Source organism: Hibiscus syriacus, unplaced genomic scaffold (genome assembly GCF_006381635.1).
Source record: "Hibiscus syriacus cultivar Baekdansim isolate YM2019G1 unplaced genomic scaffold, ASM638163v2 tig00110945_pilon, whole genome shotgun sequence".
Lineage (NCBI taxonomy): Eukaryota > Viridiplantae > Streptophyta > Magnoliopsida > Malvales > Malvaceae > Hibiscus > Hibiscus syriacus.
The window spans coordinates 2,144,919-2,217,007 of NW_024062926.1; the positions used below are offsets into that span (position 1 = coordinate 2,144,919).

Genomic DNA, 72,089 nt, shown 5'->3' on the forward strand with positions numbered 1-72,089 from the left:
TCCTACTGTTAGTAGGAACGGGTACGAGCCGTATAGAACCGAGTCTTGATTATTCAGATTTTGATCCGAAAATTTCATATCTTCATCTGATATTCGGTCTGATGTTTGGACCTGAACTTGAATTTTAAATACGACACCTCACATGTGAAACCAGCTTGAAACCCTAGGCGTAAGGGAATTGGTTCATTCTCATTGTCTTTTGACGCTAATAGAGCACGGTGCAAGTCTGAACAATATCAGTCCTTGCCTGCTATACGTACGTACGAGTGCTAAGAGTTATAGCTTGGGTTGGATTTGCCGTCAGCTGTCATTTTGTCGACGTATTGAGTCTTTTAGATCATATAAGCAAATGTAGAGGGGGGAGACGGTAGTTTTAACCCTTAGAAATCGTTTAATTAATTTCCAGTCCTTTTAAAATAAAATTTTAATTAATATAAATATATAATACTAAAAGATGTACTTTTGTTTATAGTTTAATTTTGGTCACTCTTGAATAAATATTTAGGTTGGCGCCCTCTTGAGTTAACTTTTATTCTCTAAAATGGATATTTTAATTCTCACAATATTTTTTGAGAGTAATGTCGAACATTTTAAATCACACACCACGCTTTTTACAATTATTTTTCCCAATCTTATTTTCGAAAATATTTCATAATCCAATAATAATAATATAAACTAACCCTAAATCTTTTTAAAAGTTGAGATAACATCGCATCTCGAATATGAGACATGAGGAATGGGGCAAGTTTTGGGGATTTTATCATGAAATTTTTAAAATATTGGATAAAATTACATGTGTTTACCACTTTTGTGAAGGAGGAAAACAAAGATAACACCCTTTCTAGACCCACAATAATATTTTAAAACCTCAATAATTATTTAAAAGTTCAAAGATTAAATGATGTCTCAAATAGGGATGGAAAACGGGCGGGTCGAGTGCGGATGCCCCTCTTCAATCCCCACACCCACCTAATATTTTTCAATCCACCACCCATGATGGGTAAAAATTTTCAAATCCACACCCGCCCACACGTGTATATTCTCAAATCCATCCCCACTACCCAACTAAAGACGTACTCGGCTAGACCCGTCTGACAGCAAACTTAAGTTATACATAAACAAACACGTCCATTAAGAAACATAGTAAAATAAACCAAGGATTATCAGAGTTAAGTGTTAATATAGATCTTAAAGTACATAAAACACCATAATAAAAGACATAATTAAAGTCTATAAACATAAATGATAAACAAATAATGTTTTTGTTCTTTGGCACAACATTCTAAAATTTCGCGCAATACTTGTGACATATGATACTCTAGTATTACAATCATCATTCTCATAAAACACCATAATAAAAGACATAATTAAAGCCTAGAAACATAAATGGCAAACATATAATATTTTTGTTCTTTAGCACAACATTCTCAAATTTCAGCCAATACTTGTGACTTCTCATACTCCAGAATTACAATCATCATTCTTTATTTCCTCCAATTGAGAGCGCTCCAATTTAAATTCACTACCACCTACATATATAATAATATAAGTTAGTAACTAAACTTTAATAAGATAATTAAGCACGATTTGATAACTAATATAAACTAAATAATAATATTACCTTTAATATCGGCCCAAAGCCAATTCTGAGCACACATTAATGCTTCAATTGTCTCCGAAAGTAGTCGATTATGATAAAGACCAATTACTCTTCCACTTGTACTGAATACAAATTATGATGGGACAGTGGAGACAGTAATGCTCAAAATATCCTTTGCTATTTGTTAGAGAGTTGGATAACTATTTCCATTTGTTTTCCACCAGTTAAGAATATCAAAATCATCAACAAATGGTATGTTGGCAGTTTCTAAGTACCTGTCCAAATCAGATTTTTCTGAAATTGTATTATTATTTTTCTCTACAAATTCAGCAAACTCGTTCAACATTGTTCATTTGCCCTTGGTATTGAAAAAACCAACAGATTTGGTTTTGCTCTTACTTGCTTGGTTCTTACCATTTCTATATCTATACTCATCCACCAATTCATATAGAAGACCTTCAATTCTATCAATCTCAGCTTGAATAGTAAATGCGTCATAAATTTTTTCAAAATAGAAACGAATCAATTTCAGCTTGAACCTCAAATCAAGTATAGTGGCCACGCCCATAAGACCATTAACATCAACCCAATACTTGTTGTACTTCTCCAACATTACTAGCACCACCTTTCTTATATAATCACATGGCGATGAAAGCCAATTCGACATTGCTATTCTAAGCCCGCAAATACATGGAAAATAATTATTTGTCGTGGGATATTTAGAGGCAGAAAATACAAGTGTAATATCGTTAAACACTTCCAATAATTCACAAATTTTCTCTACCTTTTCCCAATCTTCATTAAGTGGCGGGTTCTTAAACAAACTTTCACGACCACTCAAGACAATAAATACCTCTTTATAATTTAAAGCAACCATAAGCATGTCATAAGTCGAATTCCACCTAGTCTTGCAATCAAGTTGTAACTTTTTTGTACATTAAGGAACCACTTGCTTAGCTACTTGTTCAAAAGTTTGATTTATTTTATCTGAAGAAGTCCAAAAGGCAACATTATCCCTAATTCTATCAAGACCATTTTTTATCACAACACTCAACCCATTAGGAACCATTGTCAATAAAGTGTGCGGTGACAACCATGCATCCCTTTCTTTGATTGCTTAAGGTCCACATGTCAGTGGTCAAGGCGATCCTACTATTCGTTTTGCTCAACAATGCACTTATGCCCTCTTTTTCAGTCTCATATCTTTGCATGATATATTTCTTGTTTGTATTACGACACGGAACTTTAAAGCCTGGTTTAAGTGTATTGGAGTACTTCCTAAAGCCATAATGCTCAACAATGGTAAGAGGGTATTCATGCAAAATGATCATTTCTGCCAAGTATTTTCTCCCTTTATCTTGGTGGAATTCATATGGTGCCAAAGAAAGAGTGTAATTCGAACCACTATATTTAGCTTGTGTTCCAAATAGTCTTGTTTGTCGAATATCTAAGCATTTTCTTTTGACATATTTATTTGCATGCTCGGTTAAGTGACTTGTCCCCGCTCTTGGTCCTCCAGTATGTTTCTTATTGTAGTAGTTACATTCAACTTTTATTTCCTTCCCAACTCGTTTTCTTATAAAGTGAGTCCAAGTTGTTGATGTATGCCTCAAAGTTAAGGGAAGGGCCATAGGATCTGCATCAAAGGTTTGCTTTGGACTTTTGTTACCACAATCAAAAGTTGGGGTAGAACTTGTTGTAGTGGTTGGCTTTGAGATTGATGCTGATGAGGTAGTTGTAGTATTGTGTTGTTCACTTTTGTCTGTCATTATGTATTTTGTAATTATAATTACAATAAAACATGTTATATAAGATACATAAAACACATATTAATCACATTAATGCATATTAATCACATTATTAAACACTCGCAGTAAATTGAGGTTCGACTAAAGATATATAAAACACATATTAATCACACTAAAAAATAAATATTAAACACCCAACCACCAGGTTAAATTAATAAATTAATATGTTCTTAACAAATATAATATATATGTTAAATTGTAGTGGTATACTTCTCTAGCGTTTTCACTGCACTTATCGTAACTACCATAAACACGGTTTCAATCTTAGGGTCACAACTAAAACCATCTTTCAAAGCTCGAATAATAGTTGCAAAGATATATGGATTGGGTTTTATGTCTTCCATTTGCATTGCAAGAACAATTCCAAAACTTGCTCCTTTATTTCATTCTGAGCATAGCCACCAAGCAATGAAGTCCAAGAAACCATATTTCTTTCCCCTAAATTATCAAAAACTCTTATACTATCTTTAACATTCTTTGTCCTCGTATACATATCTAAAAGATAATTCCCTACACGGACATCCTCAAGTAACCCAAGTTTCAAAAGTTGCCAATCAACTTGTCTTCTAGCTATCACATTAAACAAGCATCCGCATACCTTTAAAACACATGATAAAGTGGATCCATCAACTAGCAAACCAAAACGATGAATACCTAAAAAGAAATTTAGAGTTTCCTTGTTGTTGTTATTGCGAGAGTGGTCGAAGAGTAAACCATTATAATGGGAAAGGCCTGGTTGGTTGACTCGCAGTAAACCGGGGTTCGACTAAAGATTAAAGACTAAAGAAGAGACCAGATTAAAGACTAAAGAAGAGGAAGAAATATACCTGAATAAGCCAAAGAGTGGAGAGCAGAGGTTTAAAAGATCGGTACAGTAACGAGAGGTTTGAAAGAATAAAATTTATGCATAAACTTATCCCTAATATTTGGTTAAATTACAAGTTATATCTTATACAATATTAGGATTTATAAATTAGTCTCTAAAATTACACCTAAATTCATAATGGTCCAAAATTTAATGGATATTTAGCTGGGCGGGCAGATCTGGGGTGGGTGGATGTGGAGCAGATGCGGGGCGGGTAATATCTCAAACCCATTACCCGCCCACTACCTGCGACGGGTACCACTTTCTAAATCCACACCCGCCCACTACCCGCTAATATTATACCCGTCCCCACCCCAATTGGAGCAGGTTTAGAATCCACAAAATTATACCCGTTTGCCATCCCTAGTCTCAAATAAGCTATGGTGGAAAAATGAAAATAATTGATGGATGCGTGTGATGGGTCAAGATTTTCATAATTAAGGGTTGGGCCCGTTTTGTAATGTTTATTTTATAGTTTATTTTAAAAAACATAGAAAAAAAATAACATTCATACTAAGATAACAATTTTATTTTAAATAACTCCTTTTTTATAAACTAATTATAATGTAATATTAGTTTAGAATATCTTTTAATTATTCATAACGCACACACATCCTACAAATATAATTGTTTAAACTCAAATTCTTTATCTTTTATCACCAAAATCACTCAATGAGTTCATATAAATTAATATTTAATACACTCTTAAAGAAAAAATAATAATTTCATATAAAATGTTTGATAGTATTTGAATGTTGTCTATATTTTTTTCCTATTTACAGTGTATCATATGATATATTTAGGATTATCATCAAATGCACTGTCAATAAAATAAAAGTTACACACATAATATTTAAACAATAACTATTATAACTATGATTATCATTTGATTGGTGCAAGTGCATTTAAGTTTAATTATGAGCTAAACTACCTCAATGGTCAAAGGGATTGCTATTATTTTTAGAGGTATCAAGTTCAAGCACCAACAATTATAGGGTATTTGAGCGTTCATTGTCAATTGTATAATAATCTCTAGAACATATTCTACCACTCAGGGAAGAATCTACATGGTGTATGGGAGGGGCTGTTACCCCTCCTAAACGTTTTGATATAATAGCATTTTAGGGCCTTTTAAGTTTAAATATTAGTTAAATAAGGTCTTTTCCCCCTAGTTTTTAGATTTAAATACTTAATAGATTGCTGCTCTTTTGATGTAAAACTATTTTGCCCCCTTGACATTTGATCCTAGCTCCGTCCCTGCTACCACTTTTAATCATCCTAGATTAATAAAAAAAAATTAATTACTATTATGGAACCATCACATAGTCATAGTGGTAAAGGAAAATGTTACAAGTTGTGTACGTTGTCAATAAATTAATAGGAAAAATCTAAAACGCTCGACGAGCATCCACGAGCACCACTAACTATGAGCACCATTAATTTAATTTATAAAAATTTAAAATTCTAAAGGGCTTAATGTATAATTATAAATTGGTTGAAAATTTAAAGGTAAATTATACCAGTGACAACCTAATTATTGCTCCTTTTTATTGTGACCACCATTTTTTGAAATTTTATCAATCAGGTCACTCAACTATTTAAATGCATTCAATTAAGCCACTTGTTGTTAATATTTAATGGAAAAGCTGATGTGACAGTTATAATATTTGATACAATTACACATTTGGTCCATGTTACTTATATATTCTATCAATTTGGTCTTAATTTTAATAAAATAAAATAAATTTAACCCTCAAATCAAATTGTGCCAAAGTAGTATTCGTTCATCTTATTCTTTTAATATGTAGGAAAACAAACAAGAAAGAAAAGAAAACTTACAAAAAATTGTGTTGAACCATGTTTTATAATATTTTGATATAACAAATTAAGGCAAAATGTCGTTAGACTTGATTGAATTTGTTCAAAGTTTTCAAAAATAATTCAAAGTTCATTAAACTAGAATTTGAGCACAAAATAGTTTTTTGGGTACATAGTATCGATAATGTTCTTACAGTATCGATACTAGATGAACAATAGCAATAATGTTTATGTGGTACCGATACCAAAGGTAAGAGAAGTATCGATACTCTCTAGGTAGTATCGGTAATACCAGTTGTTTTCCAAATTGCTCAAATTCCATAATGCAAAATAGGTATCAATACTATAGGGGTACCAATACTACTTTACACAGTGGTATCGATACCATGAAGCATAGTATCGATATTGGTCAAGCCCAACGGTCTTCAACAGCTAGTTTAATTAAATATTATTGTTGGGAATCTTTTGATGAAACTTAAATTGAATAACCGAATGATTTTCCAAGAGGGGGTGAATTGGCTTTTTGAGTTTAGGGAGTAAGGAGTAAAAAGATAAGACAATTTGCACAATGATTTATAGTGGTTCGACTTCTCAACCAAGTCTACAACCACTACCTAAGCTCCTTACTTAGGATTTTCTAACTAATTCACTAATTTGTTCTTTCTTTTTCCATAATAAAGAGATAACCTTTACAACTCCCTAGCTTTTCAAAGGCTAAGTTAGAACCAATCCCCTTTTCAAAAGGAATAAAATGTGTAAACAAGAAAACCTTTTAAAGGAATGTATTTATAAAAATTTAGCTCACAAAAACAAAACCTAAGGATATACAATTAAGCTCAAAACACAAATATTTACAAGAGAAAGAAAAATAAAGATTGAAAAACTTTTCTCTTGTGTATGAATGCTTGGATAGGTGTTGGTAACCTTCTTCAAGTGTCATCAACTTGTTTTTATATGTTGGAATGAGTTTGTGGTTGTTTCTAGCCATTGGGGATGTTTTGGAGCCGTTGAGGATTAATTTTCTACAAAAATAAAACTGTCCAGGACAGGGAGTATTGGTACTCCTTTCATGAGTATTGGTACTACCTTTGTAATATTTAAATAAACTAGTCGTTAAAGATCGTCGGGCTTCACCAGTATCAATATTATGTTCATGGTATCGTCACCCGAAATTCATCAATACTTCACCCAAATTTTCATATATAAAATCCTTATCATACTACTAAACTCATCTATAACAACTTTAACTAATTTCTATCATTCCAACACTTTATAATCTCTCATATTTCATCCAAATTCTTAATGCTAAGAATCATACCAAATTTTCTATGTTATCCAAACTTAATTCTAACACTTCTAACTTCTCATTCTCATATATGACAAGTCAAATTCATCCTCCAAATTCATTTAAACCTTCTTATTCAAAATTTCACTTAAAACCCCATTTTCTTTAATCTTTCATAACTCCTTTATCTTTTGATTTTAAGATAACTTAAGCTTTCCTTAAGCATAGTTATCATCTAATAATCAAAACCCAACTTTAATTTTAGCTAATAATCAACAACAAAGAAATCTTACCTTTTGCTTGAGCTTTCACGTGGAGGAGGAAGAAGAAAAAAAGATGAAGAAGAGAAGTGGAGAAAATATCTCCTCCATCTTATCCTTACATCCTTATCAATCTCATTTTTAATTAATTTCTAAGTCAAATGATCGTTTTTCCCTTCACTTCATTTAATAATTACTAATAACTTTCAGGAAATATTTCCAAATAAATCATTGAACTATTTATCTATTCTACTTTTATCACAAAATTCTGAAATTTTACAATTTTGTCACTAACCTGGTATTGATGATGTTACAATTTATATTTTTCATGAAATATTGTATTAAGGAGGAGTTTTGCCAAAACAGTTTTTCAAATGTTTTGTTATATCAAAAAGGGGGAGATTGTTGAACCATGTTTTATAATATTTTGATATAACAAATTAAGGCAAAATGTCTTTGGAATTGATTGAATTTGTTCAAAGTTTTCAAAAATAATTCAAAGTCCATTAAACTAGAATTTAAGCACAAAACAATTTTCTGGATACGTAGTATTGATACTACATGAACAATATTTATACTGTTAATGTGGTACCGATACCAAAGGTAAGAGAAGTACCGATACTCTCTAGGTAGTATCGATACTACCAATTGTTTTTCAAATTGCTCAAATTCCAGAATGCAAAATAGGTACCGATACTCAAGGGGTATCGATACTACTTTACACAGTGGTATCGATACCATGAAGTATAGTATCGATATTGGTCAAGCCCAATGGTCTTCAATGGCTAGTTTATTTAAATATTACAAATGCAGTATCAATACTCATTAAAGGAGTACCGATACTCCATTTTATAGGCAATTTTATTTTGCCGAAAATTAATCCCCAACGGCTAGAAACAGACACAAACTCATTCTAACATATAAAAATAGGTTGACGACACTTGAAGAAGGTAGCAACACCTACCCAAGTAAAAGAGATCAAGAGAAAAGCTCTTTCATTCTTTATATTTCCTTTTCTCTTGTACATAAGTGTGTTTGAGCTCATTGCAAATCTTTTAATTATTTTCTTGTGAGCTTAAATATTTTAAACACCCTACCTTTGAGAGGTTTTCTTGTTTACTTCTTTTAACCTTGTAAAAAGTGAGTGGTTTTAGTTTAGCCATTGAAAGGCTAAGGGTTTTGTAATGGTTACTCTTGAGCCTAGAGAAAAGAAAGAACAAATTAGTGAATTTGTTAGAAAATCCTTAGTGTGGAGCTAAGGTAGTGGATGTAGACCTGGTTTAGAAGTCGAACCACTATAAATCATTGTGCAAATTTTCCTATCATTTCTCCTCCATACCCAAAATTTTTCAAATGGCCAATTCACCCCCTATTGGCAATTATTCGGTTGTTCAATTGAACTTCTTCAATCCTAACAAATTGATTTCAATTTTAAGAACAAAAAAATTTGAATATCAAACGCTTTAATTTCAAAAAAAATACATATATATTAAGTAAAATCAAAATTTAAAACTCTTAAAAATTAATCCAAAACAATTAGATTTTACTTATAATGCGACGAATTAATAGAAGTAAAGTTATAATAGTTGGATAATTAACTAATAAAAAAATATTTTTAACAAACGGTCTAAAAGTAATTACAAAATAAAATAAAACATCTATTTTAAACTCCTAAAATCATTGAAAGATATAATTTAAACACATGAATTTGTCACACTAATTGTCTTGCGTGTATCATTGTAAAATATAGTATTTAAAGCTAAAAACGAAGAACATGGAGACATGTTGACACTTCTCATCACAAAACATTGGCATGTTTATTTTACTTTATTATTAGAAATAAAAAAAAGTCAATAATGAGAAAAGAAAAATTGTATTTACTGTCATTAAATTGGATTCTTCTTCAATTAACTACTTTGGCATATTTGATTTATTAAAATTAGGACCAAATTGATAGAATATATAAATAATAGTGACCAAATGTGTAATTATACCAAATATTTTAACTACCACATCAATTTTTCTATTAAATATTAACATCAAGTGATTTAATTGAATGCATTTAAATAGTTGAGTGACCTGATTGACAAAATTTCAAAAATGATTATCAAAATAAAAAGGGGACAATAGTTAGGTGATCAATGGTATAGCTTACCTTTTATTTTAAATAATTTACCTTTAAATTTTCAACTAATTTATAATTATATGTTAAGTCTTTAAGAATTTTAAACTTTTGTAAATTAAATTAATGGTGCTCATTAGTAGTGCTCATTGGTACACGTCGAGCGTAGAAGATTCATCCAAATTAATAAAGTTATAAACAGATATCAACTTATATCACCCTAGAATATTAAAAATAAGAAAATTCTACAACGTTCAACGAACACCTATGAGCACCATTAATTCAATTTATAAAAATTGAAATTCTAAAGGACTCAACATATAATTATAAATTAGTTAAAAAAATTAAAGGTAAATTATTTAAAACAAAGGGTAAACTATACTAGTGACCACCTAACTATTGTCCCTTTTCATTTTCACCACTATTTTTAAAATTTTGTTAATCAGGCCACTCAACTATTTAAATGCATTCAATTAAGCCACTTGCCGTTAATATTTAACGGACAAACTGAAATAGAAGATAAAATATTTGGTATAATTACACATTTGGTCATTGTTACTTATGCATTCTATCAATTTGGTCCTAATTTTAATTTATTAAAATAAAATATTATATAAAATTATTAGATATAATTATAATTTTATTTTTTATAAAAGTATCTTGAGAATAAAGTATTGGTTAAAGTATAAAAAAATTAAAGAATTGATTTTAGGATAGAATTTACAAAAATAATTGCAGTAAAAATTCAAGTTTAGTAAAATATAGGGTAAATTAGATATTTAGTCACCTAATTATTCGAGTAGTTTCATTTTGTCACCAAATTATTTTTTTTATTCAAAATCATCACTAACATTGCGTTTTTGTTTCATTTTAATAAACAATCGTTAAAAATTATTAACGGTGATATTAACATATCACCATAAGGTAATGTCACATCATCATTGAAAAAAATAAAAATATCAAGTCAATAGTTCTGTTAATTTTTAATAGTAGATCAAAATAAAATCAAAACCTAACATTAGTGAAGATTTTGAGAAACAAATAATTAGATAAATTAGCATAACCAAAGTATTATTTAAGTGATTAAATACATACTTAACCTTTTTTTAGTTGAGAAACTTTCTCTACCTATGATAAGAAAAAACTTTTAAAATTTATATTACATTAAAGTATTTTTTGGAGTAAGTACAAAATGATAATATGTTCTAAGATAACTCTCTACCATTTAACTGCATCCCGGATTCCAGAAATTAAATGATTTATAATGATAACTTTTTTATTATTATATACTTCATTTGTTTATTATTATCATAATACATTGTTTTGTAACGGTATAATTTCTAATAATTTTTTATAAAGTATAGAATGAACATATTACATTAAAGTAAATATAAAAGTTGTTGAATCATTATTTATATGTTGAAAGATATAGTGCTTGAATTGGTAACGGCAAAGACGGGGTTGATGGCTAAATAGTACTCCATGTATATATCATATATATATATATATATATATATATATATATATATATATATATATATATATATGATAGAATAAAATCAATTCTTTTTTATTTTAATTTATTAAAAGTAGGACCAAATTGATAGAATATATAAGTAACAGTGACCAAATATGTAATTATATCAAATATTTTAACTGCCACATGAGCTTATCCATTAAATATTAACTGCCACAAGTGGCTTAATTGAATGCATTTAAATAGTTGAATTATTTGATTGATAAAATTTCAAAAATAATGTCAAAATGAAAAGGAACAATAATTATATAGTCACTGGTATAGTTTACCCTTTATTTTAAATAATTTATCTTTAATTTTTATCTAATTTATAATTATACGTTAAGCAATCTAAAATTTTAAATTTTTATAAATTAAATTAATAATATTCATGTTCATCTTGTCGAGCGAAGAATCGTCAAAAAAATAAAGCCAATTTGCTCTTGTTAAAAAAAATTAAAATGTCCCAAGTACAAGTGCATTTAAGCCTAATCACTTTTATCCCAAAATTAAAAGATTGTGAATAGTTTAAGTATTTACTTTATATTAAAATATATAGAAATACATTTTGCCATTAATGATGGAGTTAGGTTAGGGGTGGAAGGAATATAGTGGTCCAAAACTTTTTTTATTTAATTATTTTTAGTTTTTTTTATGAATGTTCAGCAAATTAACATTTGATCCCTCAAATTTACTTAACTAAAAAATAATCACGTATTTTCCTTGAAAACTTGTCTCTCAACTCAACTTCAAATTCCACCATTTCCAACTTTGACTGTAAACAGGGATGGAACAAGGAGCGAGGGGTAAATCGTCCCAAAAATTTTATAAGTTAATTATTTCATAAATTTTAAAAAATTAGCTCATCTAACGTAAAATCACGTTTTGTTGTGTTGCAGTTACTGAAAGGAAAATAGATAGTAAGTTAGAGCAGAAATTTTGAAACTTTGGTAGCCAATAAGCCATGGAGAAATATACCGAAAGGGAAATGACACGGGCAAATGCAATATTTCGACGCCCCCATGTGTTGGGGGAAATGGTTCTCAGTCACGTCGCTTTTGAGGAATAACTCAATGTTGAAACCAGTCAAATAATTATTGAGCAATATGCAAGGCACTCGATTAAACTGCAAGCCAGGGGGAGGGGCCTCCCCTTTTATCTCCTCCGAAAGCTCCCCTGAACAACGATAAATGGAAGCTTTGTTGACCTGAATGATCACCCTGAACAAGATCAAAGCAACTTTGGTACATCCCCAAGTGATGCTTCATCATGGCACCAACGCCATCAAACCTGCTTCTTCGCTGCAAAAACACAATCCATTCATCCACAGTTACAATGGCAGACATCCATGAAACACAATGTAACAAAGACAAACGTGAGATTTTATGTCATGGGGTGCGAACTTAAGAATTAGATATTAAAAATTTAGGGAGTGTGAAATTATAAAATTTCAGGAGGGACGGAATTATATCAGCAACTCCCTCGATCCATCTCTAGACACATGGATGGATTTTCCAACAACATCTATATGTATGTGAGCTAGATTAGTTGGCAGCATTAACCAATACAAGATATGAATGTATAGATCAAATAATTAAAGTAACTAGATCAGATGGTCTATGCAATTTCAATAAACGAACAAAAATAGTTGGCATTCTTAACTTCATGGATTCAATTTTCTGGTGAACAATTCCGAGTACAACAAAAGTTATACATATATAGTTGTGTATATATATATATATATCAGATGGTGTATGTAAAGAAGCAGGCAACTGTTAGTTTGACAGGCGGCATATTGTACTTTCTTGCAGGATTTGTTTTATTGCTGTAAATATTTGTATAAAAATCTATCCCTGGATTAATACACACACATTATACTTATCTAGTTTGTCTAGCTAGATCCACTTGCATATTAAAAACACACTCCATGTTTCTACTAGTCTACTAGGCTTGAAACTTTCAGATCTGACATTGAAACAGTCTCAATACCTTTGGTACAAATCTAAAAACCTTTTTCTTGCAACCAAGTTGCTCTTCTGCATAGCTGAAAAATGTCTGCGCGTATATCTACATTTATATATATATATATGTGTGTGTGTATGTATGTGAAGAGAAAAAGAAAACCTAATCTTAATAAAACCTACTCTTAATAAAATCAAAAGTGGGGCAGTACTCTTAACTTGATGCATCCAGGCATCTTATGTCATATATATACAGCTTGTCTTTTGATAAAAGCTTCATTCACTCACCAACTGCACATTCAAATCCAATTGAATGAAATTTAGGGATGGTTAAAAGTGAACTTGAACAATTCGGTGGAGATATAAGGGAGGGTAAATTAAAGCCTATTTCCGGTGGTCCATAATATAACTGGAACTTTAATGCTACATAACTCAGTAGCAGACCTATTATTGTTAAACAAAAACTTATATATCGATTCCAGTTTATGAGAGTGCTGTGAATCATGGTTGCTCAAGTACTGCAAGAAAAAAATTGACAGCTGGAATATTGGACTATCAGGGTGGGTTTGGAAGTGTATAAAAATGACTGGAGTTATCATTTACCAATGGAAGTATGAGTGCAGATCCATCAACTGATATCTGCTGGAATTTTATCTATAAATATCAAGTTGGGAGCTTTCTGAGCCTCAATTCCAGAAGTATGGAACCTACAAATTGTAGGGTACACGTATAAAACAAAGTCAAAACAATTAAGATAAAGAGATCGAAAAACAAAGTCTGAGAAAATATGCAGCAAAGACAAGAATCTATACCTATAGAAAATTCCAAGTTCCAAAACAACAGTCTCCATCCCCTCTCTCTCTCTCTCTCTCCTCTTTCAGTGTTACTGCAAATTAGGAGTAAATTTTAAAAAAGCAGTTGGCACTTGGCAGCAGAATTATAGCTATGGCAGCTTGCAACCATGAGAAAGAACAGATGCAGAAAACTCGTATGAAATAATGGTTATAATTTTGCTCTGAACTCTTTAATGTGTAGCAAAAAAAAAAAAGGTGAAAAATCTTTGTTCTTTAAAGCAAAGAAGCATGGAAAAAAAGGTGAAACAAAACATAACCCGTTTAGGGTTATGGAAAAATCTTTGTTCTTTAAAGCAAAGAAGCATGGAAAATATATACCGATATATATATATATATATATCTTCATGCACAATCAAATCAGTGAATAAGGAACACTTAAAACTGAATTAGAAAGGGGAAAAAGTATAATAAATCAGACCCAGAGTAGCATCTTCAAAATCCCAGAACAGATCGATCTTGAAATTTTCACTTTGACCCTGTCTGTATCTTCCCACAGCTTTATTGAACCCCAACGACGTACTCATATGCCGCCTATATACGCACAAAAAGCAACATCAAAGGAAAGAACGATCTAAGACGAAGTTGCAGTTCAAGAAAGCTGTGGAAGAATACAAAGAGGGTCACGTTTCTTCTCCCTTTCTCGTTGAATCACAGCCATTTTTGTTATGAAACTAAAACCCTAAAGCTCCATAAAAACAACAATGACTGACACAAAGCAAAAAGCTGAGAAAAGGAAGGAAAGTGGAGATTATTGGGCGTGAAGGAGGGAAAGGAGAAATGGTATTTATAGCCAAAACGAGGGGAAACTGTTTCTTTTTTACCACCAATCCCGAGAAGAATATTGGGAGGCTCATTTAAGATTTACTGAGCCCTAGCTTTTTACTATTTTTTTATTATTCCATCTTATATTTTTGATACTGTAAATTCAAAAAGCTGACTACGTTTCTGTTTTGATCCCATTAACACTAAAACGGGTGAATTATTAATGTTTTCATTTTATTTTATTTCTGTTTTTATAAATTAACGTGTGCTCGGATTCATACCGCCTGATCTGACGGTGGATGTTACCGTAGTGGGGGCAAACATGTGGGCCCCGTTATCTAGAACTGTCCACATATACGCAACCATTAGGATGTTTTAAATTAACAATAAGTTTTTACAAAAATCATCTCAATGATTAATCTTTTTCTCCTTTAACAAAATTATTAGGGACGGAATTAGGAATTTATCATAGAGTGAGTTAGAGTATTCTTTATTTTCCATAAATACGATTTTTTAATTGAGGGGATATGATAAATATTTCTTTATTTATTTTTTAAAAATATTTTTTCAATCGGTTAAGGCTCCTCTAGGCCCCTACGAAGGTCCGCCCATGATAACTGACCATGTAATCGGAAACTGATTATTTTTTTCTCTACCTACAACCACAAACAATATTCTCTTCGTAACAAATTTGAGAAAACATCCACGTCAATAGGAATTAACGGAGCCGTTGGTCAAAGACAGAAAACGTTATTGAAAAGGCCAAATTGAATTTTTTTAGTTAGAGGGTCATATTGAGAGGAAAAATAATACGAGGGTCACAATAATTTTTTAAATACAAGAACTTTGTGTGCTATTCTGCCTTTTTATTTAATATTTAATAATTTTATGTAATATATGAGAAATATATAGAGTTTTGGGGTGAGAAATGTTTTGGCGCTTTATAATATTTTAGCTCGCGACTTTCCTTAACCTTATAATAAGTGGTTGTACCGTAGAATCACTTGAAATATATATTGTACCGCCTATATAAAAATTGTTCGATTTGATTTGGATTAAATTCAGTGTTAAATGTTTGTAGATAATAAGATTACGGTAAATTATACATTTTGTATCTAAATTATCAATTTTAATATGTTTTAATACCTTAACTTTCATTTTTTTCAAAATCATACATAATGTTTAGTTTTTATTTCATTTTAGTATCCTACCATTAATAATTTAACTCGTTTAGTACCTAAATTATCATTTTTAATTCGTTTTAGTACTTAAACTTTCAATTTTTTTAAACTTAACGTTTAATTTTGAACATGATACTAAAATGAAACAAAATTTAAAATTTTTAACAGTGATGTACTAAAATGAAATAAAAATTAAAAATTTATGTATGGTCTTAAAAAATAAAAATTATATATTAAAATAGATAATTTAGATATTAGCGTAATTTACCCTAAGATATCTTAATTAGAGAAAAGGCCACCTTATTTACGCCCGTACGCATCCAACAAAAGCACAACTGAAACGGGGGAGCGTGAGCTGCAGGCAAGAAACTATGAAAGTGGGGGCGGGGAATCGGGAGTGAATCAAAGATTAAGCGTAAATGAAATCGAAATTAAATAGAAATTAAGGGCAAATGAAAAGGGAAAATAAATAAAAGAATTGATGTTCACATGGGGGCATGTGCGAAAGACCCCACCGATTGAACGTTGGTGTGGGCAAAGAGAGTACAGCCCGTTTTTCCCGGGACGGAGCTCGCTTCGTCGGCTTCTGTTCATTTGCGGACGCTTCTATTTGTATCCGTCTGGCTAACTAAACAAATATAAACGGCTCCTTCTTTTTTTAAAATAAAAATTATATACTTTTTATGTTTAGATTATGGTTTTTAATATATAAAAATTTCAAATATACGCGCATTAGAGATGTTTCTTATATTTGCACCGACATTTATTTATAGGGTAAACTACCCAGTTTCTCACTTAGATTTACACTATCTCATATTTCAATCATTGTAATTTTAATTTTTCTGATTTGCTCACTGAACTTTACAAATTGAATCATTTTCCTCACTATGCCGTTAATTTTTTAACGGTGTTATGACATGTCACAATCACCAAAACGACGTCATTTTGAAAAACCCAAATATACGCCAAAACAATGTCGTTGCGAATCCTCTTCTCCCTCCTACTAGGATCCACCGTCGACCGCCATAGATGGTGGTCGTTCGGCCTCAAAATCCATGGGTCGGTTTGTCTCAATCCCCTGAGTCTGAATTCGGTTTTGTTTCACCGGAAAATATCCCAAAATCTATGAATCTAGACTAAAACATTTTGGTTTCATCACTTTCAATCTCCAATTCGTGGACTTCAGAGCAAGTTTCAACAAAATGGAGGTGAGATTCCGACTCAAGGTAACGAGGTGAACAACCCATGAAATTTGAGATCGAATGGTCACCATCTATAGGGGTCAACAATGGTCGACGATAGCATCTGACCACCTTCTGTTTTTATTTTATAACTTGGTGAGAAAAATAGGAGAAAATGTAAAGTTCAGTGATGAACGGTGTAATTTATCATTTATATTTTCAATTATTTTATATTAAATAATGACAAAAAATGACACATCATCATAACGTTAGAGAGATAACAGCAAAGTGAGCAAAATGATTCAATATGTAAAGTTTAGTAAGCAAAATAGAAAAATTGAAAGTACGATGAGTAAAATAGGAAAATAAGTAAAGTTCAGTGAGGAACGGTGTGATTTACCCTTATTTATAAGCTTAGAACACAAATCTCAATGTAGTTTTGATCATATAGTTTTTCTAAATTTTTCTTTAAATTAATTTTGTTTAACAAAGTTTCTTCAAACGAGTTTTTTCAATGTAAAATTACTATTTTTTAGCTTCTTAGTTTGAGTGACTAATCACGTTTTAAGCATAATTTTTTTTGCCTGAAAATGAATTGTTACTAAATGCTTTTACATTTTAAACAAAATATTGGACCAAAAAAATTATATAAGCATTCTTAACTGACCCTTAAATTTAATAAATTTAATCAAATTAGTTATCTTTGAAAAAAAATTAATCAAATCGTCTTTAAACTTTAAAAAGTAACATAAGATGGCTCATAAGATTAAAAATAAAGTTTAAAACATCCATCTCGGTCAATAATGTTAATGTTCACTATTTTAGTGATCCACATGAAATTTTTTAAAAATAATATTTATAATTTTAAAGATCATTTTATATTATAATTTAATAGTTTAAGTATTAATTTGATGATGAGAGTTTAACAATTAAATATTCGATCAAAATTATCAAATTTTAACGATTTGTGTTTTAAAACATGAAATGAATTATATACACCACCAATACAAAAATCCACAAAAAACTTTAAAATAATAAAATTATTTAAAAATTAAATATTATATTTTAATCATCTAAAACTCTACAAATATTTACTAACATAACATTAGATAAAATATTTTTAATAGTTTGAGTTGATCACAAAATAATATTTATTAAAAAAAATTCGGCTATTATCAAGCGTACACACTGTATAAAAATAACAGTTCGAATTTAATACCTTTAACGAAAACAACATTTTCTTTTACGCTACTTTGTGGATTCACAAATAAATATATTTGAATTGATAAACTTTTGTACCATTTCGTCTAAAACGAAAGATTGTTAATAATTTGAATTAATTCTGGGCATTAGAACATTGGGGGAACATTAAGTAACCCACCACAAAGTGAAGTTGGTGGATTCATGATTAAATTAGCTGGCAACACGCATTAAGCATATGATTAATTATTATTTTAATTGTGATATGATTTGATATTTCACCAAATATCTTACGTGCTGATTGGATGATTAATTATTAAATCACCTTATAATTTTGGTCGAGTTGTTTTTAGACTTTGTAAAAACATGCCGAATTTGATTTCTCCTGTAATTTATAAAAGAAGTTATAATTGTTGTTAGTGAAATATTAAATTGAATCGGTGTATGTGATGTGTTTTTCAACGGCTAATTCCCCAAGAAGCGAAGTGAAGCGAAGCACAACATGATAATTGCATGAAAACTGGGTGTAGTGAGTGAGATGTCAGTGTATCACTGACGCTGTCTGTCTAATTGTTCCAACGCTGATATAAAATAAATAAATAAAGCACACATGCCCGACACGATTGAAACTCCTTTTGTCCTTTCGATTTAACCCACAACTTTGTCTTTCCCTTATCCCGCTACTTTTTGCTTTTCTATTCTTTTTTTCATTTCATTTAATGATAATTTCAAGTTTATACTCTTTTATGATCGAATAATGGCATCTGGAATTCGTAAATTATTTTATTATTGCAGGCCATAACAAGTCATGAACGTGATGGGATTGAAAAACTTAAGCACTAAACTTATTTGTGGTCTGATTTTTAATACAAAGATTGAGTGCAATGGATAGCATCCTTATATTTTTAATGAAATATAATTATCAGTGAATTATAAAACACTATCCGTTTAAAAATATAATAATTACATTCGACCTCATTAATCTCAAGGGGTTAATCTTATTAACTCTACCAAAGATGTTAATGACATTTAATAAAATATTAACGAGATAAGTTAGAAGCAACACAAAACATACACGATCAAAACCCTAAACAAGAGAAGAAAACTCAGTGAAAAGAGAGAAGGGCAAGGGAGGTGAAGTGATTGACCGATGGATTGAAAATCATGGTTTGAATAAACTGAGTGGCCATGCCATTGGGCTAAAAAAAATAAGAACCCCTAAATGCGGACCCTCACCAATTAACAAAAGTGAACGGTCCATTAATATAATTTTGGGTGTTCTACATGTTTCTTCTCCTTCTGCCCCTTTTCTTCTTTGAGGTCCAATTAGCCTTTCGGGTCTGTTTTAAGCCCAAATCCTCATGCTCCTCTCTCTCGTCTCCCTCCCTGAAAAGCCCTTGATGGCCCGGCTTCCACGTCGCTTTCCCGCCTTCAAATTCGATCCCAGATCGCTTCTCTTTGGGGCTTTTCACTGGTAAACCAACATCACCTTACCCAATTTTTGTTTGTTCTTTCGTTTGAATCTGTTTTCTGTGTTTTTCTTTCTAATCCGAGGATGTGTGTTTTTTGTTCTGAGAATTACTTTGGTTATGTTTGATGAAATTCACATGAGAAAATCGCTGGTGTGTTTTTTCATTAATAGTTTGCCGTGACTGAGACGAATCCATGAGCTCCTTTCTAATCAGTGGGGAACGATGCTCCAGCTTGATATTGTGAGTTCTTAACAGCGAAATGAACTGGTGATTGAATTTCCTGATGTACAGAGGTGTGCTCAGGAATGTGAACATGTGTAACACCCAAAGGATTTGTGGGGTTTTCAACAAGACCTTTTCCTGCGGTCTGGTGCTTTCCAATCAATTCTTTCATATTGTTCAGCAGATCGATATGAGAATTTGCGATATTAGCTTTAATTTGTGCCAACTTGCTCCTTAATTCTTCCTGCTTCTCTTTTTTCTCTATCTCAAATTTGGCTAGCCTACCCTCAGTTTCTTTAGACATTTTTCTTATGTTGTGCTAAACGTTCTACAAGGAAGAACCAAGATCACTTCGGTTGAAATCCTTATTTTAATGGATGAATGTTTTAATGCATGATGTAAGTTTGAAACTATAGATGTAACTATGCAAATACAAATGCAAAAATGAAAAAAATGAAAAGATGCAAATGAAAATGTAAATGCATGTATGAAAAGGTGTTACTCAAGAGTGATCATCTTAGAACAGATTTCATTGAACACAAAAGTTTCCGTGCATCAAACAAAACTTTACATATAGGGGACATCTTTCAGTCCTAACTTCAACAAAACTTTACATATATGGGATAACTTTCCCTCCTAACTTTTCTAAAGCCAAGTTAGTCTATCAGCTTATGGGCCATATTGCTTGTCTGGACTGCAGCTTCTTCCGTGATACTCTCTTTCATCTTCTGTATCAGTTCTCGGAGTTTCTCATTTTCCCTTGTAAGAGAACCTTTGTGTTCAAGAAGTTCTTGGACAAGATATTCATATATGTTGCAGTTCTTTTTCAGTTTGGTGACCCCTGTTATCCACTCTTCTGGGGTGTTTCATATGCCAACATTTCGAAAGGCTTGACTAATCTTTTGGAAATCTTCATGCATGGTTTCCACTTCTGTGCTCAATTTCTTGTTTTGATCCTTCAAATAACATGCTTGAGCTTCATAAAAACCACCTTTATTCTGAATGCCCTGACTGATGCTCTTACCATAGACTGCTTTTGGTATCAATCTGGCAAGATCTTTGTGGAGTACTTTTGGTATTAATATAATAGGATCTCTATGTGCATTGCTCGCTTCTATCCTTGGAGTTTCCCTAGGATGTCTTTCCTTGGCCGCATCATATTTTGTTTGATCATAAAATTTTTTGTCCATTTATGATTTCTTTCCAATTTGATGAACAATCTTTCAAGTCAACACTTTTGGTTATGCCATGATCATGTAATGCAAACAAAAGAAATCAATATAAACAAGTTAGAGCAAAATAACATGTATGAAAAATAAAAATGAGAAAGGAAAAAATAAATTGGTTAGTACCATTAATGGAAAAAAAGAAATTATATCTATCATGGTATAAATCCTAACCTCATGCTTTCTAGTTCCATGCTTTGTTTGGAAAAATTAACCTAACTGCATGATTTCTAGTTCGCATGCATTTATTTAGGAAAAAGAAAAGAAAATAAAATACATTAAAAGCTAGAGCTTATTTCTCCTTTGTGTACACCTACATATAGGGTTTCAATATTGTCTTAGATCAGAATTTCTAGGGTTTATTATATGCAGAGTTTCAGTTCTAAGAGTAAAGGTACCCGAATTGTCCTTGTTAGTGCCCCTTGGGCTGCTAAACCCTCAATCCTAGTCCACTACAGACTTAAGCGGACCGAGTTCAATTCGAGGGGACATATTTCTCTATACCTGACACGGAGAATAAATTCTCACGAAGATATAGAGCATATGAACCCCGAAAGCTACTTGCTAAGTCTGACACGGATAAATCCTCACGAAGACGTCGCTTTCACTCCCACTTAAAAGGGACAAGTTGATTATAAAACTTTATGTTATGCAATGCAAGTGTTGTGTGTGAGGAGAAATATTCAAACATTTGACAAACAAATAAAAATGAAATTAATAAATAAAATAAAACCATTATAAAAAATATACACATAAATATTATGAAAATAATAAGTATATATAAAATTTTGAATGAAAAGAATTATAAATTAATATATGAATTTAATTTCTAATTAATAGAGACAAATTATAATTGATTTTAAAGCTTGACTAGATCCCCAACGGAGTCGCCAAGCTGTCGTAACCGGTTTTTGCTCGAGTACGAATTTTTACTTGGCAGGAAACTAAAATGAATAAATGGTTTATAAAATGTTTAGGGAGTCGCCATCGACCTTTTGGATCAGGTAGGTCGAATACATAAAAATTATCTTTTAAAAGAGTTTTTAAGAAAACATCAGTTAAAAGATAAACTGATCTGCGTTTTAACCAAAAAATTGTTCTTTTTAATAAAAAGGGATTCGTGGTCGATTACGTTTGGAATGATTAACACCCCACACGCCCAAAATTGGTACTTATTAATTATAAATTGTATCTATTATTGAAAATTTTAAAAATTCAATAATATTTAATTCATAATCCTATTATTTCAAATTTATTAATATAATTTTAAGAAAATATATTAATATATATATATCTTTTATTTTTATAAATAAGATATTTATTTACTTAGAAATATCAGAAAAGGACTTCTAGGTGCTTTAAGACAGTCAATTTCTTAATATTAAAAAATAAATAAATATTAATAAACATTTTTCTAAAATAATTAAAATAAATTAATATATATTTATAAAAATATGATTTTTTTTTTTGAGAATATCAGAAAATGACTTCTAGGTGCTTTAAGACAGCCCATTTCTTAATATTAAAAAATAAATAAATATAAAATATAATATTTTTCTTATAAATAATTATATAAAATTAAATTTATAAATAGGATTTTTATTTAATATAAAAATAAGTAAATAAATATTATTTATTATATATGTTTGTATGATTACATAATAATAACAATAATAATTAAATATATAAACATATAAATTTTAAATATAAATAAAAATAACTAAAATAAATTAACACTAAATAAAAAGTAATAAGACTTGTAATTAAATAAAAGCATTAAAATTAATGACTAAATTATAACATATTAAAATTAAATGCCTAATTTAGCTATTTAAAAATATAGTGGCTAAATATGTTATTTTACAATTTATTAACTTAGGGACTAAATAAATATATGTAAAATTCGGACATCAAATTAAATTAATTAAAACATGCTATTCGAGATTAAAATAAATATTAATTAGATGATAAGGGATTAATCATTATTTACCCTAAATATATAAACCTATACTAGAAAGGACTAAAATAAAATAAAATAAATTTCGAAGACTAAATTATAATGTTCATAAACTTGATTTAATGACTAAAATGAAAGGTTACAAAAGTATGAGTGTTGCGGAAAGGGTTTACCCATAATAGAAATTACATAAACACCTTCCCCAAAAACGACGTCGTTTGGGAGAATTCCTGAAAATATCCCCAAATCACCCTTTTTTTTACCCTAAGGCCGAATATGGCCTCTTTTTCCCCTAAAACCCTATAGATTTCCCTAGATCTAAAAGAGACCATAGGTATTACCTTCGGTTTTATATCAAATCCGGCGAACGGGGTAAGTTTCCTTTTATTTTCTTCTTGTTTTTCTTTTTGGCTTCTTGTTGACTGGGATCGTTGGTAGATTTTTGTTTGTATATTGTTTGCTGTCGATCTCTCATTTTTTTCTCTCTTGCGTCTATTGTTTACTGTTCGTGTCCTTTTCTTCTTGGCAGGATCGGTGGCTTTTATAGCCACCACCGATGCTGCTCTCGAACTGGTTACATGGAAGACTTTTGGTGAGTCACCATAGCTATGGTGGTGACTCACCATAGGGCTCGACGTGGGTGGCTTCGTGGCACTCTGGAGACTTCGTCGGAGGCGTTGTGGCAGCATGAGAGCGTCGCAGCATATGGTTGGGTCATCTGGCAGTGGAGTGTCGGTAAGGCGACTGGAAGCTTCTGGAGTCTTCAACAGAAGCTTGGCGTGGCAGCAGCGCTGGAGAAGTTGGCTGGGGCGGGTGGAGTCGTGGACCCTAGGGTGATTATCTGGAAGACTGTGGGTCGTTAGATCAAGCCAGATGCAACGGTGGAAAAAGAGCGGCGACTGGATGAAGATGTTGAAACCCTAGTTGGGTTTAGGGTTATGTAATTGGTCGGTTTTGGGTTTATGGGTATCCATTTGTAATTGGTTCTGTTCTCTGGGTCTGGTCCATTCTGATTGGACCGGTTCTATTGTAAACGGGCCTGTAATGTAAATAATAAATTTTTTGATTAATAATAATAAAAATATAATAATTATAATAATTATAATAATAAAAAATAAAACGGGCCAAAAATTTAGTGTCTACAAACATCATACGCTTTCTTTAGAACTGGGATTAGCGTACAAATTTTGCCAAAACTATTTCTTTTGACGTTGTTCCTTTTCTAAAATTTCTTTTGCCTTTTAGTAGCAGGGTTTACTTGTAGTCAGAAATGGCAGAGATGGAAATAAGCCCCGGGGAGAATAACAATCAGCTGGCGTTGATCACTCCCGAAACACAGCCTATGAAGCGTAGGAAAAAGAAGTCCATGGTTTGGGAGTACTTCACCATTGAAATTGTGAGTGGATGTAGAAATTGTAAGCGCTGCAAGCAAAGTTTTGCTTACCGCACTGGTTCCAAGGTAGCCCGTGCCAGTCATCTTAAACGCCTCATTGCCAAAGGAACCTGTCCGGCACTGTTACGAGGCCGAGATAACAATAAGATGGGTGGAAGTGAATCTCCGAAGTGGTGCTTCAGATCTTCTAGCACATCTTTTTTCCCGTATGATCAGGATCGATGCCGTCATGAAATTGCCAGAATGATCATCATGCATGAGTACCCTCTTCACATGGTTAAGCATCCTGGTTTCATAGCTTTTGTTCGAAATCTTCAGCCTCAGTTTGATAAAATGAGTTTCAACACCGTTCAAGGGGATTGCGTGGCGACGTACCTGAGGGAAAAGCAAAGCCTCATGAAGTTTATCAAGGGTATTCCTGGACGCTTTTGTCTTACACTGGACATGTGGAGTTCGAATCAAACGCTAGGTTATGTGTTCATAACTGGACACTTTGTTGATATGGACTGGAAATTGCACAGACGGGTTTTCAATGTCATAATGGAACCATATCAAGATTCGCATTGTGCTCTAATAATGGAACCATATCAAGATTCGCATTGTGCTCTAAGTGAAGCTCGGCTGGAAAATCTTCGACCTTTACTGTGCGTTAAGAATCCCCTTATTCTTAATGGTCAGCTGTTAATCGGAAATTGTATAGCTCATACTATGAGCAGCATGGCGAAGGATGTGCTTCGAGTAGGGGAAGAGGTCATCAAAAAAATCCGTGATAGTGTAAAGCACGTGAAGATGTCAGAATCCCACTACAATAAGTTCGTTCAAGTAAAGAACCAGCTTCAAGTGCCAAGCGAAAAGCTGTTTCTTGATGATCAAACTCAGCGGAACACAACAATCCAAGTGCTTGCAGCTGCTTCCGAATTGAAGGAAGTGTTTGATTGCTTTGACAGTTATGATCCTGATTATAAGCAAACCCCTCAGTGGAAGACTGAAAGCTGGCTGTGACTTTATGCAGTTTCTTGAAACCTCTGTTTGATGCAGCCAGCATCATTACAACTGCAATTCAACCTACTGCAGTTACATTATTTCATGAAGTGTGGAGGATACATGCGGACTTGGGTCGTTCTACTGCTAGTGAGGATCCCTTCATCAGCAACCTTGCAAAATCAATGCATGAAAAGATTGACAAGTACCGGAAGGATTGTAGCTTGGTTTTGGCAATTGCAGTAGTCATGGATCCTCGTTTCAAAATGAAACTTGTTGTGTTCAGCTTCACAAAAATATACGGCGAGGATGTTCCTGCGTATATTAAAACCGTTGACGGAATTCACGAGTTATTGAATACATGGCACTTTCACTTCCTTTGACACCAACTTATGTAGAAGGGAATGCCTGAGACAATGGAATGACCGACGAATCTCACCAGGGAAATCTTCTTTCAGACCACGGGCTTACAGATTTTGATGTCTACATTATGGAGACTAGTAGCCAGCAGATGAAGTCTGAGCTAGATCAGTACTTGGAAGAGTCGTTGTTACCCCACGTCCAAGAGTTCGACGTGTTGGGTTGGTGGAAGGCGAGCAAAATGAAGTATCCAACACTTTCCAAGATAGCTCCTGACATTTTATCGATTTCGGTGTCCTCTGTTGCACCTGATTCGATCTTTGATATCACGGAGAAGTGACTAGATGATTACCGAAGCTCCTTGCGACCAGAGACGGTGGAAGCACTAATCTGTGCCAAGGATTGGTTACATTACGGAGATTCTCAAGTTCCCAAAACGATTGTTAAAACGGAATTGTAGGTGTAGATGTTAATTCAATAGAGTACGATGGTAGTTTAGGGTATTGAACGTGTTTCACACTTATATTTGTATGATGAGAAGAATTTTATGAATGCTTAGATTAGTTTTTCCTGTTTGAAGATTTTACAGAGCAGCGAAATGGTCCAACACCAAGTAGGCTTTTTACTAAACCAGATATATGTGAACTTGTATTGAAATAAAAAAAATATATAAGACCCTAAAATATCAAAAATCGGATATCAAAACCCGCTTTACAAAATTTTGGAACACCAAAAAGGCAGTCCACTCCTTTCGTTTTAACTATTAAAATAATCACGGAATGCCTTTTTTCATAAATAATTGAACAAGGAAGCAATTTATATAAATAAATTCGGGAATGCTACAATTCAGATAAAAGAGCATTAATACTTCAACTCAGGTTGGGCTTGAAACAACAGAGGAAAACATTTCTCTTTCCTTGTCAAGTCTCTATCAAGTATTTCTCCCCGAATTCGGTCGGCTTAGGTTTTTACCTTTTTTTTTTTTATACATTTTTCTGATTTTTGCTATTCAAGCGGCAAAATAACGCTCGCCGGTTGTCCTCTTTTGCAATTTCTCAAAAACCCTTTGAGGACTCATTGCGAAAATCCCCAAATGACTTTTTTTTTTGGTTAAAAAACTATACCACATTTTGCGTGTTAGAAGAAGCTAGGTCTTTTTAATCGTTACGATTGATTTCTTTAATTTTTTTTTAAATTTCAATTTCTTATCCTGTTCGATTGGTCTGATCTGGTCATGGATTCGCGAGATTCGTTATCGCCGTCGGCTCCGAATCTGGATGGTTCCGCCGGCGACGATGTGGGAGACCTTCCCGTCACCGTCGCACTCGCTAAAGAAGCAGCTCTTCACTTCCAGTCTAGAAAGTTCGCCGAGTGCGTTAATGTGCTGAATCAGCTAAAGGTTAAGAAAGAAGGCGATCCGAAGGTAAATTATTTCAAATTATTTCGCATATGTACGCGATTGTTTCGTTAATGGATGTGATTGAACCGATGCATTTCTTAGATCTTCTCCCTTTTATTCATTTCATTCATTTTTTAAGCTAGAATTTGAAGTTCATTTTCTAATGTTTTGTGTGTAATTCTCTGACTCACTAAAACTTGATTATCAGCTGATTTCAGTTGCTGGAATTTCTTAAACCAATTAAACCTAAAACTCACATGTTGGCTTTAATGATGATCATTCTATACATTACCACCCCATAACTAGTCTAGTTATTGCCGTATGTTTCACTATATAAATCTCAATAATTCTGACTTGCTGATAATTAACTTGCTTGGGGATCATGACAATGATATATTCTTTTATGTTCCATACTACCAAATGGTTGTAAGCTCCTGCAAATGAAGTTGGATAGTTGAGTTATGCTGTTTAGTTTAATGAAAGTACAAATTCAATTTACCAACTGTGCTTAATTGAGTAAAAATGTAATCGATATACACGAAGAAGTTGGACTGTAGGGTAGTCATCAAAGATGGAATTCCTAGTTGGTTAAAGTGCTGTCGTTGTTTAATTGTTGGCTGGAGAACTATACACTGACATTTGTTAATGTGTTTGATGTGTATTATGTATCTCTTCCAGAAAGAAAATGGTTAAAATTTTATTTTCAAGTTGAGTGTTTTTGTTAGTACTAGCATGATAGGATATTTATTGTAATGCATGAGAAAAGCCAATGTTAAGGTTAAGCAGACTAGGGTAGTTGCAGTTCCTCAAGTTTTTAAGGAGTTGCTGTGTACAATGATTTGATGACCTCTTAAATTGTTCTATATCATAAATTTCAATGTTGGCTACTCATATTGTAGTAACTTTAATAAACATTCAATGAAAAGTGATGGAAATGTTAACTGGTAAGTAGTTATATATATTAAATTGAGATGCTTTTATCTTTTAAATATTTCAGGCTCCAGTGTCTAGCAATATGTTAATTTAGTAAAATTCTGTGCTATTAAAAATTAAAAATTAATGACTTTCAAAATGCATTTTTGGTTTAGAATTGCTCAAGTTATCTTTCAATTTAGGATTTTTTGAAAGATCATTTAGTTTTATCGAAGCCAAAAGCCAAGTGTTAATTCAAAAACCATACCGAGTAAAAGAATGGATAATAATTGATACAAAAAAGTGCTAGGATCTCTATAGTGCAAGATTTGATTGCTTCAAGGCTGAAATAATTGTTATACAACTTTCACACTCGACTTTATGTGTTTCCGGGATGAAACTATTGGTAGCATGGCAAAATAGTTTTGTAGTGCTAACTGGTACTTAACATGCTGTAGTGAAGTAGAATATTTGTTTATTATAGAATGCATTTTTTTAGTTTATCAAGTTTTCAGCACAAATGAGTCAGCTGCTGCAGGATTTGTCGGCATGAATGTGTTCACCAAAACTCCACTTGAATACTTTTTTACTTCTTTTATAAGTTTGTCCTTTCTGTTGATGCCATTAAATATTTTGAACTAATGGATTATTCAACAGATTTTTCATAATATTGCAATTGCGGAGTTTTTTCGGGATGGTTGCTCAGATCCAAAGAAGTTGCTTGAGGTCCTTAAGAATGTCCAGGTACGCATTATCTTATTACCTCCTGGTTTCCATGGCTGTGCACTCCCACAAATTCGTCATTATTAATCGAGTTATGTACCTTCTTTTATGAATGATTGTTCTTGCCCATTCATCAAGAAACTTGTAGTCTTGTTTTCTCCAATTGAAAAGGAAGGTCAGTGGAGCATCAACTGCTGCAGATATTAAACCAAAATTTTAAACTTTTAATTTTATCTTCTAATATTCAATTGAATCTTTTTTTGGTGCAGCAATTCTCCTCAGATTAAGTGAAAATTGTTGTATTTTTTTTTAATTGCAATCATAATTGGTCAGGCATTGGCAGCATAAACCGTAATTACAATGTGAAACAGATATTAAACCAAAATTTTAAACTTTTAATTTTATCTTCTAATATTCAATTGAATCTTTTTTTGGTGCAGCAATTCTCCTCAGATTAAGTGAAAATTGTTTGTATTTTGTTTTTTAATTGCAATCATAATTGGTCAGGCATTTGGCAGCATAAACCGTAATTACAATTGTGAAACCACTACTAGTTAGTATTTGCTCTTGGAAATGATTTGTGCATTTGATCAGATTTAATTTGTGGCAGAGACTTTTTGAGCCTGAGTTTATTTCTTGCATTTGAGTCTGTAATGAATTCATTTTCCATTTTGTAGTCACTCTAACTTGTAAAACTGTTTTTGAGTAGGAGATTTATTGTTATATGGAGAGAAAATTGCTTTGTTATGTTCACGATTTAAGTTACTCTGAGATTGTTTTATTAACATATTTTTCCCATTTCTGCTGATTCAGAAGAGATGTGAAGAGCTTGCTCATGCATCTGGGCAACAGGAGGAGTCTGGTAGAAGTTCTGGTAATAAATTTACTTCGGACTCAAAAGGAAGTGGTACAACCATACAGCAGTTTTCTTCGGATAGTGCCAGTGTTATTTACACAGACGAATTTGATACCTCTGTGGCTGCTCTAAACATAGTATGCACTTTTCTTGTAATTTTAAGAGCTCAGGAACAATAATCTTTTCATCAATAGATTGTAGTAACATTTTTCTTTTGAATTGATGTTGTAGGCAGTCATCTGGTTCCACCTTCATGAATATTCGAAGGCTTTATCAATTCTTGAACCTCTGTATCAAAACATTGAACCAATAGACGAGGTATTTTATCTTTGTATAATTGTCATTTAGTTTAGGCATTTGTTGATTTGTTTTAATCGTTTCCCTTTTATTTATATGCAGACAATAGCCCTTCATATCTGCCTTTTGTTGCTGGATGTTGTGCTTGCTTGCCATGATGCTTGGAAATCTGCCGTAAGTTCTAAATATTTGTAGTGTTATTACTTGGAGTTCCTTCCAAATTGAAAATTCCCTAATATCCATCGAAACACTTTAGAGACCATTGTAAGATGGATATGACTAACTGTAAGCTTTGTACTTGGGGGTTGAGGAAAGTAAAAAATGATAAAAAGCTAGCTTGTATGGTGATGTGTGAGTTTTCTACCTTACAATTTTGATGAGCACGCTTTTAGAGGACATTGAAGTGCTTGATTGTTAAGAATGACCACTGAGAAATGGATATGACTAACTGTTAGCCTTGTACCTTGAGGATGGAGAAAAAAATAATGATGAAAAGCTAGCTTGTGTTCAGTGACATGCGAGTTTGTCTACCTTAAAATTTTGGATAAGCTTGTTTTTAGAGGTCATGTTCATTCAATCTCACATCCTTATCACTTTGTGGTCATTGTACCTATTCCTTATTTCCATCTTACATTTTATGTAGGAAGTCAGTGAGCATTTTCTTTTGTTTAAACTTGAATACCCTAAACTGTCTGCTAATGTCTTTAGTCAATTGTAATTCAGCGTGTTCTGTGTCTTGTGATGAGGCTAGCATGAACTTATCTCAATTCATTAGAAAAAAAAAGCTTCTAACCTATATTTATTTTTTGCACCATTTATTTATGTTTGTATTAGCATGGCTTAAATAATATGCTGAATGCTCTTATTTCATTGCGTAATTTTGATGCTACTTTTAGCCTCACTTCTTTCAATTGACACTGTATTCTTAACTTTCTTTTTCCCTTGATGCTTTGGATGTCCGTAGAAAATTTGAATTGTTTTATTCCCTTGTCCCATGGAAATAGCTAAAACTCTTTCTGGATGTGAATTTAGGATTCTATGGCAGTACTGCTTTACTTTTGTTATTTAATTTGATACTTTCGTGCTAAATTTTTATTACATGGTATTGATTTTTGGATTTCTTTCACATTTGATGTTTTCATTTTCATATGGCAGTATAGCTTTGTTCAGAATTCAGATAACTCTTAACCCAGTTTGTACTCTGTACTTCAGTTCTAGTGTAATACCCCTTATGTTGCTTATTGTTTGAAAGGACTTTGTAATAAATTGGTGACAAGATGTTTTAAGATCTTGTAGGTCATACATGGTTTGGAAATGTAAATAGGAGATAATTCCTAGCATCTTCGCTGAACTTTTGAAAATGATCATTTACTCCACTGTTGGTCTATATGTTACGAGGGTTTTATCATGTTATGTTTTATTTAAAAGTAGTGTCTGTATCTTATACATTGACACTAAATAGCTTTAGTTATGTGCAGGATGTTTTAAATTATTGGAAAAAGCATTTGGCATCAGCAATGTGAGCCAAGGAGAAATTGGTAACACGGCCAATCAACAATCCACGAATCTAGTTGTAAAATCTTCCTCAGTTCCTAGCAGTCCTTTGTCTCTGATGCATCTAGTCCAGATTTAGCTGCTAGTGTAAATTCTTCTGAGAATCCTCTATCTAGAACTTTATCGGATGACCGACTGGATGAAATGTTTTCGACACTGGATATTGGTGGATATAACCTAACACGGCCTGCTGGTCTTACATCTGTAAATGATCATCCCCGGATCACAGTTGATGGATCTATCTCTGGTGTTGATTTGAAACTCAAGTTGCAACTTCACAAGGTTCGGTTTTTGCTGCTAACTAGAAATCTAAAGCTAGCAAAGCGTGAAGTCAAGCATGCTATGAACATTGCTCGAGGTAGAGATTCATCTATGGCCCTCCTCTTGAAGGCTCAGCTTGAGTATACTCGTGGAAACTATCGAAAAGCCATCAAGTTGTTGATGGTGTCAAATAATCGGACAGATGCAGCAATTTCAAGCATGTTTAAGAACAATCTAGGCTGCATTTACTATAAACTTGGGAAGTATAATTCGTCTGCAGTTTTCTTTTCCAAGGCACTCGGTATTTGTTCATCTCTTCAAAAGGAGAAGCCTTTAAAGCTATTAACATTCTCACAGGATAAATCCCTCCTCATAGCATATAACTGTGGGTTGCAGTACTTGGCATGTGGGAAACCAATACTTGCTGCTCGTTGTTTCCAGAAGGCATGCTTAATTTTCTACAGAAGACCTGTCTTGTGGCTTCGGCTCGCTGAATGTTGTATAATGGCTGTAGAGAAAGGGCTTGTGAAAGGAAGTCAAACTCCATCAGACAGATCAGAAATTAGAGTCAATGTTATTGGCAAGGGTAGGTGGAGGAAACTTCTAATTGACTATGGGACTTCAAGAAGTGGACATGTAGATTCTGTTGAAAAGAATGATTGGGCTTTAGGCAGTGATGGGCAGCCTAAGCTTTCATTACCCCTTGCTAGGCAATGTCTCTATAACGCACTGCACTTGCTGAACTGTTCTGAATGGAGTAATTCTAAATCTGTCTTACCCTCCAATTCATCCTTGGAGGAGAGTGAATCGAGCAGTGGAACATCTTCCAAGAACCCAATCCATAAGAAGTTACCCAGCATCAATTCCTTGGCTTCAACCATATTAGCTGGTTCGGTTAACTCAAATGGAGATTTGAAAGAGACGAAGGGAGGAGCTAATAACGAGATTCTTCAGAACTCTGTCTCCTATTATGAAGACATCCGCAGAAGAGAAAATCAGATGATTAAGCAAGCTCTTCTAGCTAACCTGGCATATGTAGAGTTAGAACTGGATAATCCTTTGAAGGCCCTCTCTGCCGCACTATCGCTGTTAGAATTACCAGGTTGTTCAAGAATTACATTTTCTAGGCCATGTCTATGCGGCAGAGTCACTCTGCTTACTGAACAAACCTAAGGAAGCTGCAGAGCGTTTGGCCATTTATTTGTCTGGGGGCAACAACGTTGAATCGCCGTTTAGTCAAGAGGACTGTGAGCTGTGGCAAGTGGAAAAACCTGTCGATTGTGAAGAACCTAGTGGAGGAGCACCAGCAGCTGCCAAGAATCCTTCTCATGAGGGTTTGCGGGTATACAAGTTTCTGAAGCCAGAAGAGGCACGTGGAACAATTTACGCAAATCTTGCCGCTGTGTCTGCAATACAAGGTGAACTTGAGCTGGCTCACCATTTTGTGACACAAGCGTTGTCCCTAGTTCCAAACAGTAGCGAAGCCACTATGACCGCAATTTATGTCGATCTCATGCTGGGTAAGTCAGAAGAAGCTCTTTCCAAGTTAAAACATTGTAGTCATGTCAGATTCCTACCCAGCAGTCTACAGTTGAATAAATCCTCCTAATTGTTGTGTGGGTGGTTTCCAATATGACCCGGAGTAGGCCACCGCACAGTTGGTAGTTAGCCAGATAGATCAACAATCCTTTTAGAGGATTTGTATCATATATGATATTATAGTTCAATTCAGATAATACGTTTTCAGCTTCCTTCATTTTTCCACACGTAGGGTTCATTTATCAATGGTGAGGCTGATTGTCCAAGCCTGTGAATTTGAGATCATGTAGTGTCGATTCAGGCTTTATATTGTCTTCAAGTGGATAATCCCCTCTGGTATTTGAAGAATAGAGAGATTTAAACGGCATAGATTTTGTTCATTTTGGATTTAAAATCCAACCCATTCCTTCCAATGGGTTGTTGCTCTGCCTTTCGGTTTATCCCTCTACTTTATAAAAACCGGCGATTTTTCTTATATTTTAAAATCTGATTATATAATCTCAATTATTATATTTCAGTTAGCATATTAACGTTTAGTTCAAATGACTGTTAATTTTTTAATGAGAAATGACGAATGGTTAGATGATAATTTTATAATTTTTAATAGTCGAAAAATTTAATAAAATAATAACTTATAATCGGAAGATTATTTTGGTCTTAAGGGTCACTTTAGCATTTGTATTAAGCTCAACTTATCAATTTCGCCCATATTATTTTTTTTTGCATTAATTTGGTCTTTGAAGTTGTTTACGGTATTCATCCTAGCCCTTGAAGTCCTTTGGTTGTTTTGAATAACAAAATTGTGGGTCTTTTGTGTCCGTGGATTAAGAGATTAAGTTAACATATGTATTAAACACAATGATTAGAATAAACCCCAAAATTTTATTATTTATTTCAGCGAGATTGAAGGATTAAGTCAAATTTTTGGGGATCATTGTATTAAGTAAATAATTTATTATTAATTTCTTTAATACATGTCACGTTATCATCAGACAGTCAGTAATATTGGTTGATCTTAAAATTGTTGGTGTTGATAAATGTAGAAGATTAATAATTATGTTAGTCAAAATGGACTTGGAGGGTTAGGATGAACACCCTAAACAACTTAGAGGGTCAAATTGATGCAAAAAATGATATGAGCGAAATTGATAAATTGAGTTTATTACAGGGGTAAAAGTAACCCTTAAACCATTATTTTATAACTTTTAATAGTCAGGAGATTCAGTAAAGTAACGTGTTATAGTTAAGGGCTATTTATATACTTTATCCTAAATTTTACTAAGTTAATAATATGACATATACTATCATGAGATTATATTGAAGATGTTTATTAAGAAATGTAAAAAAAAAGACAATTTGATAACTGAAGATAAATCTACAACTTGAGCATAATACGTAAACTAATTATAGAATATAATTTAACATATTTTACTTCATTACAATAAATAATGTATAAAGTTTATTTGACCCATTCATTTTGGTTTAGATCAATTGTCTATTTGAGTAGTTTTCTATCATTGAATTCAAAGCGGTTGATTCATCCAAATAAATAATGTCAACTTCAGCAGCACAAACAAAAAAAAAAACACTTAAAAAACCAAATTATAAACCACGTTTTCCAGTTTTGTCAAGCAAACATGTTATCCACTAATGGTCCATATATCTTCTCAACTCGTTGGAGCAGAACTTCAGCAACTATTTGGAGTGCAACACCTGCATGTTATATTCGAAACTCTCTACCACAAAGTTTATGCTTCTTCCCTATCGGTAGAGTTCGGGCTATCCGCCCGTTTAATCGCGGGTTTTGGCGGTGCGGGCTTAAACAGAGCAGACTAAAAAGCCCGCATTCATAAACGGTTTTGAATTTTAAGGTCTGCGGCCCGTCCATTTAACCCGTGGGCTTAATGGGCTTACACGCGGCCCGTTAAATAACAATAATTTTAAATTCTTTAAATGCAATAAAAAATAATGTTCTAACTTGCTACACCTTAAAAATGATCCAGCAACTTGAAAAAGAAAGTCGTACGTCAAATAATAATAATATTTAAATTTTATTTTAAATAGTCAGAAATGATTATAAAATAACAATTTTTTAATTTTTTTAATCATTAATATATATATATATATATATATATATATAACGATATAATTACTTAAACTCAAATTTAAAAAAAAAGAATATTCACTTATATCACCAAATTGAAAAACAAATAAAACAATAATACATTATACTTTTATAAAACACGATTATTCAAGGCTATAATATGAAGACACAGAAGTGTCTGCAAGAAGAAATTCAAACATAAAAATTCAACAAAGTCAAACATTATACAAATCTAACAAGAAAGTTGTCAAGTGGTCCTAATAATTGTATTTTATGGATACTTTAGAGAAAGACTAAAACATAATATGAAAATATAAAATAAAATACTTACAGTATAAGAGTAAATTTGAAAGATATGTTTATATTAAATTGATAAATATAAGTCATTAATTTGTTAAAATATATTATTTTGTAAAAGCCTTTAAAAGTTGAAAAGTATGTTTTTAATTTTTCTTTTACTTTTTTTTCTTATTTGTAATCCAATATTACGTGTCATGTGATATATTATTAGAATATCATGTGACTTTTATAATTAAAGAACGAAATGAATAACATACTTCATGAAAAAAATAAAGGTCAAAATTAAATAATAAAAAAATCTTTAAATACCAAAGTGATGATGTAAATTTAATAAGACTAAAATACTATATAAATATTTTATTTTTTATTTTTTAAAATGAAGAATAATTTGATTCATTGTAAATGAAAAAAAATATCAAACAGTGGTAGAATTATGACAAACACCCTAATAAATTTAAGAACTACAATGGTTATAAGTAATATCATAGGTAATTTTTTTTCTTTTTCTATAAAATTTTTTAAGTTTATTTTCTCTAAAATTTTATAAATTTTAAATTAAGCGGGCTTCGCGGGCTACCCGCGGTTATACCCATTAAACCCGCGGGTTTAACGGTCCGGGCTAAAAAAACCCGCAATTTAAATGAGCTTAAGTTTTTTAGGCCCGAAGCCCGCACGGGCCACGGGTTAAACAGGTAGCCCGCGGGCTTTAGCCCATATACCCAGCTCTACCTATCGGTTAAGCTCTCTGAAGAAAGAAACTCTCTCAATAGGAGAGTATACCACACACAGACCCGTTCAATGACCAGTTTAAAATGTAATCAAGACCTTAAAATTTGGAGTCCCACACATGAATGACATTTAGGCTCATCTATGTATAACACAACTAAGATTTTGACGATATCTTTAATCATTTTTTATGACGAGTTTTAGTGAAAAAAATCTTATAAATCCCTAATAATTTCAAATTTGACAAATTAATCTTTGTTATAAAATATTTTAAGTGCCTCATTTTAGAAGTAACAGAGAGTCTTCACATCGTTTGGGACGAGCCTGACCACAAAGAAAGAAGATTTGTGATCTCCGTGTCATGGGAAATCCAGTTTCTGAATAGGTATGATCTTGAACGGTAGTCTTAACTCTTAATATCTTCAGAATACGTTTCCATTCATAAACCTGCCTTTAAGGCTGTTATATAAGGAAGAATATTGAATCATTGAAAAAATGATTTTAACACTCTGGGATACAATTGTTATATACAACACTTTGCACCAGAAACACGTGCACTATAGTCACTTAACCACCTAACCACTGCTACATCAGCTTAACAGACTGGAAGTAACCACACCTCTTAACTTCACTCTAACAAAGGCTTAAGCTTAGACATTATATTTTACAATCAACGCTCTAGCTGAAGTGTTCCCTTCTCTCAGTTCTAACACAACTCAATTGTACGCATTAAACTCAAGCAGGGCGTGTGGTGATTGGATTCATCAATCTCATCACAGATTTTCTCAGATACTTGATCAATATGAATACGACTCGAATGGTGTGTCCAAGGAGGAGAATGAGCATCAAGTCCATCCAAACCAGCGTAGCGATTCCTAATATAGTGATCAGCAAAGAGTTTTGATGATCAGGTGTTAATGCTACGAAACATTCCAGATATGCTAATGCAATCGCGGTAATGGAAATCCACATGATGACCATTAAAACCCACATTAAAGAACCGACGCCGCTACGACATTCCACTTGTAAGCAACAGGATGATGCTGAGAGACGCCAAGAAACCCATTGTATTCCATGCGATGAATAACGTATATACTCGTGGATGATTATCTGCCAATATAGAAAACCCCGCCGTGTGATTTTTACAGTTCGATTCTGTCGATGAGAAACCACTGGGGACATTATCTTGCCAAATACCACTGGGAGGATTGACGCATGCTTGGAATGCCATGGCGGAGAGCAGGGAAGCCACCAGAATTATGATGTTGCGTTTTCTTTCTATCCAATCACCATTCTTAATTTTAACTGACCTCTTTCCATTTTTCTCTTCTTTGATTTTGATGTGCGTTTGACTGATCATCCCATGCGGAGGACAACATTTTGGTCCTATTGCCTTGAGTTGAAAATTTGACAGAGGTTGTCTTGTGCATGTGTAGCTTCCGTCCTCCTAAGTGATTCCACAATCTCCTTATCAATCACACCTCTTGGCTTTCTGTTAAAAGATGATTTTGATGTTGCGTTTGACTGATCATCCCATGCGGAGGACAACATTTTGGTCTTTCTGTTAAAGATCGAGTGCCTTGAAACCATCTTCATTAACACAATCCGTACATCAGTTGTTGTATTAGAAATCAAGAAGTCTATGGCCTGCATTGTAGATTATCATTCTACTATTACATCAGCTCATGAAAATTTGATTGTTATTTTTAGTTAAAATCGCACTAATTTATTTAAAAGAAGAAAGATGAAATTTAATTTAAAAGTTAATAAGGATTAAGTTTAAAATTAGGGTAAACTATAAAAATAGTACCCGAACTTTTATGGCACTTGAATTTGTCACTCAACTTTTGAAACTTACAATAACTAACCAGCTCTTCTTTTTCTTCTTGTTGCCCTTTCTCTTCTCATCTCAATTTCCTTCAAAATCAGCTTCCTTTGTTTTATGGGTGATGACAATAAATAAGTGGGAAATTGGGTTTAAAAGATTGGATTGGAAAACCGAATGTGCTTGGTCACAAGGTTTTGAAAAAATTGGGGCTTGATCTTCCTTTTCAGTTCAATTTTGTTCTTTTCTTTTACACGTATTCTCTACTTTCTTTCTGGATTTCCTTTGATTATCGGGAATTGAATTTTGATTTTTTGTGTGTGTGTGTGTGTTTGGAATTGAGTTAATGAGTTCTCTTTTTCATTTTAATGGTAATGGCCAGAACTTTTGCTTCAGTGTTCATGGAAATTGAATTCTCACCATTCTTCTAAAATTTCAATTTTTACTATTTTTTTGTTCTCCATTGTTATTCCCCCCCCCCCCCTCTGCTTCTGTTGGTATTTCGCTTGGGAGACGAAGTGATGCAATTGTTCGAGCAAATGAGGCTTTGGATTGAAACCGAATGAACAGGCATTCCTTTCAGTTCTTTCGACAGTAAATGCATAGTTTTACCAACTGTTTGCAATGCTTGGGAATTAGTTGCTAACTGTTTGTTTGAGGGTTGCGTATTGCTGTTAGTTTTTGCTGGACTGGTTTTGTTCATTGGTTGGTTTTGATGTTTTTGGGAGGTTGTATTTCTTGATTCGTTGTATTGTTGCAGCTTGATGCTTTATCTTTTGGATATTGAATGAAAATTTTACTTATCCAAAAAAATGCATAGTTTTACTTATTGACGGTTGCAGTGAACTAACATGTTGTTCCTTGCCGTTAGGAGATGAAGGATTGCTGTTGTCCTTTCAGTCGAATGAATTTGGCAATATCCGGAGATATCGCCGCCGGCATAGTTTTCAGTTCAGTGAAAATATATAACATAATCAAGAAGAAAGGAGAAGAAGAAAGATGAGGGCTTAAAAGCACTTAAGTGCCATGTCAGCAAAAATTAACCGTAACTAACGACATAGACCTTATTCAAAATGAACTAAAAATTAGATGATTGTATTGAAAGTTTCAAAAGTTAGATGACCAAAATACAAGGATCCTAAAAGTTCGGAGATTATTTTTATAGTTTACCCTTAAAATTATTATCATATTTTTTACAAGATGAACTATTATAATATTCATCCACTTAAATCCTAATCCTTAAATTTAAGCCCAAATTTGAGTAGCTAGGACCAAAAATTAAAAAAAAAATCTAGTAAAGCTCAATGTTTTGCTGAACCTAGTTGCTTTGGTTGAAGTGGGATCGTGATCAATACTGAGTACACACTTCTGTTTGCTTAGCTGCTATTGCCAGATGCAGGATAGAGTTACTGTCATAATTCTTAGAATTCAAGAACTCGTGATCTGAAACTCTTTCCATCAACAGCTTCAACGCCTCAAACTGGTTGGACCTCAGGCACGCATGTAAAATGGTGTCACCTTGGTCCATCAGCTCGAGCTGCCTAGGGTCTGGCATCAACCAGCTCTCTCAACAAACCAAGGTGATCTTTCATGGCTGCAATGTAAAGAGGGTTCCTCCCATCAATGTCATAACAAGACACATATCAGAATCAACCTGCAGTAACCTTTTCGCTATTTGCAGGTACCCTTATGCTGTAGCTAAGTGAAGCCGCGAATCGACCAGTTTCGAGAATCTACTTCTTTGGCTAGCTCAGGCTTACGAGTAAGAACTTCATCGACGAATTCAAGTGGCCGAGCATAGAAGCAACGTGCAATGAGGTTTTAGGGTAACGACCGGTGATGAATCTGTCGAGAAGAAGTGCATCCTCTTTAAGCAAATTCAACAACGAACTCTTGTCGCCTTCCGAACATGCATTATAAAGCTTCTTCTCCATTTTGTCTTTGAGATACAGTTCAAGCTTCTGGCTTACATACATGATATGAAAATAGTACATAATAAGAAACACTAAAGACTTCGAAGAAAGAGTACTTTAATATTCTCAGAAAACAAATCTACCTAGTACAACAAGGAGTTTACGTTTTTATATAAAGATAGAAGGTTAAACTAACTTAACTAACATCAGTTAATGAACCCTAATCTGGTACAACAACATAACTGCTAAGTAGCTGAGCTGGAAACCCCCTAGACTTTTGGAATATACTTGATATTCACCTACTTCTTCCACTCTTGATTTCTTCAAGTGAAACCACTCCAAGCTTCAGTCTAAACATGCAAAAATAATCCTTGGTTAACGTCTTTGTTAACCCATCAGTTATTTAATGAGCAAACGGAACATAGTTCACTTTCAGCTTGTTTGCAGTCACCTTCTCTCGAACGAAATGGACATCCAACTCCTCGTGTTTAGTCTTCAAGTGATACAATGAGTTAGCACTCATCGCAATGGCACTAGAATTATCACTCCAGATGATGGGAACATCATGCAGCTCAACTTTTAACTCACTCAGTAGTCTACCTACAGGTTATATCTGCAGAACATCAGCTATGCTCCTGTATTCGGCCTCTGTTGTGGACCTTGACACAACTTTTTGCTTCTTTGAATTTCACATTACTAGACTGCATCTACAAAGGCAACAAGTTGAAGAGGACTTGCTATCCCTGGGATCAACAATCTGTAATCAAGTATGCTATTCAAGCATCTTAATACACGCTTTACAGCCGCCAAATGATGTTCACATGGAGCATGCATATACTGGGCTAGTTTATTGACACTATAAGTTATATCTAGTCTTGTGTGGCATTGGTATATTAATGACCCAACTAAACTTCTGTACTCCTTTGGATCAGTAAAGTATTGCCAACATCTTTGGTGAGCTTAAGGGAAGAAATCATAGGGGTCGGTGCAGGATTACATTGCTCATATGTCCTTGTTCAAAAGTTCCAACACATACATCTTTGACTAAGAAAAATTGAATCACCTGCATATTGTACTTTAATCCCCAAGGAAAAATTCAACAATCCCAAGTCTTCCAGTCACTATTATGTCATCTACATAGACTAGGACATATAAAGTGCTTCCTTCTTGCTTAACAAACAATGAACAATCTGCTTTCGAATTCACAAATCCAATCTTTAATAGATACTCACGAAATTTCGCATACCAATTACGTGAAGCTTGTCTCAATACATACAAAGATTTGTTTAGTTTACACACCAGCTTCGAGCCATCTGATGCCTTGTTTTCAAAACCTTGTGGTTGCTGCATAAACGTGTCTTCATCAAGATCACCTTTTAAAAAAGCGTAATTCACGTCTACTTGTCTCAAGCTCCACTTTTTACATGCTGCAATGGCAAGAATCACATTGATGGTGGAGGATTTTACAACTGGACTAAAAGTTTCTTGAAAATCCTGTCCAAGGATCTGAGAAAAACCCTTAGCCACTAACCTACCTTTATATATTTGCAAAGAGTCATCTGCATTTCTTTTAATCCTGAACCACTTACAACCCACTGTTGATCTACCTTCAGGAAGAGGAACCAAAGTTCAGGTGTTATTCCTTACCAAAGCTGCATATTAATCATGAACTCTTGTTATCCAGTTAGTACTTTGCAAGGCTTCATGTTTTGCACCAGGCTCGTCCTCCTCACTCCCATGTATGGTACAATACACTTTTGGTTTAAAAATTCCTCTTTTGCTGCGAGTCACCATGTGGTGCCCGGTGGTTATGTTTACAGGCTCTAGAGGTAGATTAGATTCATCCTGCAAATCAGGTTCAGGCTGACCTGATGCAACAACATGTTCACTACGTATATTAAGATCTATTCCACCATTTACCTCATCAGATTGTTGATCTTCTATCTGACTGTTACTCAAATGAACAGCACTAAAGTCAACACCTTGAACATCCTCTACTTGATTTTCTTAACCAGTCCTCATACCACTGCTTTGAATTCTCTCACTGCTTTCAGAATCATGATTGAAAAGGCCTCTGGTAGCACACACCTTTTCTGCTCCATCAATAATGGATAACCTGGTAACACCTTTTCTATTACACTGCCCAGTATCATGTTTTCTTTTGAACCTTCAAACGGGAAACATTTTTCATCAAATAACACGTTTAGAGATGTAGACTTTACCATCTGAAGCTAGACATTGATAACCCTTGTGACTTGCACTTTAACCGAGAAATGTGCATGGCTGTGATCTATAGCTCAGTTTGTGGTGCTGAAAAGGTCGTAAGTGTTGAAAACACCAACACCCGAATATCTCATGAACTCATAGTCTAGTAGCTTATTATAGAAGACTTCAAATGGTGATTTTCCTTGCAAAACTTGTGTAGGCAACCGGTTGATGAGGTACACAGCTGAGCTTACTGCATATGACCAAAACCCGAAGGGAAGAGAGGCTTAAGCCATTAGCAAAAGAGCTAGTTCAATGATATGGCTTCAAATGGTGATTTTCCTTGCAAAACTTGTGTAGGCAACCGGTTGATGAGGTACACAGCTGAGCTTACTGCATATGACCAAAACCCGAAGGGAAGAGAGGCTTAAGCCATTAGCAAAAGAGCTAGTTCAATGATATGGCGATGCCTTCTTTCAACTACCCGGTTTTGTTCTGATGTATATGGACAAGACAATCTATGGTGATTCCCAAAGATGCCAACATCACAGAAATTGACCTGTATTCTCCACCCAATCTCTTGACTTCCTTTATTTCTATATTAAATTGAGTCTTAACCATGTTTAAACATTTGAAAAAGCATGCAATGCTTGATCTTCGGTCTTAAGAAGATATACCCACAATGCCTTGTGCAGGCATCTAAGAAAGATATATAGTATCGATATCCTTTGGAAACCAGATGAGCAGGTCCCCATGAGTCAGAGAAAACAAGATGAAATGGTTGGTATAAACTGTTATTGAATCAGATAAGGGTAGCTTATGACTTTTACCCATTCTACATGCTACACAAACATCACTGTCATTTTTATTCATTTGAGAAGGAAACACAATACCGAGTTGTTTACAAACTTGCACAAGTGAAGCATGGGCGGGGTGCCCTAGACTCCTGTGGCGCAAATCGTAAGAACTAGTACTAGCAACGACATTGGATTCAATAGAACGATCACAGTTATCACTATTACTAGCAGCAAACTGATACAACATTTGACACTCTTCTTCTCGCAGCAGCACGTTTCCAGACCCTTCATCCTTCACCAAACATTGCTTTGCGTGAAACTTGAAGTACACGTCATTATCTCTAGCAAACTTCGATACAGACAAAAGATTCTTAGTGATAGAAGGAACATGTAGCAAATCATTAATCAATAATGCACGAGAACTAGTACTAATCTTAGAACAACCAGTTTTGCATATATTTAAACTATGCCCATTGCCCACAACTAGCTTACCTGGACATGTGTACTCAACTCTATTCACCACCTTAGTTGCATCATGTGTCATATGATGAGTTGCCCGAGTCAACCACCCATTTATCTGAACTCGAGGAAGCCGTATGTGCTAGCATGCACACTATTGCTACAAGCATAACACTCACTGGCAAGAGTAGCAACCCGCCATTAGGAGACTCAGCCTTGTCAGCCAACACACTAGGGAAGTTTGGTCAAATCGATGCACACTATTGTTACAAGCGTAACACTCACTCTCTCATCGCCCTTCTTGATCGACCTCAATTTATGGAGACTCATCACACTAATAGTAGTGCGATTGGCAAAAGAAATGTAGCACAGTAGACCGTACATCACCAGCAGTTTCCGCACCAACAAATTACGACAAGAGATGATCACTAATTGTGGACAACAACCAAGACGCTAGAGCACTGTCTTGTGCCACAAAATCTCAAACTCTTCATTATTCACAAGGTTACCTTTATTATCAAGAACCCTATATGGGCATCGAAGCTCCCTGGTGGTAGTCTTTCTAGACGATGGCTACAAATTGTCAAAAGCACTTGTTGCTTCCACAAGAGGAAGTTCACTTCATCAAGAAGAATATTGATCTTCTTGTTGGTAAAGATCCTGCCATGCCTGGAAGATTCAACCAGCTCAAGCTTCTACCCATTGCTAATATCGGCCATGATAGCAAAGTTTCAAAGAACTCAAAAGAAAGAAACAAAACTACCAAGAAAGATAGCGAGGAAGAGAAAACAACATGACTCAATAGAACAGCGGAAAGAGAATGGCTCCAAGACCAATGGCGTCCGATACCATAATAAGAAACACAAAAGACTTTGAAAGAAGAGTACTTTAATATCAAAGAATATGTTGTCTAAAAAAAGAAATGTTTTACTAACATAAATTTCTACGTCTATTTCTGGATATACCGAACTAAGTCAACACCTACACTACTGGTTGCTTCTTTGAAGTTGATTCAGGATGCTGCAAGTCCACTTGCTGATTCTGGAGAAAACCTTAAGATATCACTCTTCATTAATATTGATATTATTTGGGCATAATACACGGTAGTAGGCGCAAGGTTACAAAGCTAACAAAACTATAACAACCAAGATGACAAAATAAAAGGGGTAAATTATGTTTTTGGTCACTCAACTTTTCGCATGTTTCTGTTTTGATTATTCAACTTTAAAAACTTTATTTCGCACTCCACTTTCAAATTTTGTACTTTTTTCATCACTCAGACGTTAATTCTTTTATAATGTTTAACATTGTTTACGCAAATCCATGCAAAAGAACCCTCGAAACTTTTATCTCAAATCCAAACTTTTGAACTCACTTTGTTTCACTAACGGTGAAGTATTTTCTTTTAAATCTGAATGACGGAGAAATTAATGAGTTAAAGATAATATATCTCAATCTATTCTAATTAGGTGGTGGCTATTGTAAATCAAATTAATATATAATCCAAGCTTTGATCATAGTTAAAGACGCGTACCATAATTAAAGATATTCGGTCATACCTATCTCAAATTGACGAAGGGCAAATCCATAGTTTAACAAGTGTCGCGGCTGTCTTTCGGGTGAGTCCGGAATTGGGCTTCGAATTGAATAAATGGGTTAGAGTCGCTACCAATCATTTTAAAAATATTTAGGTTGATCGGACACCATCTTACCTGATCTGCATTTTACCAGGAATATGTCGGATTCGGGAGTCGGTTACAATCAAGGAAGGATTATCACCCATGAACTGCCCTTTCAGTACCATTTTAATTTGTCGATTGTCTTAATTGTGAAAATTAAAATTAAATTTAAAGACTCGATTCGAATTACTTACCTTTGATCGATTGAAATTACCTCTAAAAAGATGAAAACGTTAGATTATAAAATAAAATAAATATATAAAAAAATTAAATTAAAAAAATAAATCAAGGAAGGAAATATTAAATTTAAAAAAATGTTAAAATAAAAAATAAAATAAATGAAGAAAATATTAAATTTCAGAAAAGAAAATAATAAATATAAAAAAAAATGTTAAAAGATAAAATAAAAATAAAAAACAAAATAAAATAAAAAAGAAGTGAGAAAATAAAAATAAACAAAATAAAATAAACAAGATTGTTAAATTTAAAAATAAAACAAAATAAATAAAAAGGAAAGTGTTAAATAAATAATAAATAATGGTAGTAAATATAAAAGGAGATTTTTAAAAGTTGTTTTTAAAATAAAAGAAAATAATTAAATAAATAATCTAAAGAGATTGAGATAAATAGAAACTTATAGTGAAAGCAACATCAGACTTCATCTTTGCCTCAAATTCCTCGGATTATCGAAACATATCTTTACTTCAAAATTCACGTCGGCTTACAAGGACAATTCTTCGCTGCCGACTCGAATTATGTTGTTTCAACAATAACTGGTTCTGATAGCAGTTTCCTCTTAGCAAACAATTTTGCTAAGTGTGTTCTCGGAAAGTCGAATATGAATGCTCACGTTTGGGGTTGAGCCTTCACTTTAGCCTTCGGCTTAAAAGAAAATTAGCTAAGCATGACCAAAGTCATACTTAGCATAATTGTTGAAAACGAAATTTGAAAGAAAACAAAGAAGTGTGCGAAAATAGAGAGAAAACTAGAGAGAAAAAGAAGATTTTATTCTCAGATCTGTGTTGTGTGTGTGATCTCTAGGCTTACCCTGAGAGGGTATTTATAGCCTTCAAATTTTTAAAAACAAGTTAAAGATAATTTCTAAAATAATATCTTTTATCCTAATTAAAATGCTTAAAACTATTCAAACTAAAATACCTAAAACAAAGATAAACATGACTTCTTGTTAAACTAAAATGAGTGAATCTTTGTGAGGTATTGAGTCATGTTGAGCTTCGAATTGAGCGGATATGAGTGAATCTCCGCTGCGAAGTTGGGTCAGTCTTGAAATGATATCCTTCTTCATGAAATCGAAATTTGAGTCGGGAGGTGACTTCTTGTTGCCAAATCATAGTCAACCTTGGTCTTCTTCTCGGTTTAAAGACCTCGATTTGAAAATTAAACCGAAAGTAGTTCCTCGATGCTACCATATGGTTGATATGCCCTCGAGCTGAATGAAATCAAACTCGAAGGTTTTTTTATGACAGATAGCCCTTCTCGCCTTGAACTATGCTGTAAATTCGGTTAGGATATAGTTCTTTGTTGCTAAATCAAAGCCAACCTAGGTCTACTTCTTGATTTAAAGACCCCAGTTTAAACTTCAACCGAAAAGTAGTTCCTCGTTGCTACCATGCGGTTGATATGCCTTCGAGATAAATGAAATCGAACTCGAAAGTTTTGTTGACAAATAACCCTTCTCGCCTTGAGTTATGCTGTAAATTCGGCTGAGAGATAGTTCCTTGTTGCTAATCGCAGCCAACCTAGGTCTTCTTCTTGACTTAAAGACCTCAGTTTAAACTTCAACCGGAAAGTAGTTTCTCGTTGCTACCATGCAATTGATATGTTTTCGAGCTGAATGAAATCGAACTCGAAAGTTTTGTTGATAGATAACCATTTTCTCCTTGAGCTATGCTGTAAATTTAGCTGGGAGATAGTTCCTTGTTGCTAATGACTTAAATACTTTGGTTTAAACTTCAATTGGAAAATAGTTACTCGTTGCTACCATGCGGTTAATATGCCTTCGAGCTGAATGGAATCGAACTCAAAAATTTTGTTGACAAATAGTTCTTCTCGCCTTGAGCTATGCTAAAAACGGTTCCTTTAAATGAATGATGGCTCCCCTTCACAGATCTAAGCATGTCATAATTCTTTAGTTGACCCCCCTTCACGGGAAAGCCAAATGGTATATTCTTCAGGTGGTTCCCCTTCACAGGTCTGAACCAGGTGAGATGATCTTTGGATGACTCCCCTTTACGGGAAAGTCATGTGGTATATTCTTTAGGTGGTTTCCCTTTGCGGGTCTAAACCAGGTTAGATGATCTTTGGATGACTCCCCTTCACGGGAAAGTCATGTGGTATATTCTTCAGGTGGTTCCAGTTCGCGGGTCTGAACCAGGTGAAATGATCTTTGGATGACTCCCCTTCAAGGGAAAGTCATGTGGTATATTCTTCAAGTGGTTCCCCTTCACGGGTCTGAACCATGTTAGATGATCTTTTGGATGACTCTCCTTCACGGGAAAGTCATGTGGTATATTCTTCAGGTGGTTCTCCTACGTGGGTCTGAACCAGGTGAGATTATCTTTGGATTACTCCACTTCATGGGAAATTCATGTGAGATGTTCTTCGAGTGACTCCTCTTTGTGAGAAAGCCAAGTGAGGTAGTCTTTCAGCCGTGACAAAAAAGAAATTGTAGAATGTCTTCCTTTTAGTGCAATTTCCATAATCTGACATCTTGCATAGAAAATGAACAAATAGGCCACAAAAACCAATGATTAAGGAGTAATTTAAGAGCAAAATATTAAATAAATTAAGCATTTATCAAATTTCCCCTCACTTATTCAATACTTGTCCTCAATCATTCCTTAATTAACATCTCAAAATCATAAGTTATCATCTTCAATTTCAATTTATTCCTTAAACTTCCAATCGAACCAAGTCCATGACATTTTCCAAATTCAAGTTACAATCAAGCAAAGACACAACTAAGAAAATTTAAAGTAAGCATGACATCCCAATTAATTGCCAATTTCAATGAAACATGACTCAATACCTCACAAAGATTCACTCATATCCGCTCAAAGTGTTTGGGGTAAATAAAATTGCTCAAACCGAAACTAACCAAAACATTACCATAGGCTTGGAATCCAATCAAGTCTCCATTACGAAAATGAACATAATGAAATAATCAAGGGGTCTTTAAACAAGGTGTAATGGGGCTTAGGTTAGTGAAAAGGCCAAAAAGAAAGGTTTAAAATACCGAAACAAGAGATGAAAATAATTAAGAACAATCCATGAATTAACATGAAGTACAATGAAACAAGGAAAAAGAATAGATGAAAGACAATTGAAAGATCAAATTTTCCTTCCCCTCTTTTTTTGCAATTCGAAACAGTGAACAATTAGTTCCTTTTTTTTATTTTTTTAAACAACGATTTTTTTCGTGGGACAAGAGTGATACAAGATCTCAAGTCTCATTAAGGGTGTGAAAAGAGAGGAAAATAAAGAAAGGCTTCGGGTTTAATTATGAGGTATAACAAAGAAAGGGAAATATGCTCAAATGTGGTTCACTAGTGGGTATGTAAACGGTAGGCTTTTTGGGAAAGGTGGGTTTCCTAGGTGCCCCTATCACATTAAAACATTTCGTCCAACATGTTGTCTTGATATGCATTGTGATTACAAGTTCTAGAATATCCTAATTAGTCTGGCACACTCAAGTCAAACAATGACCAAGAAAGAAAATGTATGCTCGTTAGGCTCAAATCTCACAAGAAAGTTTATATACACTGAGTCAAGTTCGTCTTTATCAACAAAAGCATAAATTAAAAAACTCAACAAAATTAACCAGCTATACCAATCACCAATCATGCAAATTAAATTCGATCAAACATGATCACAATCCAAAAGGAATAAGAGTATAAGTGAAGTTCAAGACATGCAACCAACAATCCCAACACATCAATATTAGAATAATTCAATTTCAAATAATCAAACAAGTTAAGGAAAAATTTGACGACATGCTTATCTTTCCCCTTCACCTAATCCGTTTTATCCCAAAATGTATGTCGAATTTAAAATCAAAGAGAGGGAAAAAGAATACTCCCCAATCTAGTGGCAAAAAAATTTGGACTATTTCTCGATTATTTCACTTACTATGGCTCCTTTTGATGTACCCTCAGACGTATAAATTTATGTTTCCTCCAGAGCAACTTCTTGGTAAAATCCTACTTCCTTGTTATTCATCAGCTTTTCCTTCCCTGGTTGAAAGTAGGGCCCAAATTTATATCCAAAACGATTTTCCTTGGTGATGTTAGTTTTGGCCAGATTCTGAATGCATATTGCAGCTATGATTGGCGTAATATTTTTCAGACCCTCTAAACTGTCCAAAGCCCCACTTGTCCTTAAGAAATCTAATATAGATGTTTGAGGTGTCTTCAAGGTTGTATCTTCCCCATTCATTCTTAAACCTACGTGCCAATCTCAGATTACACCCATGGAAGCCCTTTTGCTTGGATTTACTTTCCCCTCTTCTTGCACCCTGTGTTCTTCTAGGAATTGATTGTATTAATCTCTATTAAAGAAATGAATTTCGAGTATTGGACATTAACCCCTTTCTCTTCTACTCTACACCTTTAAATTGCTTGCTCTAAAGGATCATAGAATTTTCCCTCAAGGTTGCCAGAAACCTTTACTGAACAATCTGGGGTTCTATTTTGGTTTATCCAAGGAATCTCATTATAGATCCACTTCTCATTCGGGGGCCACTGTGGCTGGACATATCCCGGTATAATCCTGCTGAGAGCATTTTTTAATGTAATTTTTCAAGCGAAAAGTGGAAGGGAGGGAACTGAAAAGCCTCACTTTCTTTTTCTTCTCATTTAATCCCCATGACGAGAGGCTACTTAGTGATGGCTTTATAGATAGAACTTGATTATCTTCATTGGATAATTGTAAAGGGTTATAACCTCTAATCATGAGATTTGGTCCTCTTCTATACCCCTTCTCTTTGAGTAAAGCTTACCCCTCACAAGGGAAACTTTATCCCTCATTAGCTCTTTATTCATTGTTGGTCTAATGGAACCCTCTACAACTACATTTGAGTTTTGGAGCTGGCCTGAAATATCTAGTTCCTTAACAGGTCCTCGATCACTTACCACTATCATTTCAGTTTCAACCAAAATGGGATCCTCTAGTGGCTTCTCTCCATGGATCACAACATTCACCATGTCCATTAATTTGGTTATTTCCTCTCTTGATTCATTCTGAAACTTTTTTGCTTGATCAATCATCTACTGTTGGGTCTTTATGAGTTGCTCTTGAATTTTCTCAATCCTACAAACACGCGCTAATATCTCATTCATTGTTTTTGATATTTCTATAGACATGCTCCGGTAACTTCAATTTGATTTCAAAGCTTCTCTTTTATTTGTCTTTTCTTTTCGACAGTTAGAAGTGTTCTTTGCTTCAATCTCCTTCTTCTTTGAACGAGTGTTATGAGGATGTGTTCAATGCTTGAGGTGGAAGGTCCAGTATTTGTTCCTTCTTCTGATGAGACATTTTCTGTTAGTTAATGCGAATGTAAAAACATGGAAAATAAAAAAAAATGAACTACAGGGTATGAAAATAATGCATGATGCATGAGAAGTAGGGCATTGATCCAGAAACGTTCTGTTATTATAAATAATCTTTATTGAGACAAAAGTGTTTTATTTTTTAAGAGACAAAAATATCTTAAAGGTACATTCTGACTAAATCCTCTAAACCCCGAATAGCTTCTAATAGGTTAACAAGTCTTATTCCTTCCTCTGTCACTGGTTGAATACCTTGTCGGACCACTCCCGCTTCCCTTGCTAAATCGTGCAAGTGACGGGATGCTTTTTGTACTTGATCCAGGAAATCTCAGATAACTGCATCTCTAGCTTTCACTCTTTGCTGAGCTTGTTCCCTAACGGAAACACCATTGGAGCCCTCCATTAAAAGAAACTATATGAAGTTCATTTGTTTGTTTCTTGAACTCGCTAACAATGGGCTCCAATTCAACTATCGTTTTGCTATTCTGTTCTTGTTATCTTTGAAATGACTTTCCAAGTCAGTAACCTTTTATCATATGATGCAACCTTTTCCAACCCATTCTTGAAAGGTTGACTTTTGATGTGCTTGGTGTAAACCCCGGTCCATTCTGAGTCCTTCACAATGCATAGAGTGATATACTCTTCGATTATGGGTACCACGTCTTCTTGATTGAAATTGACACAGTTTCCTTGCAGATTGTCTTTATTTTCCTTCTGAGTCTTTCTGACCATAGTCGAACCTTTCCGTTTTCAACTATTGTATTACAACCCCTTTATACATTAATGCAAACTATTTACATTTAACGAACACATTTTTGTGGATCAACACCTCTTTTGAATGATGTAAATGATAAAAATTAAAATAAAATAAAAAAAGAAAAAAAAATGAAAGGAAAAAGTTAGTGAAATAAAGATAATAATTAGAATAATGATGAAAAAAGTCCTACCCACATGATATCTACCCCACATGCTTATTATTCCTACCCGGACATGATCTCTATCCCGCATGTTAATTTTGAACAAGTCCTAACCACATATCTTTCTAGTTCATATGCTTTGAACAAAAAGTAAAGCATGACATAATTCAAGATAATCTAGGTTTTGAAATAGGGTTTCGGGGAGGGCTATAATTCCCTATAGTCTCCCGGTTTAAGTTCTAAAGAAGGTACCCGAGTTCTCCTTACTGGTTCCCCCTTGGGCTTGCCAGGCTGTCAATCTTTAGCCCATTACAGCTTATATGGACCAAGTTAAACTCGAGAGGATACATTCTCTTACGTCTATACGATGAATAAATTCACACGAAGACATAAGATATATGAATCATGAAGGTTACTTGCTAGGCCTATACGGAGAATAAATTACCACGAAGGCTTCGCTTTCGCCTCCATTTAAGAAAAGGTTTGGAGCTCGAGTACAGAGCCTGAGATGAAAATTTTAAAAATCTGAAATCATTGAAAAAACATTTGTACAACTATTTATTTGAAAAAAAAATCAAAGATAAATAATGAGAATCAAATAAATAAATTAAAATTTTAACTTGTTATTTTCGCTTAAAAAGACAACCAGAAATTAATTCTGGCCTGGCTCACTTACATGCCCCCAGTGGAGTTGCCAAGCTTTCGTGGTCGTCTTTCGGGTGAGTCCGGAATTGGGCTCCGACTTGAATAAATGGGTTAGAGTCACCACCGATCATTTAAAAATATTTAGGTTGATCAAACACTATCTTACCTGATATGCGTTTTACCATAAATATGTCGGATTTGGGAGTCGGTTACAGTCAAGGAAGGATTTGCACCCTTGAACTGCCCTTTCGGTAACATTTTAATTTATCAGTTTTCTTAATTGCAAAAATTAAAATTAAAATTAAAATTAAAATTAAAATTTAAAGACTCGATTCGAATTACTTACCTTTGATCGATTGAAATTACCTCTAAAAAGTTGAAAATGTTATATTATAAAATAAAATAAATTTCAAATAAAAATTAAATTAAAAAAATAAATAAATGAAGGAAATATTAAATTTTAAAAAAAGTTAAAAGAAAAAATAAAATAAATGAAGAAAATATTAAATTTCAGAAAATAAAATAATAAAATATAAAAAATATTAAAAGAGAAAATAAAAATAAAACAACAAAATAAAAAAAAGAAGTGAGAAATTAAAATAAAACAAAATAAAACAAAAAAAATTGTTAAATTTAATAATAAAACAAAATAAAAAAAAAGGGAAGTGTTAAATAAAATAATAAATAATAATAGTAAAGATAAAAAGGAATTTTTAAAAGTTGTTTTTAAAATAAAAGATAAGAATTAAATAAAAAAAAAATAATTAAATAAATAAACTAAAGAGATTGAGATAAAGATAAACTTATAGTGAAATCAACCTCAGACTACAGTTTTGCCTCAAATTTCTCGGATTATCAAAGCAAATCTTTACTTCAAAATTCATGTCGACTTACAAAGATAATTCTTCGCTGTTGACTCGTATTATGTTGTTTCAAGAATAACTGGTTCCGATCTCAGTTTCCTCTTGACAAACATTTTGCTAAGTGTGTTCTCGGAAAGTCGAATATGAATTCTCACAGTTTGGGATTGATCATTCACTTTAGCTTTCGGCTTAAAAGAAAATTAGCTAAGAATGACCAAAGTCATACTTAGCATAATTGTTAAAAACGGAATTTGAAAGAAAATAAAGAAGTGTGTGAAAAATAGAGAGAAAGCTAGAGAGAAAAATTAGATTTTATTCTCATATATGTGTTGTGTGTGTGATCTCTAGGCTTACCCTGAGAGGGTATTATAGCCTTCAAATTCTTAAAAACAAGCTAAAAATAATTTCTAAATAATATTTTATCCTAATTAAAACGCTTAAAACTATTCAAACTAAAATACCTATAAAATATAAAATAAAATAATATTTAAAATAATATCCTAAATCTTAATTGAAATACTAACATCTATTTAAACTAAAATACAAAGATAAAATATAATATTAATATATATATAAAATAAGCCCCAGACGAAAATAGGTGTCTACTATAAGCTTTCAAGGGTCACAATTTTTTGAACCACCACAAAGTGAATTATGACAACTTGATGACTTAAATGGGACATTTTGAGAGTTAGGTCAAAATATCACAGAATATGTTGTCTAAAAAAAGAAATGTGTACTAATGAGTGGTCCATTAGAAATAGAAGGTTTTCATGTCTTAGGAAGGCTGTTCTATGCATGTCAAAGTCGTCTTTTGATGGTTTGATTTAGTTGAGGCTTTGAAGAGTTTATTATTTCATTGGAGTCACCGTTAGTCATTTTAAATAGGTATGAACGAACACCCTTGAACTCGATTTGCGTCTACACTAGGATCATGGTCGAGTTGGTCGAGTTCAGGAGTCAATTATAGTAGATTTTCCGAACTTACTAAGATTATACTATATGAGGTCACCACTCGTACCAACGTTCCTCGTGTAACTACATTCGCATATCATGAGATTTCTATCTAAGCGTCATCTCACTTAATTGAGAAAAAAACATAATGCCTTTGAGAGATAAACTTTCGGACATAATAATGAGTTGCTTTCTGAAATCATGTCTTATATCTTTGAGAGTAAACCTCTGTAAAAGATTGTAAGTTGCTTTTGGGATTTACATGTCTTCAAAATTTAACTTCCGTATAAACATAAAGAATCATCCTAAATTTAACTCAATTCATATAAACCTATAACGGGTGAGGAAGGTGAGGAAGGACTTACTAGCTTTAATAGTTGCCAGTAAGAGCAATTCATGTACCCATTTTAGTAACAAAACCACATATAATGAACCGTAAGATCTTATCCCGATTTAAGGCTATGTTGAACCTTGAACTATTCGATAGTGCGCTTTGTTTTCTTGTCGTTTTCCTTTTTTAATTCATGCAATTTTCAAGTCTTGATCTTCGGGCCTTGGATTGTGGAAAATTGAGTATTATTTTAAACTTTTATTTATCAGACAAATTGAGTGGAGTAAGATTATTCCACAAATAATGTCCTATTTCAACTGCCTTTAAGGCTTAAGCATACACAACAGATTTTACAACCAAAGCTATAGCTGAAGTGTTAAAAGGAACGAGGGAGGGCGTGTGGAGATCATACACTTCATCAATTTGATCACTACTTTTGGGAGATACCAAACCAATCCGATGATGAGTCGAACCGTGTGTCCAACAACGAGTATGAGCAATAAGCCGATCCAAACCATCACATCAATTCCTATGATATTGATCAGTGAAGATTTTTTATGATCAGGTGTTAAAGCTATGAGACATTCCAGATGCTAATGTCATTGCAGTAATGGCAATCCACGTGATGACCATTAAAACCCACATAAAGAACCAATGCCACAGGTAACCCACTTATAAGCAACAGGATGATGCTGAGAGCGCAAGAGACCCGTTGTATTGCTTATGTGGAATTCGGTATTATATCTGGGTAATTATCTGCCAACACAGAAAACCCTGCAGTATGATTTTTACCGTTTGATTTCTGTTAATGAAAAACCACTGGGACCATTATATTGCCAAACGCCGCTAGGAGGATTGATGCCCGCTTGGAATGCCATAGCAGCTAGCAAGGAAGCCACCAGCATTATGGTGTCGCGTTTCCTTACTAGCCAATCGGCATTCTTATTTTTAGCTGACTTCTTCCATCTTTCTCTTCTTTGATTTTGATGTTGCGTTTGACTGATCATCTCATGTGGACAAGAAGATTTTGGCCCTTATTGCCTTGAGTTGAGAATTTGACAGAGGTTTATCTCGTGCACTTGTAGCTCCCATCCTTTGAAGTGATTCCACAATGTCCTTATCAAACACGTCTCTCTGGTTTTGTGATGAAAGATCAAGTGCCGCGAAGCCATCTTCAATCACACAATTCACGTCTATCGTTGTACTAGAAATCAACAAGTTCATGGCCTGTATATGTTTATATCAGTTAAAGTTAGACTGAAGTATGAATTCGAAAACTCAACTTAATTTATTTGAATCTAAATTTATGAAGTGGAATTAATTACCAGGAGATGGTGATCAGTGATGAGTACTCACCTTCGTTTGGTTAGCTGCTATTGCCAGATGCAATATGGTGTTACCCTCGTTATTCTTAGAATTCAAGAACACGTGATCCGAAACTCTTTCCACCAGAAACTTCAACGCCACAAACTGGTTGCACCTCACGCATGCATGTAAAATGGTGTCACCTTGGTCCGTCAGCACTCGAGCTGCCCAACGTCTGGCATCAACCAGCTCTCTCAACAAATCAAGGCGACCTTTCATGGCTGCCATGTGAATAGAGTTCCTGCCATCAACATCACAAACACGACACATATCAGGGATAACTTGCAGTAACCTTTTCACAACTTGCAGGCACCATTTTGCTGCATTTAGTGAAGCGGCGATGACTTGCGGGAATCGACTTCTTTGGCTAGCTCAGGCTTACGACTAAGAATTTCATCCACGAATTCGAGATGGCCAAGCATGGAAGCAACATGCAATGGTTTTTACCCTAAAATCTGAATTTTATTTGATTATGTACTTATTTTATTAACGTACTCATCCTAAAATCTGAGTTTTATTCGATTAGTTACTTATTTTACTTTACGGATGATAGCGGATGATACTATCATGAAATTTATTTGTACTTATCCAATTTAAATTTTTTTTATTATTAATATATGTGTATCAACGTTGAAAAATATTTATGGATTTGTCACTGATTTCACTCGGTAACAACGGTGATGAATGTCGAGAAGCAGTGCATCTTCTTGAAGCAAATTCAACAACGAATATTGTTGCCTTCCAAACAGCATCGTAAAGTTTCTTGTCCATTTTATTTTTTACTTTGAAATTCACAAAACCGATATGATATGATTCCTAACTGGGAAGTGTCTATATATAGATAAAGATTCAGTTGTACTAAATAGTGTAAAGAAATAAATTTGTAATTTATAAGCCGTCAAATCGCATAATAAATAAAGTATAAAACTTTAAAATGATAGATAATTTATTTTTATGAAGGGAATAATATCATTTATTTGTTGGTGTATTAATTTATAGTAGGTTAATATTTTTATCAGTAAACTAAAATATGATATGTATTATTCAAAATAAAATTTAATAATTTAATAATATTTCAATATTTATATAGAATTATATCTTGCCGATACATTAAATATAAATCTGATTTATATTTTATTAAAATAATTATTCGATACATTTTTTTTGGAGTTTTAAATTTTAACTTCATAAGTGTAATTGGATGAACTTAGCAGAGGTTCTCTTTATATTTTCCCCCTAATTTATTTCTTTTTTATTGTTTAAGAGGTAGCATCGTTAACTTTGGTGAAGTGACTACCACCCATAGTTTACCATAATTTTTTATTTTTTCACTTTCTTGTACTCTAAGTTTTTAAGATTTTGTCCTAAATAATTGAAATTGATATGAATTATACATCTAATTTTGATGGAATATATATAATAAATTTTTTATATTAATTTTTATATTATTTTATTTTAATAAGTATTTTTAATTTATGAAAAATATATATATTTTTTATTGTGTTATTGTAGTACGTTTTTTTTAAGACTCAATTTGATAGTCATTTATTCCATTGGTTATTTTGTTGATCCATCATTATTTTAAATCTCGCATTGATTTTATTTTATTTATAGACATCGATAATCACCAAAGATATGGCTCATTTTAGTGCATGAGTTGTGATAAAATCGGTTTATCTACGTATTATGACTTATTTATATATTTATATTAGTGTTGATGGTGTTATACTCCATCATGGTCAATGATATTTGTTTATATCTATATTTTTTTCCAAGTTGTTTGGTTGAGTTTTTAACCCCTCTACTTGTACGATTCTATTTCATTATTTAATGATTAGTTTGTGTGTTCTAATTGTCAGAATCATCTTTCGGTTGGGTCCCGAATTGAGCTTCGACTTAAATTAAATGAATTGGAGTCACCACCGACCACTTTAAAATGAATTTAGGTGGGCCGGACACCATCTTACCTGATATGCGTTGTACCAGAAACGTGTCGGGTTCGGGAGTAGGTTACGGTAAAGGAAGGATTAGCACCCTTGAACCGCCCTTTCGGTACCAATTAATTTGTCGGTTGTCTTAATTGCAAAAATTAAAATTTAAAAATTCGGTTCGAACCGCATTACTTACCTTTGATTAATTGAGATTATTACTGAAAAAGGAAAAAATGTTAGACAGAGAAAAAATACATATAAAAATAATGGTACTAAAAAATAAACCGAATGAAAAAAATAATAATAAAAATATGTATACCAAAGAAATAAAATAAAATTAAATAAATAAAAAATAAGAAGTATTAAATGGATAAAAAATTGGTTTAAAAGTAAAATGGAAACAATATAAGGTAAAAAAAATACTAATAATAATTAAAAAGCATGATAATAATAAATAAATAAAATAAAATAAGAATTTAGGGATCAAATTACAAAAAATGTAAAATATAAATGGGGACCAAATTGAAACAGTTGAAAATCCAGCGGCCAAATTGCATGTGGTGACTAAAATGAATTGCGACTCAAACTTACAGGGATCGCGGAAAGGATTTAACTTTCCTATAATTACAACTTAGTCCCCCGTATATAAAGGCCTAAAACCCCCAATTTTTCCTCATTCTCCCATTTCACTCATCTCTCTAAATTTGAGAGAAAGAAAAATCTCTCTAAAGCTCTCTCGCCTGGGGGTGTCCGGCCACTGTTCGATGACCCTTCCGCTTGCCGGCCACCGTCTACCTTAAATCGTTCTGACCTAGCGTAGATCTAAGCCGAAAGGCTTCGACTTTTACCTTTCCGACGATGACTCTTCAGTTTTTTCGTCGTGCTTGGTTCTTCTCGCGACTGGAGATGCTTTATTTTTGTTTGTTTTTTTTTTTATTTCTTACTGTGAGGCTTCGGCCTTTGGGTTCCTGTTTTGTTTTTTGTTGTGTTGTGGTTCGATGATGGTCATTGTTGTTTATTGTGGTCTTTGTGGTCGGTTTTTTTACTGTTATCTTGCTTTGATGGACTGGTTTGATCTCTGTGTACCGTTGTTCCCCCTCGGCAGTGGCTTGGTGGGGGTATTTATAAACACCACTGGCCGTTCGTTTGTTTCGAAATATGGGGCTCGTCATTGATATTGTGGTCGATCATCCCGGGATGGGTCAGTCCCGGGATTTCAGGCCGGCCGTTTCGCCCCTTGACCGTTCGTGATACCGATGATTCCGTGTGGTTCTGGTTTACTGACTTGCGGTGCTTGACTGAGATGAATTAGGGTTTCCAAACCCCAAACCTAACTGGGCTAGTTCAGGCCCAATCTAGACTGTTACTGGACCTAATATATAGACCTAAAACGAGATAAAAAACAATAAATAAATAACAAATAATAATAATAATAATAAATAAATATTTTTAAAATTATATTTTATATATGATTTTAAAAATGATTTTCAAAACCATATAATATATATTTTCAAAAAATATTTTAAATCTATATATATTTTCAAACATGTTTTTTAAAAAAACTATATAATATAATTGTTTTCAAAACTATATATTATATAATTTTTAAAAATGTTTTCAAAAACTATATATTATATAATTTTCAAAGAATGTTTTAAAAACTATATATTATATAATTTCCAAAAACCATTTTCAAACTATATAATATATATATATGTATAAAAAAGTATGGACGAAAATTAGTGTCCCTTCTCGACTTAGGCTATACTGCAAATGATGTGCCTTGGAGCTGAGCGTAGTCGAACTCGAAGGTCTTTGGTAATAGATAACCCTTCTAGCCTTGAGTTATGCTATAAATGATATGCCCTCGAAGCTGAGTGTAATCAAACTCGGGGGTCTTTGGCAGCCCTTCTCGACTTAAGCTATGCTGCAAATTATATACCTTGGAGCTGAACGTAGTCGAACTCGAAGGTCTTTGGTGACATATAACCCTTCTAGCCTTAAATTATGCTGTAAATGGTGTGCCCTCGAAGCTGAGTGTAATCGAACTCGAGGGTCTTTGGCAGATAGCCCTTATTGACTTAAGCTATACTGCAAATGATGTGCCTTAGAGCTTGAACAAATGGAAGATTTCAGAGGACTGAAATAAAAGGTCTAGTAAGTGATCATGCTAGTTGCGTCATTTTGTCCGCACCCAATTGAAATGCCAAAGCATGTTGCGATATTTTTAAAAAAATGACATTTTGGGTTACCAAAACCTTAGAAAGGATGCCAACCTAAAGCCAGTTCATCCATTTGAACATTTGTCAAATAACTGTAGCTCTGAAATCATTAAAAGAGTTTTTGATTCCATTGATATTTTTTGAACTCACGTTTACAATTTGATTCAATTTGGTCCCAAGCTGTCGGAACCGTCTTTCGGTTTGGCCTCGAATTGGGCTTCAACTTAAATTAAATGAATTAGAGTCGCTACCGACCACTTTAAAACGAATTTAGGTGGGCCAGACACCATCTTACCTGATCTGTGTTTTACCATAAATATGTCGGGTTCTGGAGTCGGTTACGGTCAAGGAAGGATTAACACCCTTGAACCGCCCTTTCGGTACCAATTAATTTGTCGGCTGTCTTAGTTGCGAAAATTAAAATGAAAATTTAAATTTAAAACATCGATTTGAATAATTACCTTTGATCGATTGAAATTACTACAAAAAGAAAAAAATATGTTAGATGAAATAAAATAAAAATGAATATTAAAGAGAAAGGGAAAATGTTAGATAAAAACATAAAAATAGCATTTTAAAAAAGATAAATAAATTAAGGAGAAAAATGAATAAAAATATTAAAAGTAAGGAAGAAAATAAGAAATAAGAACATAAAAATAATTTTAAAAAAGAAAAGAAATAGAATGGTAAAAAAGGTTTGGGACTGAATAATAGTTTAACCCACTGCCAAATAGTGACTAAAACAGAAGATGCATAAGTTATAGGGCCGAATCTGAAACCATTAAACACAGTATATAAATTAGTGACCATAATGAAAATATCAAAAAAGAAAGGTCGCAATTAGGATATATGAAAGCTGCATTAATAAGTAAATAGAAGGATTACAAGATAAGGAGGACTAAATCTGGCATTTCCTTTTTTTTAAACACGGCTGGATAAGGGGTCAAAACGACGCCGTTTCAGTTTCCCTATTTAAGGCCAAAATATGGCCTCCCTTCCCTTATCTCCCCTCATTTCTCCATTTACATTCTCTCTCTACTGAAGAGATAAAAGTTTTCTCTCTTGCTTCTCTCTAAGAGTTCTCCTGCCAGAGGAATGGTCGGCTACCATCGACCGCTGTGCTCTGTTGCCGGCCGCCGCCTCCGGCGACTGGGAAAAACCCGAACCTACCAAAACGTTACTTTCAAGCCCGTGAACCCAAATTTGACTTCTAAACGCTCTAAAAGTCCCCCATTGTTGTAGATCTACCCTTAAAGCTTCGACTTTTACCTTAGTCGTCGGTGACTATTTGCCTTCGGTGGCTTCTTCTGTTGAGGCCTCGGCTTTCGGTTTTCTTTATGTATTTGCTTTGTTTTCTTGTTGTGGGGCTTCGGCCTTTGTTTTACGTTCTACTTTGTGTTTTTATGTTTTTGATGGTGTTGTTTTGTGATTTTGGTTCTCTCTTGGTGTACTTTGTGATGCTCTGATTCTCGTGTGATGGTTCTACATGTTCTGTCGATGATTCTTTGTTGGCTCTCGGTTTACTCTCTTTGTTCTGTTTGGTCGTGCTTCGACCGTTGACAAATGTTCTCTTCGGTTCCCCTCATCTGTTGGTCACCGGGTTTTATACCCTGCTCACTGAACCAGTACCCCGGGTTGTTCCGTTTTGCTCGAGGCGTTACTGCTGAAATCCCGGGATCCTCGGCCGACGTCCGGCTGTTTCGCGTGACCCTTGACCTTGCTGTGCGGTGCCTTGACTTTAGGGTTTCAGAAACCCTAGTCTTGCTGGTAATCTTCATGCACTTGGGCCTAATCGGGTCAGCTGGATCAGGCTACCCGGTTGGCCTGTTGGACTCTGACTTGGACCCTTTTATTCGGACCTGAACTTTGGACCTACAAAAAATAATAAAATGTTAATAATAATAAAACAGATAAAAGGAAAAAAATTAATAATAATATATTATATATAAAAAATATTTTCCAAAACCTATATAATATATAATTTCAAAAATATTTTAAAATTATATATTATATACTTTTTAAAAATGTTTTCAAAATTATAGTTTTCAAAAATGTTTTTAAAAATTATATATTATATATAAGTTTTCAAAAATATTTTCAAAAACTATATATTATATAAGTTTTCAAAATGATTTTAAAAACTATATATTATATAAATGTTTTCAAAAATGTTTTATATAATATATGTTTTTAAAATGTTTTAAAAACTATATATTATATATACTTTCAAAATGTTTTAAAAACTATATAATATATAAATGTTTTCAAAATATTTTTCAAAACCATATACTATATATATTTTAAAAACGTTTTCAAAAACTATATAATATATACTTATTTTCAAAAATCGTTTTCCGAAAATTATACATTATATTTTTTCAAACATTTTCAAAAACTATATTACTATATACACACACACACACATATATATATAAACAAAATTACTCCGGGCGAAAATAAGTGTCTACAGCTGCCCCTCTTTGTCCTTTTTCGTGGAACGAAAAATAGGACAAAGACAAAATGACACAAATTTTCGCTCGTTGGAGTTGAAAATTGACTTGAATTAGGAATAACTCCCTGTTGAATTGTGTTGTGGATGGCCCATTCGTTGCGAAGTCGAGTCCATCTTGAAATGATATGGAATTGAAGTCGTAGTCCAAAATTTGAATTGGAACGTGACTTCTCGTCGTCAAATTTTAGTCAACTTTGGTCTTCTTCTCGGTTTAAAGAATTTAGTTAAAAATCCGACTGGAAATTAATTTTTTGACTCCACGTTGTGGTTGACAGGCCCTTGAGCTGAATGAAATCGAACTCAAAGTCCTCGTTGACAGATAGTTTTTCTCGACTTAAACTATGCTGCTGAAAAAACAGTTTCTTGTCACTAAGGCACAATTAACCCAGGTCTTCTTCTCGACTTGAAAAACCTCGATTGCAGTTGAACAGTAGTGTGATTCAAGTGTAATCGAGCTGAATGGAATCGAACTTGATAATTTTATTGATAGATAGCCCTTCTTGCCTTGGGCTATACTGTAAATGATGTGCCTTGGAGTTGAGGTAGTCGAACTCAAAGGTCTCTGTTGGTAGATAACCCTTCTTGACTTAAGTTATGCTGCAAATGATATGCCTTGGAGCTGAGCGTAGTCGAACTCGAAGGTTTTTGGCAGATAGGCCTTCTCGACTTAAGCTATACTGCAAATGATGTGCCTGGGAACTGAGCGTAGTTGAACTCGAAGGTCTTTGGTGACTGATAACCCTTCTAGCCTTGAGTTATGCTGTAAATGATGTTCTCTCGAAGCTGAGTGTAATCGAACTCGAGGTTCTTTGGCAGATAACCCTTCTCGACTTAAGCTATATTGCAAATGATGTGCCTTAGAGCTGAGCGTAGTCGAACTCAAAGGTCTTTGGTTGGCAGATAACCCTTCTTGACTTAAGTTATGATGCAAATGATATGCCTTGGAGCTGAGCGTAGTCGAACTCGAAGGTCTTTTGGTGACAGATAACCCTTCTAGCCTTGAGTTATACTGTAAATGATGTGCCCTCGAAGCTGAGTGTAATCAAACTCGAGGGTCTTTGGCAGATAGCCCTTCTCGACTTAAGTTATGCTGCAAATGATGTGCCTTGGAGCCGAGCATAGTCGAACTCGAAGGTCTTTGGTTGGTAGATAACTCTTCTAGCCTTGAGTTATACTGTAAATGATATGGCCTCAGCGTTGAGTGTAATCGAACTCGGGGGTCTTTTGTTGGCAGACAACCCTTCTAGACTTAAGTTGTATGCAAATGATATGCCTTGGAGCTGAGCGTAGTCGAACTCAAAGGTCTTTGGTGACAGATAACCCTTCTAGCCTTGAGTTATACTGTAAATGATATACCCTCGGCGCTGAGTGTAATCGAACTTGGGGGTATTTTGTTGGCAGACAACCCTTCTAGACTTAAGTTATGCTGCAAATGATGTGCCTTGGAGCTGATCGTAGTCGAACTCGAAGGTCTTTGGTTGGCAAATAACCCTTCTTGTCTTGAGCTATATTGCAAATGTTACCTCAAAAAATGGATTCTCTTCATAGGTCTAAGCTGGTCGTAGTTCTTCAGGTGGTTCCTCTGAGCGAGTCTGAACCAAATGAGACGATCTTTGAATGACTCCCCTTTTACGGGAAAGCCCACTGATGAATTCTGTCAGCCGGATATATTCTGTTGTGGAATTGATCTGGCTTGAAGACATTAACTTGAAATATGTTATCCGTTGTTGAGTTGAGCCAAATTGGATTTGTTCTGAACTGGTTCTCGAACTCATCTGAAGTTGACTTTAAGATCTGTAGATATGTCAAGTCGGTCACCACTGAGTTAAGCAACCACCATCGTTGTTTAAAGGCGCTTGTGAATCGAGTATCCTTCATCCTGAAGTCAAAACTTGACTCTAAAAGCTATAAAAATCATGTATGCTAATTGATGAATGTGATGCACCTAGGTATGTCTAAGATGCATGCAACATGAATGAATTATGTTTTATCTCTTGGACTAGAGTCTCGTGTTTTGTCTGCCAATCTGGTCCATGGAATCGATTGTGCCCCATCATTTTTCCAAGCTTGGGATTTACAGACCCTTCATATCTGAGACTGTTCTATTTGAAAATGTTTTTCTCCTTTTCTTGTTTCAGGAGGGAAATGATAAAATACTGTAAAAATTGTTCGCAATTGAATCAAATTGTAAACGTGAGTTCAAAAAATATCAATAGAATCAAAAGCTCTTTTAATGCTTTCAGAGTTACAACTATTTGACAAATGTTCAAATAGATGAGTTGGCTTTAGGTTGGCCTCCTTTCTAAGGTTTTGGTAACCCAAAATGTCATTTTTTTAAATATCGCAACATGCTTTGGCATTTTAATTGGGTGCGGACAAAATGACGCAACTAGCATGATCACTTACTAGACCTTTTATTCCAGTCCTCTGAAATCTTCCATTTGTTCCAGCTTTGTAGGCTCCTCTAACAAAGGCAGTGCAAAAAATATCGGTCTAAAAGAGAAATTCTTGAGTGCTCGTGTGAATTTGACTATAACAGGTGTTCTTTAACTCCCTTAGTACATCATTACCGAAAATTTCTTGTTTGGATAAATTTGATTTAACTTGCCGTTATCTAGCTAACTGAATCCATAAAGCCGGGGCATTTAACCAATTGCTTTATAGGGACAACTTAACATTATAATCAGTTTTATCAAGTTAACTGAAGGGTTCATCGCATCACAAAGTCTTCGGCCGGATAATAGCAGTGGAGCAAACACCGAATTGCCAAGTGTTCGAGCAATGTCATGGTTTGAACGTAATCTACTCATAAGGCCAGGGCTTTCAAGTTTCCTCTATAACCAATTGCCTTAGTGGAATAGCTCAGTTTTACGGATTTACATGTTGTCCGCACCTTAAGAAAGGAAAAGGGTATATTAGTTAATTGCAAGAGCAGGGTATGGTGTTTGAGGGTATTCTGGATAAGGTCAAAGTCCTTGTTTTAGATCATGTTACTTTGTCAAAGATCTATAACTCTGAACCATTTATAGAGTTTTTTAATTCAAATGATATTCAAAGAATTGCAAATTTGCAAATGTGATTCATTGCTTAACATCTTTAAAGTAACATAAATTGATTCAAATGTTCTTACAAAAACTTGAAAAAATGAAAAAAACAAGTTCAAACAGAATGCCTCAAATGATGAAATGATATTCCTCACTTGGATGCCCCTAAGTTGTTGAAGTCGATCCAGTTGTGGTTACGCATCTTCTGTATGACTCTTTGAATGCGTAAGTTTTCAATTGTGTGCCCTGGGATACCCTGTGATATTCACAATGTGCATTCTCATCATACCAGTTGGGGTATGGGGCTTCATGGGTTCTACCGGATATGGTGACACTACATGGGTGTCAAGAAGTTGCTGGTAAAGCTCCTTATAGGTCATGAAATAGGGTTAAAATGCTCCTTTCCTTCAAGGGTTCTCTGAATCTTGTTTAGAAGTACCATGGTACAGCTGCAGTTAATTTTGGGCCGGAGATTGTAACACTTTTATTGACATGTTTGATGTTGTTAATTTCTCCATCCCTCTCCCTCGTAAGAGGTTTCTTACTGACTTCCCCATCCTTAATCTTGCCTTGCTTATGGTCGACTCGATCATTTCTCCGGCCATAACCAAGTCTGAAAAGCTCCCTGACGTGATCGCAACCAGGTGTCCGAAGTATGGAGCCTTCGGGGTCTGTACGAAAAGCTTTCGGGTTTTCTTTTCATCTAAAGGTGGATGAACTTGCACAGCCAAGTCCCTCCATTTTTGTGTGTACTGGCTGAAACTCTCGTTATGCTTCTTTTCCATGCTTTGTAGCATGACTCGATCTGGCCTTATGTCATTGATATGCTTGTATTGTTCCATAAATGACTTGGCCAAGTCCTTCCAGGTCTTGATATTTGATCGACTTAACTGGTTGTATACCGAATGGCTGAGCCCGACAGACTCTCCTGGAAGTAGTGGATCAGGAGTGGTCGTTTCCTCCATATCGTGTCATCTTTCGGCAGAACATGGTGATGTGGGCGGATGGACAATGTTCCGTCAAACTTCTTGAATTCCAGAGACTTAAATTTCGGAGGAAGAACCAAGTCCGGGACTAGACTGAGTTCCGCGGCATCGATTTCATGGTAGTCATGGTCTCCTTTGACTACATTCATTTGGTCCTCCAGTTGTTTGATTTTTTCCTTCATCTTCTTCGTTTTGTCCTCTTCGTCCAAATCTGGTACATGGTAATAACCCGGATTGTTCTTAGGGTTAAATACACAGGATGAGGGATTTACTTTTGCAGCAGATGAGTCCCCTCGAAGTTCTGGTAAGATTTCAAGTGAAATAACCACTTGCGGGGTAGGTTGTATAGTTACTCCTTCCGGTGAACCTGCCTCAGGCGCACTGGTCTGTTGTAGGCCAACTAACTTGGTAACGATCTGATCAATCAAGGACTCTTGGTTCTTTGTGATTGTTTCCAAAGTATTTCGACTTCTCTGGTTTATCATGTCTTCTAGCACTTTCTGTAGTTTCAACATATTCTCCTCGTTTGTGTAATTCTGGCTTCCATACTCTTCTTCTTCAAACGGGTGTTATGCGGATGGGGTCTGTCCAACGCTTGAGGCGGTGTATCTAGTATTTTCTCCTTTTGATGAGACATGTATATGTTAGTTAATGTGAATGCAAAGAAAATAACAAAATGCAAAATGTCTAACTGCATGATGCATGATGCATGAAATGTCCGAGGCATTGATCCAAAAAATGTGTTTATTATTCTGAATAACCCTTATTGGTGACAAAAGTGTTACATCTGAAGAGACAGAAATTTTTTGATGGTATAGATCCCGCACAACTTCTGACAAGTTGATTCGTCTTCCGCCTTTTTCCCGGTTGAATATCCTGTCGAACCATTCTGGTTCCTTTGGCTAAACTTGTGCAAGTGGCGAGCTGCTTGCCCTAAAAGTCTCGAATGATTGCATCTCTGGCTTTCACTCAAACGAAAGTGCCATCGGAGTCCTCCATCCGAAGTTTATCGACTTGCTTCTAGACTTTATCAATAATGGTCTCCAGCTTAGCTAGGGTTTCCCCATCTTGTTCTCGTAGTTTTGAAATGACTCTCCGGTCAGTAACATTTTCCTCGTCTTTCCCCTGCAACCTTTGCCTCTGAGTATTCTTTGACCACGGCTGGGCTTCTAAACTTTTTATCTCTTTGTATTATAACCCCTTTGTCCATTAATGCAGATTATTCATGCTTAACAAACACGTTTTTGGTAGATCAACACATCTTTTAAATGATGCGAATGATGAAACATAATTAAAGAGAAAAAAATAAAAAGAGTTAGTGAGGTAAATCAAAACAATAAAAAAATAAAGAATCCTACCCTACATGATATCTACCCCACATGCTTTAATTCCTACCCGGACATGATATCTATCCCGTATGCTAATTTCAAACAAATTCTAACTGCATATTTGTCTAGTTTGCATGCTTTGAACAGAAAGTAAAGAAGGAAATAAAATCAAAGCAACCTAGGGTTTGGAATGAGCCTTTGGGGTGGGCTCTAATTTCCTGTACTCTCCCGGTTTAGGTTCTAAAAAGGTACTCGAGTTCTCCTTGCTGGTGCCCCCTTGGGCTTACCAGACCCTTAGTCCTAAACCCATCACAGGCTTGTGTGGACTAAGTTAAACTCGAGATGACACATTCCCTTATGTCTGTGCGGTGAATAAATTTACACGAAGACATAAGGTATATGAATCCCGAAGGCTACTTGCTAGGCTTGTACGGTGAATAAATTCACACGAAGGCGTCGCTTTCACCCCTACCTAAACAGGGTTCAGAGCTCGGGTATAGAGCTAGAGATGAAAATTTTGAAAATCTGAAATCATTAAAAAAAATTAGTACAACTATTTATTTGAAAAAAAATCAAAGATAAATAATTGGAATCGAATAAATAAATTAAAATTTAAATTCACTATTTTCGCATAAAAAGACAATCGAAAATTAATTCTGGCCTGACTCACTTACCTGTCTAGGGATGACAATGGGTCGGGTCGGGTTTTTGGGCCACCCGACCCGACCTGAGAAGAAAGGGTCCTCCACCCGTGACCCGACCCAACCCGACGAAATTAAAGTTTCACCCGACCCGACCCACCGTATATGACTTAGAAATCTGACCCAACACGACTCGACCTGAACCGAAATAATAATAAAAAAATTTATTCAATGAAAACAGTGACTTAATTGGAAAAAAAATTATATATGGAGGGATATTATTGTAATTATCCCTAAATATATAGGGTAAAATTATATATATTTTTCGGGTCAGGTCGGGTCAGATTTTTTTCACCCTAAACCCGACCCGACCCGAACAGTGCATTAACAAAACCCCACCCAACCCGACCCGAACCTGAAATTTTTTTTTTTAAAAATCCGACCCGATCGAGTCGGGTCGGAACCCGTCGGGTTCGGGTTGAGTTGCCATCCCTATACCTCCCCAGCGGAGTCGCCAAGTTATCGAAACCGTCTTTCGGTTGGGCCCCGAATTGGGCTTCGACTTAAATTAAATGAATTGGAGTCGTCATCGACCACTTTTAAACGAATTTATGGGTCGGACACCATCTTACCTGATCTGTGTTTTCATAATATGTCGGTTCGAGAGTTGGTTACGGTCAAGGAAGGATTAACACCCTTGAACCGCCCTTTCGGTACCAATTAATTTATCGGCTGTCTTAGTTGCGAAAATTAAAATTTAAATTAAAATTTAAAACATCGATTTGAATAATTAACTTTGATCGATTGAAATTACTACAAAAAGAAAAAAATATGTTAAATGAAATAAAATAAAATGAATATTAAAGAGAAAGGGAAAATGTTAGATAAAAAGAAAAAAGAATTTAAAAAAAGATAAATAAATTAAGGAGAAAAATGAATAAAAATATTAAAAGTAAGGAAGAAAATAATAAATAAGAACATAAAAAAATAATTTAAAAAATAGAAATGAAATAGAATGGTAAAAAAGGATTGGGGACTGAATAATAGTTTAACCATTGCCAAATAGTGACTAAAACAGAAGATGCATAAGTTACAGGGTCGAATCTGAAACCATCAAACACAGTATATAAATTAGTGACCATAATGAAAATATCAAAAAAGAAAGGCCGCAATTAGGATATCTGAAAGCTGCATTAATAACTAAATAGAAGGATTACAAGATTAGGAGGACTAAATCTGGCATTTCTTTTTTTTAAAAACACGGCTGGATAAGGGGTCAAAACGACGCCGTTTCAGTTTCGTTATTTAAGGCCAAAATATGACATCCCTTCCCTTATCTCCCCTCATTTCTCCATTTACGTTCTCTCTCTACTTAAGAGAGAAAAGTTTTCTCTTTGGCTTCTCTCTAAGAGTTCTCCTGCCGGAGGAATGGTCGGCTACCGCCGACCATCGTGCTCTGTTGCCGGCCATCGTTCCGGCCGCCGCCTCCGGGGGCCGGGAAAAACCCGAACCTACCAAAACGTACTTTCAAGCCTGTGAACCCAAATTCGACTTCTAAACGCTCTAAAAGTCCCCCCACTGTTGTAGATCTACCCTTAAAGCTTCGACTTTTACCTTATTCGTCGACGACCGTTTGCCTACCGGTGGTTTCTTCTGTTGTGGCCTCGGCTTTCGGTTTTCTTTATGTATTTCCTTTATTTTCCTTGTTGTGGGGCTTCAGCCTTTGGTTTACGTTCTGCTATGCGTTTTTATGTTTTTGATGGTGTTGTTTTGTGATTTTTGGTTCTCTCTTGGTGTACTATGTGATGCTCTGATTCTAGTGTGATGGTTATACGTGTTCTGTCGATGATTCTTTGTTGGCTCTCGGTTTACTCTCTTTATTCTGTTTGGTCGTGCTTCGACCGTTGGTAGTATGTTCTCCTGGGTTCCCCTCCTCTGTTGGTCACCGGGGTATTTATACGCTGCTCGGTGAACCAGTACCCGGGTTATTCCGTTTTGCTCAGGGCGTTACTGCTAAATCCCGGGATGTTCAGTCTCGGGATCCTTAGTCGACGTCCGGCCGTTTCGCTTAACCCTTGACCTTGCTGTGCGGCTTCGACTTTAGGGTTTCAAAAACCCTAGTCTTGTTATGTAATCTTCATGCACTTGGTCCTAATCGGGTTAGCTGGATCAGGCTACCCGGTTGGGCCTGTTGGACTCTGACTTGGACCCTTTTATTCGGACCTGAACTTTGGACCTACAAAAATAATAAAATAAAATGTTAATAATAATAAAACAGAGAAAAGGAAAAAAAATATAATATATTATATATAAAAATATTTCCAAAATATATAATATATAATTTCAAAAATATTTTAAAATTATATATTATACTTTTAAAAAATGTTTTCAATTATATAGTTTTTAAAAAATGTTTTTAAAAAATTATATATATATAAGTTTTCAAAAATATTTTCAAAAACTATATATTATATAAGGTTTCAAAATGATTTTAAAAACTATATATTATATAAATGTTTTCAAAAATGTTTTATATAATATAAGTTTTTAAAATGTTTTAAAAACTATATATTATATATATTTTCAAAATGTTTTAAAAACTATATAATATATAATTTTCAAAATATTTTCAAAACCATATACTATATATATTTTAAAAACGTTTTCAAAAACTATATAATATATACTTATTTTCGAAAATCGTTTTCCAAAAATTATACATTATATTTTGTCAAAACATTTTCAAAAATTGTATTACTATATATATACACACACACACACACATATATATATATAAAAATAAGAATATATATATATATATATAAACAAAATTACTCTGGGCGAAAATAAGTGTCTACACTAATGATTAGTGCTAGACCCAAAATGTATTTTAAGATATATATATATATCTTAATAACATAATTTTTTACGAGGTAGATACAAATAAAATTTTAAAGCATGATGGTAGTGAATTTGTTAGGTGTGAAGCAGTTTGTGACTGACTTGGATGATTCCAATACCTAGGCTTTGATGTATTTAGCTGAACAGCTAAATTAACTTATTTTAATAAAATACTTCATTGTTGTGCCAAAAAAAAAAAATTAAAATATAGCAAAAAAAGGTGAGAACTTTTGAGATCCCAATCCTAGATTGAAGAAACCAAGATAAGAATCTTAATCCATATCCCTTAAACTTCCATTCAAGCCTTAG

The 72,089-nt window shown here is 34.0% G+C and overlaps 1 protein-coding gene and 3 pseudogenes across 1 annotated transcript; 2 read left to right on the plus strand and 2 right to left on the minus strand.

Moving 5' to 3' along the window:
• Positions 1 to 19,819: 19,819 nt before the first annotated feature.
• Positions 19,820 to 26,484, plus strand: LOC120147914 (annotated as a pseudogene).
• Positions 26,485 to 27,017: 533 nt separating this feature from the next.
• LOC120147996 (CCR4-NOT transcription complex subunit 10-like) lies at positions 27,018 to 33,643 on the plus strand. The gene is given in 9 exon segments (XM_039161198.1): positions 27,018 to 27,447; positions 28,993 to 29,079; positions 29,872 to 30,051; positions 30,146 to 30,232; positions 30,314 to 30,385; positions 31,690 to 31,702; positions 31,705 to 31,812; positions 31,815 to 33,144; positions 33,146 to 33,643. Coding segments are annotated over 9 exon segments (2,556 nt in total). The 5' UTR covers positions 27,018 to 27,258; the 3' UTR covers positions 33,636 to 33,643.
• Positions 33,644 to 37,419: 3,776 nt separating this feature from the next.
• LOC120147997 lies at positions 37,420 to 40,454 on the minus strand (annotated as a pseudogene).
• Positions 40,455 to 55,212: 14,758 nt separating this feature from the next.
• LOC120147915 lies at positions 55,213 to 56,986 on the minus strand (annotated as a pseudogene).
• Between the last annotated feature and the right edge of the window lie 15,103 nt (positions 56,987 to 72,089).